We start from the raw sequence: 72,089 nt of genomic DNA on the forward strand, positions 1-72,089 counted from the left end.
TTTTTCAGACTGCTAAAGGACCTGAAATTAAACATTTTTGGTTTTTACAGCCTTGGGATTTGAACTACGGTGAGTTCGGTATCGGGAATTTGGTTCTGACGGAGGTAAAATCGACCTAATCTAATATAAAATGCTAAACAAAATAGAAAACAACCATGAAAAATTCTGATATTTAACTGAGTAACTCATGACACATACAGGGACAACTTTCGTGTTTATGACTTCGGCACTTGATCAACAGAAACAGAAATAAAAATATGACATTACTTGCCTAAATCGACAGAACAGACAAATGTGACAAAACAGAAGACTGACACGAAAAATCCGAAACCGATCTTAAAACTGTTCTAAAAATCATAAGCTTTCAGATGAGAACAGAGGACATCCCGAACATGACATTCATTTTTTACAGATTCGTATTTGGAGCAATACCCAAAGATAACCCATCTCCTTAAGTCAATCCAAGGTCTTAGAGGCTTAAATCAAGCTTTATCACGTATCCCGAACTCTCGGATTTTTGTCAGACATCAAAAAAATTTATAAAAATACGAGAAAATCATATTAAATACTAGACCTCATCTCGCGTTCAGGACATCTTTCAGATCGAAAATCGGACCTCACATGAGAGAGTTATCGATTTTACAAGTCGGAAATGAGTTTTTAAAACGCATCCTGGTTAACAAAACCCGACTTACCATTTTGAATGTTTACCACAGTAAACAAATTCAAATCCTTCCGAATTTTTGGCGGATTGCTAGGGACACCTAAGGGCACATTCCATGATTTTTTAGAATTTTTAATGAAAAATAAATGCATGAAATGACGTGTGGACTGACTGACAAAAATAGAGAATTACTGAAACTGAGCAGAATTGAAATAAATACCGAATTAAACCTAATTAACTTATAAAACATGCTAAATTAACGAAATAAAATACCAATTAAATTTAACTAAATGCATGAATGCTAGAAATCATCAAGGAAGCCTAATTATATTTTTTTGATATACATCATTTTATGAGAATAGCTCAATCCATCCCTCGGATGAGCTCTTTCTTCAAGCGACAACACCAAGCAAATCATGATATTATGAAATCAAGAGGAAAGGAGGTGTACCTTGCATTTTTATGCAGCTTTGAAACTCTCAAAATGGACGGCTACCAACGGCTCCTTTCGTCCTTCGATCCGGGCTTCAGGTGGTTCACGAAAATCGACCCACGTTTAGACCAAATTGGCCACGGCACGAGCAAGGTCGGTGCTTCCCTGCACCTTCTCCACTGAGCCCAAGGGGGGGGGCGTGAATTCAGAGGAATACACTTGAGTTCTGAAGGGGATCTAGGCTGAAGTTCAAAATCCAAGAATTGGAGTCCCCTAAGCTGGGCGTGAGTCCCTGTACTTGTAGCCTTCTTTTGAAAATTTTGAATTTCAAACAGGCTCAATTTGAGCCCTCCATGTGGCGCCATCTCAAGACATGCTATTTTGATTTTTTGAGAAAATAAAATGGGAATTTTGTGGGTGAGACACCTCAGCAGAGAAGTTTGAAAATTTTCAAAATGGTGGCTTGATTTTCTCTGCGGGAGGTTCCTAAATTGCGCCACCTCAGGGGGTGCGCTCTTGGAGTTTGAAATTCAAACTTCTATTTTTCTGAAGGTCCTCCTATGGCGCCACCTCAGGGGGCTACTTTTATAAAAGAAATAAAATTAAATACAAAAATGGAGCTAAGTGGGGTTCTGGAATGACGCCACCTCAAAAGAGATTTTGAGGTTTGATTCTAGAGGGAGTAGGAGCCTGCCATGTGGCGCCATTTTTTGAGGAGTTTAAATGTTCAAATTTATGCTTTTTCTGGAGAGAGCAGAGGCTGACATGTGGCGGTTCAGGATGAGTCTGCTTTTGACAAGTGTCAACTTACTGGGGAAGGTTCTTCAGATGGCGCCACCTCAGGGAAGAAATTTGAAATTCAAATGAGGTTTTGCTCTGGAAGAAGGGAGGGTGGCCATGTGGCGCCACCTCAGGGTGGCTCCTACAGTGCCATGTGGCAAGAGGGAGGAAAAGGAGGGAACGGGACACGTGGCGCCTTCATAGACCAGATGGAAAAGGCAGAATTCAGGATTTGCGCCACCTAGACCTTGTTTGAATTGTAGTTTTTTCTGAAGAAGGCCAAGAGTGACATGTGTCCTCTACTTTTTCTGAAGGAAGCTAGAAGTGACATATGTCACTTGCTTTTCTGAGAAAAGTAGGGAAAGACATGTGTCATTTTGCTTTTTCTGAAGAGAGCAGAAAATGACATGTGTCCTCTACTTTTTCTGAAGGAAGCTAGAAATGACATGTGTCACTTGCTTTTCTGAGAAAAGCAGAAGGTGACATGTGTCAGTCTGCTTTTCTTGAGGAAAGGAGAGAGTGACATGTATCACTTGCAGGAGACATAATTCAAATGGCACCACCTCAGAGGAGACAAGCTCTACTTTTTCTGAACAGGATAGCACATGACACATGGCATCTCAGGGTGGCATGGGAGTGACACATGGCACAGGGTGAAGATGATGGACATGTGGCACCATTTTAAAGAGGCCCCACACTGACACTTGGCAAAGAAATGGAAAGATAGAGAAAATGACATGTGGCACCACCTCTAGGTGAACCCCACGCTGACACATGGCAGGTAAATGGGAGGAGAGAGAAAAAGACAAGTGGCGCCAATCCAGGGACAAGGCTCCTATATTTTTGGGTTTTTCAAAGTTCAGATTTTTCAAAAGAAAAGCCTATGTGACACCACCTCAGTGTGGGTCCCACATTGCTTCTTTATTGAAATAAAGACAAGATAGAAAACCTCTTTTTGGAATTTTCATAAAAATTTGGACTAATTGGCAAAACAGAAATTTTGAAAAGAGTTGGCCCCTGTGGGGCAATTTTGTAAAAGGAAGATATTTGAAATTGTGTACAAAAGGGCAAAATCTGAGATAAGGCGGCTGAAATCCATATTAAAAACTATCCAGCTCATTTTTCTGAGAAAATATTTTGAAATTCAGAGTCCTGGGGGTAAAATGGGAAGAATTGATAATTTTGAAGACCCAGGGTTTTGGAATTGATTTTGAAAATAGTTGAAATTCGAATCTGGATTGAAAATTTTGAAATCAAGAGTTCTGGACCTCGAAATGACATGATGTGCAGTGCAGTGATATGAAATGCTCATGCAATGCTATGCAATAACATGTCTTATGAAATGTAATCTTGAATCAGGATTTGGAGATTCTCGTCTCCTATCAGGAATAAAATTTTGAACATATGAGCTAAAATAGAGAAATTTTGAGAGTTGCAGATAAAATTTGGACTTTTGCAAGTTCTGATATCAAAAAATAACCATTTTGCCCTCCGGCAATCTCAGGAACTGGATGATGATGCTTGGTGGAAATGTCGGGGAGGTGAGTGAAAATTTGGGGTGTTTACAGGAACGCACATGGGCATTGGCGATGGGCGGATGAGGCCCGTGGGGAAGGAGATTAATGATGATTTGAGTGAGAGAGAGAGAGAGAAAACGAGCGCTAGGCAACGGTGAGGCCAGATCTGCCGTTGTCAATTTTTAGACTTTTCAAAAACAAGGTTTAAAAAAAAAAATCTTAAAACAGGGTTTTAAACTTATCTTTTGTAATTTTCTTCATGTTTTGAATTTTTTTGTTGTTTTCTTTGGCATTTTCTGTATTTTTTTGTATTTTTGACGTAAAACTCTAAAATTTATGAGAAAACAAAGGATTTTTGTAAAATTTGAAAAATATTTATAAAAGAAGGGTTTTTCGAGAATTCAAGGCTATTCTCTGAAAAATTCTTCAGAAAATGGGTTTTTATCTGGGTTTTGAGAAAATATTCGAGTTTTTGACCTCGAATCGAGAAATATACGACAATAGATCCAAACAGATATCAGATGGATTAATCTGAGCCTGTCAAAATTTAGTTTTGATAGTTTTGTAAATTTGGCTCAAAATTAGATGACAAGGCTCGGATTTGGACTTTGATATTGGATCCGGATCCAAAATTGAGTCAGATATAGAAAATTGATTTGATTCCAATAAATTTGAGAAATCAACTTGAATTTTGAGCAAAAATGACTCAATTTACTCAGAAAATGGGGCCAAGGGCGAAAAAGGAATATTTATAAAATTTTAAAAATTTTGGGGTGTTTACAGGGGGGTGGAGCCCTCTGCCACCTGTTGTTCTACAGGAGGCTTCGTTCCTCCTGTCCCCTTTTGATTGCTGGCAGGGCAGGAAGCTCCCCTTGCCATTTGTTGTGTCGACGAGAGGCTTCGTTCCTCCTGTCTGGGTGGTTCGGTACCGTTGCAGGTGTTGCCAGACCCATTTTCTGACTTTGGCTTTAACGCTAACATTTTTACGCTTGCAGGTTACACAATGGAGTGCGCTTGTATCCCGTAGCCTGAGACCGTTCGCACTTACGCCCGCAGGCGTCCGAGAACTTGCAAACCCCCAAGGTAGGGGAAAGTTGCGTAAAAAGACTTTGAATAAACAAGACTAAAACTAAAGAAAAGATAATCGAACACGAGGATGATTATATACGTATACATATAAATTATATATGTACATTCTTTAACTCAAAGACGCAGTTTTGCGATTCTTGTCCTATTTACCTTTCAGCACTTTACTTTCTGTTGCTACTGCGCTTTATGTGCCTAGGCTTTACTTTTTGTCTTTAACTCAAGGGCGCAGTTTCGCGATCCTTGTCTTGTTTACTTTTCAGCACTTTACTTTATGTCGCCGTCGCGCTTTATGCGCCTTGGCTGTTTACTTTTTAGCACTTTACTTTATGTCGCCCTGTGCTTTATGCGCCTTGGTTGTTTACTTTTTAGCACTTTACTTTCTGTCGCCCCACGCTTTATGCGGCTTGGCTGTTTACTTTTCAGCACTTTACTTTATATCGCCCCGGGCTTTATGCGCCTTGGCCTTGTTATTGACCTGCTTGTTTGTGCTCTTACTGCTTTATTTCTTGCCTGCTCCATGTAAATTGCGATTATGCTATTGTTCCTATTTCTCAGGTTTCTTTCGAGAATGCTAACAGGTTTGAGCTTATTTTGGGTGCCTCCTTGTGGCCCTTGGCTATCAGCGTAGTCACATTCGTTGGTGATGATATGGGATGCTACGATGAGTAGCACGAGGTAGATCAACCTCATGGTATGCGATAAGGCATAATTGTAGACATTTCATTAAATGATAATCATGCGCCTTCAGAGGCAAGATGCTCGAGTGGGTCGAATAGACCAGGGCATATAGAACAAGGCGATGATGAAGAAAAACCCCTCATCGTACTTGTTGAGGATGGTTCATCAAGGGAGATGATAGATGGTACAAAAACTCCAATGGACAGGCCGTTAATGGCGATTATGGGCAAAGGTTTGGCTTCTTCAGTCATCGAAGGTAGGGGAAATGGAGGCAACCATAAGTATCCTAGGTGGTAGTCACCTGACACTTCTGCAGAAGTTGGATGCATCCTTGGGCCATGTTTGACTTTAGGGACTTACTCTCTTGGTCACTAGTTGTCCCCTTAGGAGCGAACTCAGTGAGTCATTCAGAGTATAATAAAATACATAGCATAATGGACCCCCGAATTGATCTCGATGGTTTCTACGTTTCATACATTGTGCGTACCCACAATGGTCAGATAAAAATTAGAACAAAACATGACATGCTCATAGTATTATTAGATTGGCACGTTGGTGATATCCCAACAGTTCTTTGCTCTTGAGCTTGATTGCATGTTCTACATTGCTACTGGTTTATAGTTCAAAAGTATGCATGATTAGCCTTCTTGCAACTGCTTATAGTTAGATTTGTATCACTGTACGATTAGCCTGGTTATGCTCATGATGATATTTATGTTAGCTTTGCTACAATCTCGGCTAGTCACTTGGTTTTTGCCTGTTCCACCAGTCCATCTGCTTAGATATGAGCATGCTTTAGATTAGTTGTTGTTCTTCTTATTCTTTTTGCGCACCTACCAGTCTTCACAGGACTGGCCCCATTTTTATGGGTATAGGTGACAGGCAAGCTCTTCTTACAAACGGCGATGCAATGCTACATGATCAAAGCCTCACCTTTCTTGTCGGCATTCTGGCTACTTCGCTTCGGGTTTTTGTACTTTGTTATTAGGGGCGGATGACCCCACTGTTCTGTACAGACTAATTAAACCTTTTTATGGATAAAATCTTTTCTATGTTTTTATTCACTGCTTGGCTTAGTTAGGATATGGGTTTCTGTTGGGCTTTTTTGCTAACGTGCTCAGAAGAATCGACTTGTGCTTTTATTAAAAACCTTTGGTATCACTAAAAATCCTTGCTGCAAACTCTGTCTTTCGAAGGGAATTTCATTCAAATTTTCTTGTTTCAAGTCAAACTTTTGAGGCGTTACAATTTTCGGTATCAGAGCCAGAACGAGAAAGGTTGAGCTTCGACCATCAAGCATTCCATCGCATTGTAAGTAGACCTTTGTTATTATTTAATTTTGGACTTGATAAATTAAAGTATTGTTTTTGCTTTGATCAGTACTTTTGTCTAATGGATCCGTCAGCTGGTCCTAGTGGCTGTCACGCTAGAGGTGCACGTAGAATGTTTGCTCGTTCGGTAAGAGGCATGGGCCTCTTTGTAGAAAGGAGAGGACGTAGGGTGTCCTAGGAGGATTACTGGGCTAGCCGCCCACCCCACCGACCTTTACGGACGAGATGGGTAGTCCGCTACTATTAGACTTTCAGATACCGTTGGCAGCAACTTGGTTTTCAGTTTATGCACGGATGGGTGGATATATACCTACGCAAGTTCAAGTGAATCGGCAGGCTACGCCAGAAGCATCAGAGAGCGATGAACCTCTCGACGTCCCAGTTGAGTGTGTCTTCTGTGGTGATTTGGGACACTCCCTAGACTCTTGTCTCCTTAAAGAGGAGCACGATAAGGCTTTTGCGGCCCAGGATTCTGCTGAAGCTGCCATCCTAGACCTGAATATGCTAGATCTACCCTTGGTAGTCCTTGAGTAGTCATTACCCGCAATGATCCCGGAGGGTCTTGCACCCCCAATATATGTTGATTCTCTAATCAATATTTCAGATTCGACTACGAGCGGCTCAGGCTCACTCCACTACATGCCTTCAACGCCGATGTATGAAGTAGAGATGCCCTGCGATGAGCCACTCCCTTTCACCCCTCGTCGTAGGTTTAGGCACACTGGTAATAAGAGAGAGTACCTTCGACAATTCGACCATCCCTAGAAGGAGGTAGTGCTTGCATAATTTTTTTTAATTTTTGTAAGGGAGTCTGCAAACTCCAATGCAGATGAGTTCTTCTCTTTTTGCCTTGTACACCAACATCGTTGGGATTTTGTATATGTAATGACTTAAGGATTTATAAATCACTCTGTTTTTCTTATCAAGTTTTTGGTGCATTCTGACTTGTACCTTATATTTACTGTTAAGAATGGTGCAACAGCCAAACGAGGATTTGACTGAAGATGGGCTCGAGTGCAAGGGATTTATTATGGATTCCCTCAATGCATTGGCAGAGGCAATCCGGAGTCAGGGTGCTACGCAATGGGATCGAGCTTCTTCCTCTGAGCAGAGGGTCACTTTTAAAAAATTTCGAAAGTTGGACCCTTCGATTTTCTCCAGTGGAGTGGACCCAGACGCAACAGAGTATTGGGTCAGCGAGAATGAAAGAGTCTTCGAGGTCCTCTCAATCCCTAACGAGAAGAAGACTTTGTTTGGATCTTTTCGACTGAAGGACGAGGCACGTGTCTGGTGGGATACCAATCGAAAGATGTGATTCCTAGGCATGGTCGTGGTGCCTTGGGAGACCTTCAAGAAGGCGTTCCTCGACAATTATTTTTCCCCTCATATGAGAGAGAAAAAGAAGATTGATTTCTTGAAATTGTGCCAAGGCCACCTATCATTGAGCGAGTACGTGGCAAAATTTCAGTAGTTGGAGCGTCACTGCCCCAACCTCTTTGAAGATGAACGTGAGCGGGCAAGGAAGTTTATTAGGGGCCTAAAAGAAGGGCTCAAACCTAAGGTCCTTACGAGTATGCCTGCAACTTTCTTTGCGGCTGTTGAAACAACCACCTTTCTCAATGAGGACTGGGAGTGTACGAAGATCATCCATGCCAGTAGGCCACCTGCGGCAGGTGGCGATCAGAAGAAGGTTCAGCCTCGCATTCAGGCTAAGCAATTGCTTTTGCCCGTCAAGATCGAGGAAGGAAAGCAACTAGTTCTGCTTGTCAAGATCAAGGGAGCGAAGTAGTCAGGTCCTCCAGCTAAGAGGCAGTGAAACCCAGATGTGTTCCCCCAGGAGTCACCACGACAGCCCCCCAAAGGCGCTTGCAGAGGGTGTGGAGGATCGCATGTTGGTCAGTCCTGTCCCCGCGAGACAGGTGGTTGCTTATATTATGTCAAGATGGGCCACTATATTCGAGATTGTCACAAGAAGGCGTCAGACAACTTTAGGCAAGCCAATGGTGCATCCCAGCCTCCCCAACTGTAGCAAGAGGCACCGCATTTGACGCAACCGGAACAACCGCAAACTAACAGTGTGAAGAAACCACCTGGGCAAGTCTATGCTGCCATAGTCGAGCAGCTGACAAAGGGGGATCTCGTGCAAGGTACGATCATAGTTGCGGATCGCGCAACTTTTGTTCTTTTTTATTATGGTGCTACTCATACATTTATTTCTATAAGTTTTGTTGCACAATTACAATTATCGGTATCTCGATTAGACTGTGCCTTAGACGTATACAACCTGATTGGGAAGAACACGGTTTGCACCACCTACTTGCCAGAGTTGGACGTAATCGTGGCAGAGTGACACTTACCTGCTTGTGCCATTCTACTCGAGATGTCTGAGTTTGACGTTGTCCTAGGCATGGATTGGTTGCACAAATACCATGCCAATGTCTTCTGCTACGATGACAGGATTGTTTTGTCTCCTCCAGGTTTTCCCAAGGTGGAATTTCAGATTTCGCGATCGATGTGTGAGACCAAGATGATTTCAGCATTAAAGGCACAAAGTTTCTTACATAAGGGATGTACTGCCTTTCTAGTAAGTGTTATTCAATCAGTTGCGGCTCTGACTCCCCTTGGCGAGTTGGACGTAGTGCACAATTACCCAGATGTTTTCCCCCAAGAGTTGCCAGGTCTTCCTCTGCCCCACCCCGAGAGGTGGAGTTTTGTATTGATTTGTTGCCCAGTACGGCGCCCATCTCGAAGACCCCATATTGTATGGCGCCCACAGAACTCGAGGAACTCAAGAAGCAACTCTAGGAGCTTATCGTTCAGGGGTTTATTCGCCCTAGTGTGTCACCTTGGGGAGCCCCTGTCTTATTTGTTAAGAAGAATGATGGGTCTTTGAGGTTGTGCGTCGATTATCGGATGCTCAACCAGGTTATGATCAAGAATAGATATTTGTTACCACGTATTGAGGACCTATTCAATCAACTGCAGAAATCCAAGGTCTTCTCAAAGACCGATCTTAGATCTGGATATCATCAACTCCGGATCAAGGAGGGTGACATTTCGAAAATGGCTTTTTGAACTCGTTACGGGCATTATGAGATCACTATTATGCCTTTTGGACTCACGAACGCCCCAACGGCTTTTATGGACCTTATGAATAGGGTGTTCAGGCCTTTCTTGGACACTTTTATGATCGTGTTTATTGACGACATCCTGGTATAGTTGAAGAGTTGGGAGCAGCATCAGAAACATTTGAGCATTGTCTTAGAGACCTTGCGAAGGGAGCGGTTGTTTGCCAAGTTTTCAAAGTGATAGTTTTGGCTCAAAGAGGTGATGTTTCTGAGACACGTCATTTCGAAGGAAGGAGTATCCGTAGATCCTGCAAATGTTGAGGCTGTGTTGAATTGGTAGCAACCGAGTAATGTTCGCGACATTCAAAGTTTTCTTGGATTAGTCGGGTACTACCGAAGGTTTATCCAAGACTTCTCCAAGATTGCTCAGCCAATGACCAAGTTGTTGAAGAAGGAAACCAAGTTCGTTTGGGACGATAGTTGTGAGGTAAGTTTTCGGTCTTTGAAGGAGCGACTTACTACTGCTTCTATCCTGGCCTTGCCTTCTGGCCAGGAAGGATTCGTGATTTACAATGATGCCTCAGGTACGGGCCTCAGTGGTGTCCTTATGCAAAATGGTAGAGTGATAGTGTATGCTTCTCGTCAGCTCAAGCCGCACGAAAGGAATTATCCGGCACACGATTTAGAGTTCGCCGCCAGTCTTCGCGTTGAAGATATGTCAACATTACTTGTACGAAGTGCAGTTCGAGGCCTTTACGAACCACCAGAGTCTCAAGTACCTTTTCTCACAGAAGGAACTAAATATGCATCAGCAACGATGGCTCGAGTTTCTTAAAGACTATGATTTCTCTCTCTCCTACCACCCGGAAAAGGTGAACATTGTGGCAGATGCCCTCAGCCGCAAATCTTCTGGGGCCTTGGTCAGAGCATTGGCTGCTGTATGGCAGATGATCAAGGTCTTTGTCTCATGGAAACATTTTGTTTCCTCAGCAAGCTCATTATGTTTTTCAAATCTCATGGTCCAACCGGTTTTGTCCACCAGAATTATTGACGGACAGAGGGATGATCGACTCTACAAAGGGTTGAAGGCAAAAGTGACACAGGATGATACTCCTTTCTGTCTCAGAGAGGATGGCAGTATATGATACAAAGATCGTCTTTGGGTCCTTGATGATCCTGTCCTGAAGAATGAAATCTTGACCGAAACACACGGGTCTAGGTATACCATACATCCTGGGGGTACAAAGATGTTTAAAGATCTGCAACAGAATTACTGGTGGAGCGGCATGAAGCGTGAGGTAGCGGGGTTCATTTCAAGATGTTTGACTTGCCAGCATGTCAAGATCGAGCACCAACGACCAGGTGGAGTCATGCAGCAGATGGAGATCCCACTATGGAAGTGGGAAGACATTACCATGGATTTCGTTGTCAGATTGCCTAGGACAAGGAGAAAGCACGACGTGATTTGGGTGATTGTCGATCGACTCACCAAATCGACACATTTTTTGCCTTTTCGTCTAGGTCAGTCGGTGGACAGCCTAGGAGATTTGTATATCCGCGAGATCGTGTGATTGCACGGTGTGCCGGCCACTATCATTTCCGATCGTGATCCGAGGTTTACCTCAAAATTTTGGGGCCAACTTCAGCTAGCGTTGGGCACCAAGCTAAAGTTTAGCACTGCCTTCCATCCTCAGACTGATGGACAGTCGGAGCTCACTATACAGACCCTAGAAGACATGCTGCGAGCTTGTATGATAGATTGGAAGAGGGAATGTGATTCCCACATCAGTTTAGCAAAATTTGCGTACAACAATAGCTATCATGCTAGTATCGGCATGGCTCTTTACGAAGCCTTGTATGAAAGGCCGTATCGAGTGCCAGTATCCTAGGATGAGGTGGGTGAGCAGAGGCTTGATTCACCCATCGTGCTTTAGCACTACACACAACAGGTACATCAGATTCGGGAACGACAACGTATGACGCAGAGTCGGCAGAAGAGTTATGCCGACCGTCGTCATCATAAACTTTCTTTTGCTGTTGGAGATATGGTGTTTGTTAAAGTATCTCCGACGAAGAGTGTTTTTCGATTCAGAAAGAAGGGAAAGTTAAGTCCCAGATATGTTGGGCCTTTTGAGATTTTGGGATGGGTAGGTGAGGCAGCCTATTGTGTGGCGTTACCTCCTCAATACACACAAATTTACAATGTCATTCATGTATCCATATTAAGGAAGTACGTCCATGATCCAACCCACATTATTTGTTTTGACGACGTTGATATTCGCAATGACTTAACATTCAAAGAAAAGCCGATAGAGATTGTTGATCATCATAACCAAGTGACGAGATAAACGACGACACCTTTTGTAAAGGTTCGATGGCAACACCATGACATTAACAAATGCACTTGGGAATCTGAGGCTAATATCAGGGAGAAATACCCTGAATTGTATTCCAAACTTCAATTTTAATAAAATTTTGCGGACGAAATTCTTTTAAGGAGAGAAGGATGTAAAGTCCACTTTAAAAAAAAAATTTAGTCTGACACGTGCTAGGCATGTGTCAGACACGTGCCTCGATCGGTCTGCAATGTCAGATCCGAGCCAGACTCGGATCCGAGCCCAGCCCAAACCCAGCTTCTTGATTATTCGAGAAGCCTGTGCTTTTAAAAAGGCACAGGCGCCTCGGGCGAGGGGCAAAATCCCTCATCTGTTCTCTCTCCTCTCTGCTTCTCCCATCTTCTCTTGTCGCCTCTCATCCCCCGTGACCACCGCTGTCAGCGACCGAAGCTACCGGCGACCGAAGCCGTCAGCCATCTCACCCTCTGAGAGAGCGCCAACAACCGATGCCACCGACCACCTTCTTCCTTTATTGTGTGAGCGCCAGTGACCCACCGCCTCTGCCTTCCGTTTCGACGACCTCGACCGACGTCTCCGATGCCACCCCCTTTGGTTCCTTTGCGTCTACTGGTGACACCGGAGTCGTCGCCAGTAGCCTCCAGATAAACCTCCCCCATCCTTTCTCGTTTCGTCGTGTTGGCAGGGGGCTCCGCTCACCCTACCACTCGCAGTGTCAACAGAGGAACTTCGCTCCCTGTGTTTCCTCTTCCCTGGCTAGAAGAGGGGCGAAGCCCCCTGTCGATTCCCTTTGTCGACAGGGGGATTCCGCTCCCTTTGTTCACTTTTTTCTTGTCGGTAGGGGGGGGGGGGGCTGCCTATTCACCGTGTTGACACGGGGGCTACGTTTCCCTTGTCCCTTTTTGGGTTGCTGATAGGGGGGCGATGCCCCTGCCATCTGTTGTTCGATAGGGGCTCTGTTTTCCCTGTCTGTTCTTTGTTTGTCGGCAGGGGGGCGGAGCCCCCTACCATCTGTGGTGTTCGATAGGGGGCTTTGTTTCTCTGTCCCTTTTTGTTTGCCGGTAGGGGGGCGGAGTCCCCTGCCACCTGTTGTTCGACTGGGGATTCCAATCCCCCTGTTCGTTCCTTGTTTGTCGGCAGGGGCCATTGCCATCTACCATGTTGACAAAGGGACTCCGTTCCCCTTATCCCTTTTTGGTTGCCGGCAGGGGGGCGGAGCCCCTTGCCACTTGTTGTTCGATAGGGGGCTCTGTTCCCCCTGTTCATTCTTCGTTTGCCGACAGAGGGGGGGAGCCCCCTGCTGTTCGACAGGAGGCTCCGTTCCTCCTGCCCCCTTTTGATTGCTGGCAGGGCAAAGAACTCCCCTTGCCATCTGTTGTGTCAATTGGGGGCTTCATTCCTCCTGTCTGTGTGGTCTGGTACCGTTGCAAGTGCTGCCAGACATGTTTTTCGACTTTGGCTTTAACGCTAAACTTTTTACGCTTGCAGGTTGCACGATGGAGCGTGCTTGTGTCTCTTGGCTCAATACCGTTCGCACTTACGCCCGCAGGCGTCCGAGAACTTGCAAACCCCCAAGGTAGGGGAAAGTTAAGTAAAAAGACTTTGAATGAACAAGACTAAAACTAAAGAAAAGATAATCGAACACCAGGATGATTATATACGTATACATATAAATTATATATGTACATTCTTTAACTCAAAGACGCAGTTTTGCGATCCTTGTCCCGTTTACCTTTCAGCACTTTACTTTTTGTTGCTACTGCGCTTTATGTGCCTAGGCTTTACTTTTTGTCTTTAACTCAAGGGCGCGGTTTCGCGATCCTTGTCTTGTTTACTTTTTAGCACTTTACTTTCTGTCGTCGTCGCGCTTTATGCGCCTTGGCTGTTTACTTTTTAGCACTTTACTTTATGTCGCCCCGCACTTTATGCGCCTTGGTTGTTTACTTTTCAACACTTTACTTTATGTCGCCCCATACTTTATGCGCCTTGGTTGTTTACTTTTCAGCACTTTACTTTTTGTGGCCCCGCGCTTTATGCGCCTTGGCCTTGTTCTTGACCTGCTTGTTTGTGCTCTTACTGCTTTATTTCTTGCCTGCTCCATGTAAATTGCGATTATGCTATTGTTTCAATTTCTCAGGTTTCTTTCGAGAATGCTGACAGGTTTGAGCTTATTTTGGGTGCCTCCTTGTGGCCTTTGGCTATCAGCGTAGTCACATCCCTTGGTGATGATATGGGATGCTACGATGAGTAGCACAAGGTAGATCAACCTCATGGTATGCGATAAGGCATAATTGTAGACATTTCATTAAATGATAATCATGCACCTTCATAGGCAAGATGCTCGAGTGGGTCGAATAGACCAGGGCATATAGAACAAGGCGATGATGAAGAAAAACCTCTCATCGTACTTGTTGAGGATGGTTCATCAAGGGAGAGGATAGATGGTACAAAAACTCCAATGAACAGGTCGTTAATGGCTATTACGGGCAAAGGTCTGGCTTCTCTAGTCATCGGAGGTAGGGGAAATGGAGGCTACCATAAGTATCCTAGGTGGTAGTCATCCGACACTTCTGCAGAAGTTGGATGCATCCTTGGGTCCTGTTTGCCTTTAGGGACTTACTCTCTTGGTCACTAGTTGTCCCCTTAGGAGCGAACTCAATCAGTCATTCGGGGTATAATAAAATACATAGCATAATGGACCCCCGAATCGATCTTGATTGTTTCTACGTTTCATACATTGTGCGTACCCACAATGGTCAAATAAAAATTAGAACAAAACATGACATGCTCACAGTATTATTAGATTGGCACGTTGGTGATGTCCCAACAGTTATTTGCTCTTGAGCTTGATTGCATGTTCTACATTGCTACTGGTTTGTATTTGAGATAGTTCAAAAAGTATGCATGATTAGCCTTGTTGAAACTGCTTACAAGTAGATTTGTATCATTGTATGATTAGCCTGGTTATGCTCATGATGATATTTATGTTAACTTTGCTACAATCTTGGCTAGTCACTTGCTTTTTGCCTGTTGTCTATCCGCTTAGATATGAGCATGCTTTAGATTAGTTGTTGTTGTTCTTGTTCTTTTTGCGTACCTATCAGTTTTCACTAGACTAACCCCATTTTTATAGGTGTAGGTGACAGGTAGGCTCTCCTTACAGGCGGTGGTGCAATGGTACATGATCAAAGCCTTACCTTTCTTGTCGGCGTTCTAGCTACTTCGCTTCAGGTTTTTATACTTTTGTTGTTAGGGGCGGATGACCCCACTGTTCTGTACAGACTAAACCTTTTTATGGGTAAAATATTTTCTATCTTTTTATTCACTGCTTGGCTTAGTTAGGATATGGGTTTGTGTTGGGTCTTTTTGCTAACGTGCTCAGAAGAATCAACTTGTGCTTTTATTAAAAACCTTTGGTATCACTAAAAATCTTTGCTGCAAACTCTCACTTTCGAAGGGAATTTCATTCAAATTTTCTTGTTTCAAGTCAAACTTTTGGGGCGTTACATCACATGTCCCAAAAAACATGACTTGCTCTACCCAGAATTTGCACTTTGATAACATCAGATACAACTCATGTTGTCTAATTGTCTCGAGGATGATCTTCAAGTGTTCTATGTGATCTTTATCGCTCTCTAAATAGATCAATATGTCATCGATGAACACTATTATGAATAAATCCAGATATGGCTAAAATACCTGATTCATCATGTCCATAAATGATGCTAGAGCATTGGTTAGCTCAAAGGTCATCACCAAAAACTCATAATGCCCATACTGCATCCTAAAAGTTGTCTTCTGCATGTCTGAGTCCTTGATCCTCAATTGGTGATAACCTGATTGAAGATCTATCTTAGAGAAAACCTTTGCATCCCGAAGTTGATCGAATAAGTCATCGATCCATGGAAGCAAGTACTTGTTCTTGATCGTCACCTGGTTCAACATGCGATAGTCAATGTACAAGAGTATTGACCCATCCTTCTTCTTGACGAACAATACTGGAGCACCTTACTATGAAACACTCGGCCGAATAAATCCTTTGTCCATCAGTTCTTGCAACTACTTCTTCAGTTTCTCTAATTCTGTAGGGGCCTTGTGATAAGGTGCTCTAGATATTGAGGTCATTCCAGGCACCAACTCTATAACAAAATTAACCTCTCTTATAAGCGGTATGCTTGGCAAGTCATTTGGGAAGACATCTGTAAACTCATGAACCACATCCAAGTCCTTCATCAGTGTCATGCTGATCTGATATGATTTGAGAACTGAAAGGTCAAGATATTAATTTGAGTCATATCGATTTGATCGGTAAGGGTTTATGGGAGCTCTTATCGGGAAAGTCGAGTTTATGACTTCGATTATGTTTTGATATTTTCGTTAAATTTTTTGTAAATTCAGATTTTGAATCATATTTGATCTTAGATCAATATTTGTGATCAAGATAATAATAAGATTGATTGTATAAACATGTGTTGCAAGTGAGATTTATGGAATTGTTCAATTAAGGCAGTTTGATTATGTGATTTTTATGATAAATTGATTATGAGCATAACTGTAAATGCAAAGCATGTGAAAAATGAATATTAGCATGTTAATGTTGTTTCATATTAGCCATATATTTTTAGAATTCATGTTATGCTTTGATATGCGGTATTTGTAAATACATGCAAGAATTGTGAAATCCCAAAGGGTTTAATGGACACTTGGTGTGCTTGATGAAATTAAGATTTTAATGGTTTCATAAGAGAAAACAATGAGATGGAAGTGTATTAGCCTCAATGGTAGTTGGATGTGTTACCTATGGCCTAATTTAAAGATACCCTATGATTAGCCTTTTCGGGTATGCCTTATTTTGTCAAGGTATGCTTAACCGGTTACTTGGCAATGATCTACCTCAGAGAGGGTAGAAGGTATGAAACTCCCTGGATATGTTAGTTTGTTGCTTGCGGAGAGAATTACTTCACTGATTCTCCGACCAAGGAGGTTAGGAGGACCAAGATTGTCACTTTATCCTAGGTGGGCAGTTCTCAGGTACTTCTACAGAAGTGAGTAATCATGATCATCATTATGGTGCAAACGTCACTCCCTCGTGTAGAATTCTCTCAGAGCAACCATTTTCTCTCGTGGTGCATGAGCTCCATCCTTGAGAGTTACAACTCAGGAGGCTTCTCAGGCATAATAAAATACATAGCATAATAAACACCCGAGTTGTCAGTCTATTTCGGGTTGGTCTATGTCATACCCAAGTAGATCAGGTAATGAAGACGAAACATAAAATACTTGCTCACATTACTTTACTGCACTTTGCTTTACTTTACTTTATGTTACTGCAAATTATTCTCGTTTCCTGAAATATGATAAATTCATACTCATTGATATATATCTTGTTCTCATCTAGAGTTGATGTTAGCATGCTTAAGATTGTCATTTCATATTTGCTTATGAATTTTGAATTCATGAATAGCTTGTAGAAAATTTATATCTCCCTTGTTGATAGTTGATGCAAATTTTAAGATATTTATATCATGCAAGCTTTAGGTATTGTATTTTACATTAGCTGTACGAATTTTACTGAGACTTTTCAAAGTCTCATTCTTTCAAAATAACATGATTTTCAGGAGATATGTGATGCTAGAGCGAGTGTAGGAGGCTGGAGGGGGTTGTGCACATTGATATTTTTGATGATCCTAAGGGCTTCTTGTTTCATTTAAATTTTCAATATTTTCTAAGGTGCTAAAGGACTATTTAATTGGACATTCGATTATTAGTTTAATTCTGAATTTTAATTACTTTATGCGTAGTCAATTTCTATTCAGGTATGTGAGGGTAGTAGTTCTCATAATGTAATGTGTCCATAGATTTAACCAAGAAACCAGTTTATGAAATTGATTTTAAAAATCAATACTTTTTCATTGTGTTTACTCACCTAATAATAACATAAGAATTTTGTCATTTGGATGCCTTACTTTGAACCTTGTTCTATGGAGCTATTAAATGCCAGTGCATGCTCTGGCTGACTCCCTAGAGCTTGATTCGATTAAGGCGATACCAATGATGAAAAACTTGGTTATTAATTTCTGTTATGTAATGGTTCAATCAGATTCTTTAATGGGTGATTTTGTACTAGATCTGGTGCTAGGAGGCTAAGACACTCTCGCACTTGTGCTCAAACGGGCCATCTAGTACTTGGTATTGTTGGAACAAGTTCGTTGATGAGACCGTTGCATTATTACATTTTATATAAAAAAATTCTAGTATTTTTGGTTTGAAATCGTTCGGGCCATTACAAAGAGAGACATCACAGAATATGTTTCGAGATGCTTAGTTTGTCAACAGGTCAAGATAAAACATCATAGACCTGATAGAATACTATAGATGATCGAGATACCTCAATGAAAGTGGAAAGACATTACCATGGACTTTGTGGTAGGTTTGCCTAGGACACAACACCAGTATGACACCATATGGGTCATAGTGGATCACCTTACGAAGTCGGCATATTTCTTACTGACCAGGGCAAATCAGACATAGGAGAATCTAGCGGACTTATATATAGATGGGATCGTCAGGTTACATGAAGTACCTATCTCGATTATTTTTTATAGAGATCCGAGATTTACATCCAAGTTTTGGGGATAGCTTCAGAAAGCTTTGCGAACAAAGCTTAAGTTTAACATGACTTTTCACCCGCAGATGGACGGACATACTTTAGAGGACATTCCAGATGCTAGAGGACATGTTGTGTGCTTGTGCATTGGAATAGAAAGGCGACTGAAGTAAACCCTTAAAGCTATCCAAGTTCACCTACAACAACAGTTACCACTCAAGTATCGGTATGGCTCCATATGAGGCTTCATACAGGTGACCCTGTAGGTCTTCGGTTTGTTGGAGTGAGGTTGGTAATCGAGCGATCGAGTCACCAATAGTCCTGCAGCACTACACCAATCATGTATAGTTGATATGGAAGAGACTTCTCACCTCTCAGAACCATCAGAAAAGTTATGTAGATCCAAAGCATTGTGAAGTCACATTTAAAGTTAGGGATTATATATTCGTCAAAGTATTGTCAACCAAGAGCGTGTTTCAGTTTGGCAAGAAGGGTAAGCTAAGTCCAAGGTATGTAAAACTTTTCCTCATACTCAAGAAGATTGAAGGAACAACTTATAGATTAGCACTCTCGCTACAGTTTTTGAACATCCATGATGTTTTTCGCGTATCAATGTTGAGAAAATATGTGTCAGACCTGACACATATTATTCAGTATGATGAGGTAGAAGTGCAGAAGGTTCTCATGATCAAGGAGCACTCGATAGAGATTTTGGACCGACGAGAGCAAGTATTGTGAAATAAGATGATTCCTTTGGTGAAGGTATGATGGCAACACCATGGACTTGAAGAATGTACATGAGAGCCAAAAGTGGAGATGAAAGCCAAATATCCAAGCCTATTCGGTACGTATCCTTCACCAAATTTTGAGGACAAATAGTTTTTAGGGCGCTTGGATGTAATGCCTGTGATTTTTTTAGGAATTTTCATAACTTTTTACAAATACCTTATGTGTAATAAATTGATAATGATAATATGTATTAAATAATATACAATAGATTACGTCTTGGAATAGGACTTAGAAAAAAAACTATATAGAATATATCCAAAATGCCAATGGGTCCTGTCGACCCTAGTGGAGATTATTTTCGAAATACATTTTTAGAAAAAGCTATAACTAAGCTAGACGAATTTTGGTTTAGAGAAATTCACATACATTTGAAAATAATTTGACTTGCATTTAAAGACATTCCATTTAAAACTTAAATTATAGTTTTGAAAGAATTGAATCCAAAATACTAAATTAAATTGAATAAGATGGTAGGAGTCCATAGGGGGGTTGTCCCATCCTATGTGGCAACTCTTTGTTAACTTAAAAAAAATGTGAAGTTAAAACTTTAAATTCAAAGTTTTAAAAGTTACCAAAAATTAAAACACTAAACAAAAAGTCAAAACTTGCCTATTTACTTCGGTAAGCCTCCCAAGAGGGGGGCGTCCCATCCTAAACCTTTCTAGGATGGGAAAGCTAGAAAAGATGAAGAAAAAAGAAAGATGGAATTGTGAAAAGGAAATAAAGAAGATATATATATATATATATATATATATATATATATATATATAACAAAAAAAAACAAATTTAAAGCTTGACAAGGTCAAACTTGCTTGCCAAGCAAGCAAGCTTGACCCTATGCATTTGGGAAAGTTTGAAAACCCCCATGAGGGTGTCAACTATCCTAGGAAAAATATATATCATAATACATATACTACATAGAATACATAATATAGTACTAACCTAAGTCATTTGATAGAAAAATCATAATAAATACAAGGTAAATAAAAACAAAAAAAAGAGAAAAGGAAACTTAGGAAGTTAGAAGAAAGGAAGGTTAGGAGGGGTTAGATCAAGGACTGAGATTAGCCCCAACCTTTATCTAGTCCCTATAACCGATAAAAAGAGAAGGGAGGTTCACTATTCCCCTTCTTCCTTCTTCTTTCTTCATCTTCCTCTTCCATTTTCCTTGTGATTTCCCTCCTTGCACAACCAAGGAGTTAACTTACATACGTGAAGGAGAGGGTTGAGTATCTAGCCACAGTCATCACACAAAGAGAATGGGCTAATTCATTTGGAGAGATCCATTTTTTTGTTCGAATGAATGTTTTCACGAAAAAGGTAGGAGGTTCTATTCTCTACACGTAAATCGAAACTCGTAGGTATGAGTTTATTCCAATTTCAAAGAAAACAAATTCTGTACCAAATCCCCCATGCGTGAGATTGGTGTTGGGTTTGTCAAAAATTGAACCAAGAGGGTTTTTGAAAGAAAACCCCTCTCAAAAATTGTTTTTTTCAAAATTGTTTTCTTGAGTTCGAGTTATCATTTTGTTAAAAAAAAACTTTCAAAAAATCTAATTTAGATTAATGAAGAGGGGTTGATTTTGATTCTCTCAAGAAGGAATCGGTTCCACCCCTAAAGTGAATGAATTACTTGAAGCAAAAATGAATAAAGTGATGTAATACATGTTATGGCCATTTTAAAAATAAAAATCATATTTGCTTAAAAATAGGGTAAAGTTTATTGATTTCTTGTGAAACTTTTAGTTAGAAATTGTAGTTTAATGTTCATGTACATGTGGTATGATGCCTATCATATTTTGTTATTTTGTATATGTGGCAATGAAATGAATACTTGTTTTTCAATCGCCGTTCCCTGACAACGATGATAAAAATTTGGAGTACACTTAAACAATGTGTTTTTAAAATGATATTTTTATGAAAAGTACTTATGAAAGTTGGGGACCAAATAATAAAAATCCAACTCTCACAAGTAGTGAGAACCAGGTCAAACTCGAGGAACGGGTTTGATAAACTATGTATTCCACTCAATTTGAATTATTTATTGCCTTAAAAAGAAAAATTAAAACAAATTACAATATTCAACAATGAAATATTAAAGTGCTTATTACACTCCAATGACTAAAAATGAAATTAATTATAAATCTTTAATGTGGCCAAAAAGGCCCTAATTAAATAGAAAAAGAAAATGCTAAAATATAATAATAGAGTTTTTTTGTCTTTTGCCTCTTCACTATAGATTCAAATTCAATTCACTTCAACACTATTGAATCAGGAAATGGCACCCCCTGCAGAAACACTAAACAAAAATACAAAAATATAAAATTCTACACTAATTTGAATTAACATGCAAAATTATAATTTTGCCATTGACTATTATATAATTCCCTATCAGGACAGGTTTCTGTAATTTGACAAAATCAGATATCAATTTAATTCATATCCTTTTCAAAAAATTTAGATATGTTCTCAACATGCAAAAGAAGAGAATTCAATTTACAAAATTATAAAATTCATTGAAAAACTCAAATTATTAACAAATAAACAACAACTTCAAAACTCTGGAAATTGCTCTCAAATTTTCTAACAACTTTCGGTATTTAATAGATTCAGAATAGTAAAATAGATTAGAAATGAACAAAAAATTCACAGTAGAAATTAGATTTGTTCAAAAATCCAATCCATTTTATAGATTTAGATTTGAAGTCTAGAATCTCCAGATATATCAAAAACAAAAAGCAGAAAAAATACAGGAAATAAAAATTATAGAAAACAGAGTTGCCAAAATATATTGTCGAAAAAACTCAGAACGCACCATGAAATAGAATCTGATTCTGCTGAATTTTTGCACAGAGTAAGTAGATTTAAACACGAATCAGATCCAATTTACGAATCATGATTTGGATTCCAAAAAGTCCATTTATACTAAAAACAAAAAGCTACAGAAAATCAACAAAAACAAATTTCTAGAATTCTGATTTTCACACTTTAATCTATTGGATTAGAGCAAAGGATGAAAAAATTGAGATTTATGGACTAAGATCTAATTCCTAAATGATCTAATTTCAGAGTTAAAAAAAATTACAAAAATTAAAATGCAATTGAAAATAAACAACTACTCTAATGAACAATAGCTAATCGATCCATCAAATTGCACAAGAAGCAATTCCATTGATTGATCTATATCTTTTGAAATGAAAATGGATTCAAAAGCAATGCTACAAAACTAATTAAACTATTAACATGCTTAGAATTACAGAATGATTAAATTAAACTAAAAACAAAAACAAATAAAAAAGAAAACACGCATTTACCATGCGTGAATTGAAGAGAGGGAAAAGGAAAACTCACCAAATCGCTAGATCCAATGAGTTCAATGACTTGGTTGAGAGAAGAATGATCTTCATCTAGTTATAGATGTCCAGCCCTCCTTCGATTGGGCTTCCATGCATACCTTCATTGTTTGATGAAAATAAATGAAGAAGAAGAAGGAGAAGGAAGAAAGAAAAGAGGGAAAAAGAAGCAAAAGGAGAGAGCATGAAATTTCAAAGAAGAGGTGAAGAAGTCAAAAGGGGGTTAACGTGAAATGGGCTGAAGACCATTTTCATGCCCCACAATAGCTGCTATTTAAAGCAAAAACTAGGTTAAAAAATACTAAAACTAACTCCCTAAATTTTCTTTATTTCCAATTTACAACCTATCTAAAAAGTTCTAAAATAGGGTGGTGCCTATTCAAAAAGGGGGTTTTCTAAAATGTTTGAATTGAATTTGGTTTTAATGTGTTTGTTGAACACATTAACAATGTATCCAAGATCTAATTAATGTGTTTTGGAATGGATCATTGTCCGAATTGCCTTGGGATTCACTCCAAAACCGTAAAATGGCCGTAACTTCCTCATTTAAGCTCTGAATCACACGAAATTCGAACCATGGCTTCTTTAACTTTGATCTAATCATAAAATATGAATCAATAAAAGATGCTTTAATGCATAATTTTATGTATCAAGAATGAATGCATTATCAAATTCCCCTATGCTTATTGTTTGCTAGTCCTCGAGCAAATGCTACTCCAGACTACAAAGAAAATGAAAGCTCCATTCTAAAAATTGTAAAAACTAAAGCAAAATGCCTAACTCACTTTCGTAGGAATCACTGTTGCATTTAGCATATGCAACATGCCCTTTAAACCCTTGGGTTACCCTAGTGGACGAGTAAGGTATCGTGAGGGTTTCCAGTGATGATACCCACAAACATCTTTGTCATGCATATTTTCATAATTCCCTCAAATATCAGGCAAATAAAAAGTTCTTTTTAACAAATATGTTTCAAGTATTCATATTCTTTTTCATTTATTGAATCATCCATGCCTCCACAATAAAAAATTTCCTTTTTCTCTTTAGATTTCTTGATTAACTATGTTTTATTTTTAGAAACATTTGTTTACTCATGCCATCCTCTATTTATCTTTACACAAATGAATTTGCACTGTTTTGTAGAAATTTTCAAGCAATGTTTTTCTTTTTTTTAAAGCTCTTTTCTTTTTCTTTTTCTTTTTCTTTCATTGAGCATTATATCAATTTTCAGATTTCATGACCCATGTAATGAGCTTTAGGCCAGTGACTCCCAGGTCAGACAACCTTAGGGCACTAGATATAGAGTGTCTCTCAGACTTAGTCACTCGAGTAACTACATCTTGAATTTTTATAGTTACACATAGTTTTTCTCTTTGCTTTAGCAATGTCTCTACTAATCGGGCTTTCTAATGGATCCTTGTAGCAAGCTTTGGGTCAATGGCTCTCAAACCAGATGACTTTAGGGCACTAGGTGTAGAACACTACTCGGGCTTAATTACTCAAATCCAAAAGACCTCATGTAATAATTGCATAGGGAGTTTTGATATTCTAGCTATCCTATTCACTTGAGTACAAATACTTCAACTCATGTCTGGGCTCAATGATTAGAAATTCAATCATATTAGTGCAAACACTTTAACTTGTGCCTGAACCTTGCTTTTAAATACACTACAACTAGAAGTGTCAAAATACTATTTGTATGCCCTTTTTCTTTGCTTTCTTTGCTAACATGTGCTTGTTTTTGAAAAATTCAATACATTCGTATTAAAGTAGATCATAATAGATTTTCACAGTTATAAATAAATATTTTCTTCAAATGCCACATAAGTAACCTTTTTATCTAAATTGATTTTGGAAAAAATTTCACATGGGGCTTAAAATTCGTCTCAAAATATCAAAGATATGCAAAAACCATCATATATTGATAAACTTTTGCTTTAAAAATGCCCAATTTCATGACTTTTTCAAAAAATTTATTCATGAAGATAAATTTTAAGGTATATCATATCTTTCCTCATGCTTAAATGTCACTATCCTCAGTGACACTCTCCCATGCTTGAATGAAACTATGTGAATGCATGAATGCACAAAAAGAGCATAGGGCAGAGAGAGAAGGAAAAGGTATGACCAGATATAACTATTGGAGCTCCTTTAATAGGATGCCTCGTGTTGTGAAGCTCCAGACTGTCCTATATCTGTAACGCATCATGGTGTGTATGCATGATCTATTATTAATGCTAATGATACAAAAGCCAAATAAATAAAGCAAGAAAACAGTAAAACTACTAATTTACAATACTAGTATGGGTTGCCTCCCACCAAGCGCTAACTTTTACGTCTTCAGCTAGACATCAAATAGTACTTAGTCCTTACAGTCTATGAGGTCGATGGATTCCATGTCATATCCCTCACCAAGATCCAAAATGTAGGGCTTCAGCCTATGCCCATTAACTTTAAAATGCCCTCCCATTTTGGGGTCCACTAACATGACTGCTCCATGGGGAAAAACTTCGTGAACCACAAATGGGCCATTCCATCTAGACCTAAGTTTTTCTGGAAAGAGATTCAATCTAACATTAAATAGCCAAACTTTTTGTCGAGGCACAAATTGCTTCCTACTGATGTGCTTGTCATGGAAAGCTTTGGTTCGTGCTTTATAGATTTTGGCACTATCATATGCCTCATTACGCAGCTCTTCCAGTTCACTCAACTGTGGTCTGCATTCCTTACCATCTTGAGACAATTTAAAATTGAACGCTTTGATGGCCCATTAGGCCCTATATTCCAGCTAAACGGGAAGTTGACATGCTTTCCCAAAAACCAATCGATATGATGACATGCCAATGGGGCTCTTTAAAGTGATCATATATGTGTTACGACAATGAAGCCATACATGATACTTCAAGTACAAGGTTTTGATGATGAGCAAGTAGAATCAACTGCATTTCAGCTAAGGCTATGAAGAAATTGAAGAATTCAGTGAAGAATCCTTGAAGACTAGTGTGCAAATGTTTAATTCATTAAAAGTCTTAGATTCTTGTAAGAGCCTTACTTAGAGTGCATATTTAGGTTGCATTTCACCTTAAAAGTCTTTAGAAAAACTTTTCTAAAAGAAACTCTTTTGAAAATCTTTTTAGAAAACTCTTTTCTTAAATTTTCATGTTTATTAGTCGACCAATAGACTTATCAGTCGACTAATTCTTTCGCGCCATATTTTCTAAAAAGTCATTCTTGTCAAATTAGTCGACCGAAGGTTTTATCAGTCGACTGGACAGAATGTTTGTTTTCTGGAAAATTAGCAGCAGTCGACTAATGGTTTTATCAGTCGACTGAACAGAACATGTGTTTTCTGAAAATTTAGCAGCAGTCGACTAATGCTTTTTATCAGTCGACCGAACAGAATGTTTGTTTTTCAGAAGTTTTTAGCAGCAGTCGACTAAAAGGTTTTTCAGTCTACTGATGATATTATCAGTCGACTAACTTTTCTCAAGTCGACTAAGTTTCAAAAGTTCAGATTTTCAAACGGCTCGATTAACAGATCAGTCGACCGACGATAACTGTCAGTCTACTAATAACTAACTATTAGTCGACTAACTGATGTTTCAGTCGACTAATTTTGCCGTTTTCCTGAAACTTCAAAAAGGCGTGTCTTTTCATTTTTCAAACGTTTTGATCGTTCGAAATGGACCGTTTTGACACCCTTTCATACTCTCAACGTATGGAATCTTTTAACTATAAATATGAGTGCATTTTACACTCAAAAACAACAATTCAATCGATTTGAATCTTGCTTTTCACTCTTATTCAGTCAAGTATTGATTTTCTCACTCACGTGATATTTTCACCTCAGTTTTTCACTCAAATCACTTTGAGAGATAGTGAATTCGTGAGTAGAGTGTTTCAACAACCTCAAAAGCCAATTGCATTTCATTTGCATTCAAAAGGAAGGCTCATAGGTTGTATTGTAAGTTGTTATTTCTTTTGTGTAAAAAGAAGGACTCCTTGGTGTAAAGGAGTTGTTTGCTTTCAGTGGGATTGTTACTGAAAGTGGGACCGGTTATGGTCTGTGTGATCTTGTAGTTTACAAGGTTGATAGTGGAAAATCTCAAGCGGGTTTTGCTTGGGGACTGGATGTAGGTCGGGTTTGACCGAACCAGGATAAAATCTTGTGTTCTTTGTGTGTTTGCTTTGAGATTTGCAAAATCCTTCAATATTCCGCAGAAAGTTTTAAAAGCACTATTCACCCCCCCTCTAGTGCTCGTTGCCTCGATCCTAGTGCACTTTTATTTGGTATCAGAGCACAGGTTTGCTATTACTTTGATTTGACCATCATCTAGCATGGCAACTACAACATCTCAGCACAAAGAAGGAAGCTCCTCCGTTTGTCCTCCTCTCTTCGACGGAACAAACTATGGATACTGGAAAGTAAGAATGACAATATTCCTGCAATCCATGGATCTCGATATCTGGAGAGTTGTTTCAGAAAAGTACCAAACTCCATCAACTGATTTCAGCCGATGGACCGATGATGAAAAGAAGACTTCTTCACTTAATGCCAAGGCAATGAATGCCTTATATTGTGGCGTTGACAAGGTAGAGTTCAATCGCATCTCTCAATGCTCTACAGCTAATGAAATCTGGCATACTCTTCTCGTAACACACGAAGGTACGTCAAAGGTAAAGGAATCTAAAATTGCTTCTTTAGTTTATAAATTTGAATTGTTCAAAATGAAGCAAAATGAATCTATATCGGACATGGTAACTAGAATGACCGATATAACTAACACTTTGAAATCCCTTGGAAAAGAATATTCACAAGTGGATTTAGTCAGAAAGATTCTAAGGTGTTTAACTCCTGAATGGGAGAGAAAAAACACTGCTATTGAAGAAGCAAATGATCTCAATACTCTCACTCTTGAAGACTTAGTTGGTAACCTAATGGCATATGAGGTCCAACTTCAAGACAGACAAGAAGAAGAGCCTAAAAAGAAATCTCTTGCTTTTAAGGCTACTTCTGACTCAGAAAATTTTGAAGAAGATGAAGATGAAGATATTGCCCTCATCACAAGGCAATTCAGAAGATTCATCAAAAAGGGAAGATTTCAAAGAAAGGCAAAGAAAGCAGATTCTTCCATTCCCAATGAAGTAAAGTGCTTTAACTGCAAAAATGCAGGACATATCAAGAAAGATTGTCCTCTTCTCAAATTCAAGCCCAAGGACCAATTCAAGAAGAAAAAGGCATTTCAAGCATGTTGGGATGATAGTGACTCCTCTTCCGATGAAGAATCAAATGAAGAAGTCGCCAACATGTGTTTTGTAGCACAAGAAGATTCGGTAAGTCAATTTGACTATGATGAGTTATTTGAAGCATTTAATGATTTATATGCTAAATTTAAGAGTCTTAGTTCTAAAAATAAAGAGTTAAAAACTGAAAATTTAACTCTTGACTCTCAAAATAAAGTGTTACTTCAAGAAATAGAAGATCTCAAGAAGGAAAATTCTTGCCAAGCACTTGAGATAAAAGAAATTGGAGTTAGAGCCAATCTCTTACAAAAGGAAATATCTAGTCTTAAAGAAAAGTCAAATGATCTTCTTTCTATAGCGACCAAATTTACAAATGGTCAAGAGAATCTAGAAAAACTTCTTGGTTCTCAAAGATGCTCGGTTAATAAAACCGGATTGGGATATAGCTTCTTTGATACTCAAAATAGACCAAACTATGTGGTGAAAAATCAAAGACATTATTCTCAACCTTTTGTTCATAAAACTAAACTTTCTAGTTCTAATAGAAATACATCTAGAAATGATTATTCTAGAAATGTTTATTCTAAATCCTTTTATAGAAAGAATACTTATTATCAGAGGAAACCAAAATCCAAATGGATATGGGTTCCTAAGACTAACTCTCATGGACCCGAAAATAGAAAGGGGTCAAATGCTCTGTTGTCTGATTTTGTTGTAGGTACACAACATAAGGAGCAAATGGATATTGGACAGCGGCTGTTCCAAACATATGACTGGAAGGCCGGAGTTATTTTCCACCCTCCAAAATAAGGATGGAGGAACCGTCACCTTTGGTGACAATAACAAGGGAAAAGTGATAGGTATTGGTAATATTGGTAATCCAAAATTTCCCTTGATAGAAAATGTTCTTTTAGTAGATGGTTTAATGCATAATTTAATATATATTAGTCAATTATGTGATAAAGGTTTTCATGTTTCTTTTGAAAATGATTTATGCTTAATTTCTGATTTTCAATCTAAAAAGATCATTTTTAAAGGTAAAAGAAGAAACAATGTTTATGAACTATATCTAGATGAATTACTCTCTTTTAATGAAAAATGTCTTATTGTTTCAAATGAAATCCAATGGTTATGGCACAAGAGACTTGGACATGTTAATTTTAAAATTATTTCAAAATTATCCAAGAATGATCTTGTAAGAGGCCTACCTAGAATACCATATAAAAAGGATCACTTATGTGATGCTTGTCAAAGGGGTAAACAAATCAAGAGTTCTTTTAAAGCTAAAGATATAGTTTCAACAAAACGTCCTCTTGAACTTTTACATTTAGATCTATTTGGACCATCTAGAATTCAAAGTTTGAATGGTAGCAAGTATGCTTTTGTTATAGTAGATGATTATTCTCGGTTTACATGGGTGATTTTTCTAAAAAGCAAAAATGATGCTTTTTCAGAATTTTCTAAACTTTGTAGAAGAATTACAAATGAAAAATCTACATCTATTATTAAAATTCGTAGTGATCATGGTGGTGAATTTGAAAATGAATCTTTTCTAAAGTTTTGTGATTTACATGGTATATCTCACAACTTTGCTTTTCCTAGAGCGGCTCCACAAAATGGAGTTGTTGAAAGAAAGAATAGAACTTTGCAAGAATGTGCTAGAACCATGCTTCAAGATAAAAATTTACCAAAATATTTTTGGGCTGAAGCAATTAATACAACATGTTATGTCTTAAATCGTGTTCTTATTTGACCAATTTTACATAAAACATGTTTTGAATTGTATTATGATCGTATACCAAAGATCTCATATTTCAAAATTTTTGGTAGTAAATGTTTCTTGTTAAATACCAAAGATAATCTTGATAAGTTTGATTCAAAATCAGATGAATCAATATTTCTTGGATATTCTTCTAGAAGTAAAGCATATCGTATTTTCAATAAAAGAACATCTTGTATTGAAGAATCTTTACATGTTGCATTTGATGAGAATTGTGAGCAGGTTATTCCTCTAAGTGAAGAAGAAGAAGCAATACTTCAAGAAGAACCCTTGATAGAGAGTACTTCTCAAGAAAATATTTCTCTTCAACCGGTTTGGAAAGAAGTTCCTAATCATCCACATGAACAAGTTATTGGTGAAATAAAGAGTGGTGTCCAAACTAGAAGGCAGTTAGAAAAATATATTGCAAATGTTGCTTTCATATCTAAATTAGAACCAAAGAATATCAATGAGGCATGTGATGATGAATTTTGGCTTTTGGCCATGTCTGAAGAACTTAACCAATTTACTAGGAATGATGTTTGGGATCTAGTTGATAGACCAAAGGATCATCCAGTAATTGGAACAAGATGGGTCTTCCGAAATAAGCTGGATGAAAATGGTGAAGTCATTCGTAACAAAGCAAGGCTAGTGGCACAAGGCTATAATCAAGAAGAAGGCATAGATTTTGATGAAACCTATGCACCAGTGGCTCGATTAGAGTCAATTCGTATGATGCTTGCTTTTGCTAGTTACATGAACTTCAAGTTATATCAAATTGATGTTAAGAGTGCATTCTTAAATGGACACATCAATGAAGAAGTTTATGTAGAGCAACCTCCAGGCTTTGAAAATGAGAAATATCCAGAAAAGGTCTACAAATTGAAAAGAGCTTTGTATGGACTCAAACAAGCACCAAAAGCGTGGTATGAAAGACTACGAAATTTTCTAGAACAATCTGGTTTTTCCATTGGTCGGGTAGACTCAACTTTATTTATTAAACATTTTAATTCAGATATTCTTATTGTGCAAATTTATGTTGATGACATAATATTTGGTTCTACTAATGATTCTCTTTGTAAAGAATTTGCTAAGGCTATGCAGGAAGAGTTTGAAATGAGCTTGATGGGCGAATTAAACTACTTCCTTGGACTTCAAATAAAGCAAACTGAAGAAAGAATCTTCATCAATCAGGCTAAGTATACAAAAGAACTTCTCAAGAGATTTGGGATGGACTCATCGAAATCAAGAAGGAATCCTATGAGTACAACTACTTCTCTTGATAAAGATGAAAATGGTAAAAGTGTAGATACTAAGCTCTACAGAGGTATGATCGGATCTCTATTATACTTAACTGCTAGTCGACCTGATATTATGTTTAGTGTTTGTATGTGTGCAAGATTTCAAGCTAATCCAAAGGAATCTCATTTAACTGCAGTAAAATAAATTCTTCGTTATTTGAAAGATACTTCAGATTTCGGTTTGTTTTACCCAAAATCATCTTCCTTTGATTTAGTATCATATAGTGATGCAGATTTTGCAGGAAGTAAATCTGATCGCAAGAGTACTAGTGGAACTTGTCATTTCTTGGGAAATTCCTTAGTCTCTTGGTTTAGTAAAAAGCAAAATTCAGTATCACTCTCAACAACTGAAGCTGAGTATATAGCGGCTAGTTTAGCATGTTCACAAGTACTTTGGATGAAACAGACATTAAAAGATTTTGGTTTAAACTACTCCACAACAACTATTTATTGTGATAACACTAGTGCTATAAATCTTTCGAAAAATCCTATTCAGCACTCAAGAACTAAGCATATTGAAGTTAGACATCATTTTTTAAGAGATCATGTGTTAAAAGGAGATATTTCGTTAAATTTTATTTCCACTAAAGAACAACATGCCGATATCTTCACTAAACCTCTTAAAAATGAAGATTTTATGAGAATTAGGAGAGAACTAGGTATTTGCTCATTTTTGGATTTATAAAAATGCTGATTTTTGAACAAAATCTCAAAATCGCACTATATTAGTCGACCGATAAAATTCTAGTCGACTGATGTTTTATATTTTGGAATATATCGCACCATATTAGTCGACCGATATATTTCTAGTCGACTGTTGATATTTTTAGAATAAGTCACACTTTTTAGTCGACCGATAAAGTTTTAGTCTACTAAATTTTTTTTTAAAAAAAATTTAAGTGAAGGGACCCAACACCCTTTGGATTTGTTTTAAAACCCGTTTTTTTTTTAAAAACAAAAGAGGCATCGTTTCACTTCGTACCTTTTCATTTTTCTTAAAAACGAAACCCTTAAACCCCTCTTTCTCTCTTGCCTCTCTCTCTTCCGAAAAACCCTCGGAGTGCCGTTCGACTCCATCATCGCCGGGATTTTCTTACTGTAACAAGGAGACGCCGGAATCTTCTGGCCGTGATCTTGAAACGTCGAAACTCTCTTGCCGTGACAGTGCACTGCCGGAATCCCCTTTTGGCCGATTTCTCCTCACTGTCAGCCACCGCATCGTCCTTTGTTTTTTATCGCCAGAAAGCTTTTTCCCTTTGTCGGACGTCATTTGGAAGCCGACATTTTGGTAACCATGCCTCGTACGAAGTCTGCATCTGCAAAAGGTTTAGGTTCTCCTCCTCCTACACCTACTTCAAGACATGGTTTTTCACTAAGATTACTTCGCAATCCTCTTCTCTATGACACTTTTGGATCAATTTCTGCACTACCTATTTTACCAGGCCGAAATGTTCTATTTCACTTGTTTTCTCGTTACAAAATAAGAGAATTATTTTCTGGTATTTCACATCTTTTTGATGCTTGTGCAGACACCCTTCACTATCCTTTTCTTATTCACTTGTTTTACACAAATTTACAAATGAATCATGAAACTGGAGTTTTGTCTTCTCTTGTTCGTGATGTTGAAATCGAGTTTGATTCGAAATTGCTTGGAGAAATTCTTGAAATTCCACCTTCAGACACTCTTTTCAACACTATTGAATTGAATGATGAAAGAGTTTTTGAACAAATTCTTCTTCCAGAAGCTCCTCACTGCCCTCCTTTCAAAAATACTAATCTTCAAACTCATGCACGCATTGCTGGACGAATCCTTGCCCACAATGTTCTACCCAAAACTGATTCTTTTGATTATTATTCCACAGATCTATCTACGACTCTTTATGTTTTATTTGGAAATATTTCTGTCAACTGGGCCAATGTGTATTTTACAAACTTGTGGAAACAAAAACCATTTCTTCCTTATGGTTGTCTTTTAACCCGTATTTTTAGACATTTTAAAGTTCCTTTAACAACTGAAAAGTACATTGAGCAAAAAGAGTTCTTTGATCAAACAATTTTTAAAAGAATAAAAATTAAATATCTGCCTCTCTTAAATGTTGATCAAACTGAACCATCTGATCCTAATGAACCATCTATTTCTGAACCTTCACCTTCTGCGACACCTTCATCTCATGCAAAAAAAAAGAAATTTTCGACAAATCAAGACCATGATGAAGTTATGCAGAGACTGGAAGCGTTGGAGCTGCATCAACACACCTTTCGTGAAGATGTGACTCAACAACTTGCTTCAATTCAGAAGGATGTAATTGCCATTAAGGATTTGCTAAACTCTCTTTTCTGATCTTTGATCTTTGAAAAACATACTTTATGGGTTGTAATATTTTAAACTTATCTCTATTTCTGCTTATGCTATTTTTGCCCTTACTCTTTTTGGGAGAAAAAGATAAAGATAGCATTACTTTGAAATTGCAGGGAGATCTTGAGAAAAAGATGATAGCAATTACATTACAGGAGATCTTGCATGAGAAATGCAAAATTAAGAGAAAAAGAAAGCTTTGAATGAATACATGAATACATGATGAATGGAAATGCAAACCAATCAATATGTGATATATGTGCTTTAAATGTGCTAACTTTTAATGTTTTGCAGCATATTGATAGGGGGAGTAAAATCTTCATCTATGCATTTAAATGCTTCATCTTTGATTAAGTTTGTCATCATAAAAAAGGGGGAGATTGTTACGATAATGAAGCCATACATGATACTTCAAGTACAAGGTTTTGATGATGAGCAAGTAGAATCAACTGCATTTCAGCTAAGGCTATGAAAAAATTGAAGAATTCAGTGAAGAATCCTTGAAAACTAGTGTGCAAATGTTTAATTCATTAAAAGTCTTAGATTCTTGTAAGAGCCTTAGAGTGCATATTTAGGTTGCATTTCACCTTAAAAGTCTTTATAAAAACTTTTCTAAAAGAAACTCTTTTGAAAATCTTTTTAGAAAACTCTTTTCTTAAATTTTCATGTTTATTAGTCGACCAATAGACTTATCAGTCGACTAATCCTTTCGCGTCATATTTTCTAAAAAGTCATTCTTGTCAAATTAGTCGACCGAAGGTTTTATCAGTCGACTGGACAGAATGTTTGTTTTCTGAAAAATTAGCAGCAGTCGACTAATGGTTTTATCAGTCGACTGAACAGAACATGTGTTTTCTGAAAATTTAGCAGCAGTCGACTAATGCTTTTTATCAGTCGACCGAACAGAATGTTTGTTTTTCAGAAGTTTTTAGCAGCAGTCGACTAAAAGGTTTTTCAGTCTACTGATGATATTATCAGTCGACTAACTTTTCTCAAGTCGACTAAGTTTCAAAAGTTCAGATTTTCAAACGGCTTGATTAACAGATCAGTCGACCGACGATAACTGTCAGTCTACTAATAACTAACTATTAGTCGACTAACTGATGTTTCAGTCGACTAATTTTGCCGTTTTCCTGAAACTTCAAAAAGGCGTGTCTTTTCATTTTTCAAATGTTTTGATCGTTCGAAATGGACCGTTTTGACACCCTTTCATACTCTCAACGTATGGAATCTTTTAACTATAAATATGAGTGCATTTTACACTCAAAAACAACAATTCAATCGATTTGAATCTTGCTTTTCACTCTTATTCAGTCAAGTATTGATTTTCTCACTCACGTGATATTTTCACCTCAGTTTTTCACTCAAATCACTTTGAGAGATAGTGAATTCGTGAGTAGAGTGTTTCAACAACCTCAAAAGCCAATTGCATTTCATTTGCATTCAAAAGGAAGGCTCATAGGTTGTATTGTAAGTTGTTATTTCTTTTGTGTAAAAAGAAGGACTCCTTGGTGTAAAGGAGTTGTTTGCTTTCAGTGGGATTGTTACTGAAAGTGAGACCGGTTATGGTCTGTGTGATCTTGTAGTTTATAAGGTTGATAGTGGAAAATCTCAAGCGGGTTTTGCTTGGGGACTGGATGTAGGTCGGGTTTGACCGAACCAGGATAAAATCTTGTGTTCTTTGTGTGTTTGCTTTGAGATTTGCAAAATCCTTCAATATTCCGCAGAAAGTTTTAAAAGCACTATTCACCCCCCCCTCTAGTGCTCGTTGCCTCGATCCTAGTGCACTTTCAATATGCCCATAGAGCATCATATAAACACTGAGACCAGTCCTTGCGTTCTAGTATGACCGACTTTTCTAAGATCCTCTTGATCTCTCTATTGGAGACCTCAACTTGCCCGCTGGTTTGTGGGTGATATGGGGTGGCTATCTTGCGATGCACACAATACTTCTTTAGCAAAGAAGCAACCTGCACATTTTTGAAATGCTTGCCTCCATCACTAATGATGGCACATGGCATACCGAACTGGCTAAAGATGTTATGCATAATGAACTTAAGCACTACCTTGTAATCGTTGGTTCTAGTTGCCACTGCCTCTACCCACTTGGATACATAATCCACACCAACAAGAATGCAAACAAAACCAAATAAGGGTGGAAAGGGACCCATAAAATCTTTCTCCCACACATCGAAGATCTCAAATATCAAAATGGGGACCAAGGGCATCATGTCCCTCTTGGATATGTTTCCCATTTGTTAGCACCACGGACATTTTTGATAAAACTCATAAGCATCCTTATGCAATATGGGCCACCAAAATCCAGACTGCAAAACCTTTGTTGTAATCTTTCTACTAGAAAAATGTCCTCCACATGCTAAGGAATGACAGAAGTTCAAGATGAAATTCACTTCCTCCTCGGGCACACACCTCCTAATGACTTGGTCTGCTCCTAATCGAAAAAGTTCTAGATCCTCCCAGAAGTAATGCTTTACCTGTCCCATAAAACGATCCTTTTTCATTTTACTTCAATCTATAGGTAATTCTCCTATCACCAGACAATTGACTATGTTGGCAAACCAAGGGAAACACCTAACACTAAAAAGCTGCTCATCTGAGAAGGAGTCATTAATTGGCCCCAACTGAGGGGATGACTCAATTGTCAATCTCGACAGATGATCTGCTACTATATTCTGACTTTCACTCTTATCTTGAATTTTGAGATCAAATTCTTGTAGTAACAAGATCCACCGGATGAGTCACGGTTTGGTGTCCCTCTTACTCATCAAATACCACAAAGCGGCATGGTCTGAGTAGACGACCATCTTAGAGCCTAAAAGATATGATTGAAACTTCTCTAATGTGAAAACTACATCTTTTTTTGTGGTAGTATAATTCAGTTGAGCATCAGATAGAGTTCTACTAGCGTAATAAATCACATATGGATTTTAATCAATTCTTTGACCGAGAATAGCTCCAACTTTAAAATCAGAAGTGTCACACATAATCTCAAAAGGGAATGCTCAATCTGGAGATATCAGAATAAGAGCAGAAATCAAGGCTTCCTTAAGCTTAAGGAAAGCGTGCATGCAATCAGGATTGAAGTCAAAAGGCGTCTCCTTAGAGAGTAATGCACATAAAGGATGGGAGATCTTGATGAAATCTTTGATGAATCTTCTATAAAATTTAGCATGCCTTCAAAATGAATGGATCTGGCAAACTCAAGTAGGTGGAGTAAGTTTTGCAATGGTGTCCACCTTCGCCCTATCTACCTCAATACCTCTTTGGAACACAATATGACCCAACACTATGCCTTGTTTCACCATGAAATAGCTCTTTTCCCAACTCAATACCAGGTTTGTCTCCATACATCTTTTCAGTACTCTTGTCAATTTTGGAGATAATCTTCAAAAAAAGAGTCATAAATAGAGAAATCGTCTATAAAATTTTTTAAGACATCATCAACCATATCTAAGAAGATGGCCATCATACACCTTTGAAAAGTCGTTGGGGCACTATATATGGTTATATCTTGAATATCCATCCAGGAAGCAAAAATAACTCTGGCGTGCGAGTCTTCTAAAATCTGATCAATAAATGGAAACAAAAAATGATATTTTCTCGTTACATTGTTCAATCTCCTATTGTCAATGCAGACTCGCCACCCCATAGTGGTTCACATAGGGATGCTCTCTCCCTCTTTATTCATGATCACTGTGAGTCTTGAATTTTTGGGAACAACTTGGGTAGGACTCACCCATTAGCTATCAAAAATGGGATATATGATCCCAGCATCCAACCATTTAACCACTTCCTTTTTCATCACCTCCCTCTTATTTGGATTTAACCTCCTCTCACTATAAGAAATCTGTGGATTAGCGACGGGCGTAATCCATAGCTAATCTGTTGCTAAAAAGTTTTGCGACGGATTAGCGATGGATAACTTTTATCGTAATTTTTTAGTCGCTAATTAGCGACAGAATATATTTGTTGCTACTTTCGTCGCTATTTTATGATGGATTAGTGAATGTCATGATCTATCACGAGGCCATCGCTAATCTACAGAGATTTGGTTCTGCGACAGATACACATCTATCGCTAATTTTGTCGCTATTGTAGTGACGAATTTGCGACAAATTACAATCCATCGCAAAACATCGACCGATTCAGTTTTGCTTCAGATAAATATTCGTCCCTAATCCATCACTAAATTGGAGACCAATACTAATTAGCGAGGGATATTATCCATCGCTAATCCATCGCAAAAAAAAAAAAATTGTTTGAAATATATATATCAAGAAAAATTTTCTCGTTATACAATTTATATATCTTGTATATAAAAAATAAAGTACACATAAAAAATACATATATAAAGCAGCTGAAATAATTTATCGATCCACTATAATCCTCGCCAAGTTCTAATTATTTACAAGTAAACATTTACAAAGAGTTTCTTTTGAAACAACAAGAAGGTATAACAAATTCAACACATGAATCTAATCATCATCAAGATTTTGTGCATCATCGTCTTCATTGTCTCAATCTGCCCCTTCATCCATGCCTCCATCAGCTCCTCTACGTTGATTATCTCCAGCATCCTACAAGAGAAAATAAATGTTAATATTGATAAACAAAATATAATGAAATAATTTATATGCAATGCACCTAATCTAAGGCAATCAAAGTAACATGAATGAATTACACATAGACTAGCTAGCAATAAAGTGAAGGACATTAACATAATTCAGATATGTGTTCTAAGGCTGAGAGAAAAAAGTTCATAGTGATTCAATCATGAAAATATGTGTTCTAAGGTTGTCAAAAAAATATCATAGTGATTCAAGCATGCATATATGTATTATAAGGCTATCAAATAAATATCTTTTGTATCACAATCATGCTTATATGTGTTTTAATGTTGTCAAAAAACTCTCATAGTAATTCAATTATACATATATGTGTTCTAAGGTTGTCAAAAAACTTTCATAGTGATTCAAGCATGCATATATGTGTTCTAAGGCAGTCAAACAATTTTATAGTGATGAAATCATGCTTATATATGTGTTATAAGGCAGTCAAAAAACTTTCATAGTGATGGAATCATGCTTACATGTGTTCTAATGTTGTCAAAAAACTTTTATAGTGATTCAATCATGCATATATATGTTATAAGGCAGTCAAAAACTTTCATAGTAATGAAATCATGCTTATATGTGTTCTAATATTGTCAAAAAACTATCAAGCATGCATATTTGTGTTTTAAGGTTGTCAAAAACTTTCATAGTGATGAAATCATGCTTATATGTGTTCTAATGTTGTCAAAAAACTCTCATAGTGCTTCAAACATGCATATATGTGTTCAAAGATTGTCAAAAACCTTCATAGTGATAAAATCATGCATATGTGTATTATAAGGCAGTCAAAAAACTTTTATAGTGATGAAATCATGCTTATATGTGTTCTAATATTATGAAAAAACTTTCATAGTGATTCAATCGTGCATATATGTGTTATAAGGTAGTCAAAAACTTTCATAGTGATGAAATCATGCTTATATGTGTTCTAATGTTGTCAAAAAACTCTCATAGTGCTTCAAGCATGCATGTATGTGTTCAAAGGTTGTCAAAAAACTTTTATAGTGATTCAATCATGCATATATATGTTCTAATGTTGTAAAAAAACTTTCATAGTGATTCCATCATGCATATATGTGTTATAAGGTAGTCAAAAACTTTCATAATGATGAAATCATGCTCATATGTAATGAAATCATGCATATACTAGCTTGAAATCTAATGACATGAAACTTTCATGCCTGTCAGGCAGTTGCAGACGAAGTTTTCCTGTCCCAAAAAAAGCTGCACAACTCATTACGGTCAACGTTGGAAATTGTTTTATATAAATAGTCACGCATTGTGTCCTTAACAAGCTGGCGGACACCATCCCAAGAATTAGCCGGGTCAATCGGACGCTTGGAGTTGATGCTGGCGGAAGAACTCTGAGAGCTTTGACTGGAAGAGGCAATGACTGGTGTGGTGTTCATATTACTCCCAAATCCAAACACACGACCCTTTTTGGGTTCATCGATTGCAGTCACCCATGCTGCAGGATCAAAAGACGGATGTTAAGAGGAGTCATCGCCATATCGCTCTACCATCTGCTTCTCGTATGACTCTTATAAAGTAATGATTACAGTATGGATTAATAATTAAGAATTACAATGTTCATGGTAACCTGTATATTACAATATTTATTAATACAATAAATACATACCATTGTCATTATCGCCTTCTTTGATACGAACTCTCTCATGCTCTTACGTTTATGTGTTTCAACAAACACATCCTTGTAAGGCATAATGTCTCTTTTTCTGCTTTCTGCGAGGTTAAATGATAAAAAAAATCATTTAAAAAGTATGCAACAATACTTATAAATTTGACAATATATATATTGATGAGTTACCATTTTCTTCAGGTGGCTCCCAAAAGTCCTAGACTCACCTGTGTAAAGATGGGCACCAAGCATCTTCGCTCGGTTTTGTGCAGCCTTTGCTGAGCGGTTTCAAAATTTATGTCATGGTCACTTGTCTCATATTGCATCTCAAAAATTTGACTTGATAACAGGATGATCATGGCCCTTCCACTGCAGTGGAACATCTATCCCATCAGATGCTTTTATTGCTGCAGTCTTCATATTGTACAACATGTCTGCAAATCGACTGGCAGCCACCTTCTGCCACACCCGCCTCGCATCCTGCTCCTTCATCGCAGTCATAAAGTGATTCAAAACCTACAAATAATTTCAGACAGTAGACATGACTATAATAAAAAATTAAATATAAAACACATTAGCTATGATAAATGATTGTATACCATGAATGAGGACCGCAATCTGTCCAACACCTCCCTTGGGTACTCTTTCTATTGAGCGATTGGTCCTGGTAGATGTTGAACTAGTGATTGCCTAATCTCTCGTATTACTTCTTGTGGCTCGAACCTCGCACTGCACATGAATTGGTATACATTAACTATCAATATACATTATTTATAAGATAAGTATTGGATAAGCAAAAATAAAATACTTACGGTCGATTATCGATATATACTATTTGAATAAGTCATCGTGTATCAGGCTGAGAAGACCCTACATCCAGCGTTGTCTCGTGATGTGTATGAATAGCTGGTGTAGGTGGGTCATGTGTAGGCGAAACATCATCTATAGAAAAATAATTTAAAAATTCACACAATGCGCATTTAAACTAATCAAGTATATAATTGGTTAAATGATATACCTATCGAAGCAGTCCATGAAGATGAAAGTTGAGACTGACTACCACTGGGTGCTCGACCACTGTGACCTCTACGAACCATATTCTAACAAATAAAAATTTTATTTGGATCAGTTACACAACTCTATATCTCTATGGATACATAATCAAATTGAATTAGCATGGTCTCCAAACTACAAAAATAAGATCACTTCTATTCTCATACATTCAAATCATGCTCAGCATGATCTCCAAACTTCAGCAAAATAGTCTTAGATATCCACAATTAAGTGAGTGTCTGAGCAGAAAAGTATTGCATCCAATAAAGTAAATAACATGTGATGTGTTTGCATCACTTACTCACCACGGGTATTTACCCGATTTGCATGCTTTTGCATTTGCATTTTTTTTGTTTCTTTTTGCATGGCATTTTAAGCCGCATGCGATGCTTAGCATTAAGCATCGCGCATTTTGCTCTGCTACGTGCTTGCAATGCATATTTATATAGGCAATACAATGCAATTTCTAACATTTACATTCCTATCATACAACATGAATAACACTGCCCGCTTCTAATTTTTTCGAGGCCCGAGCGAGGGTAGTCATCACCCGCTTTTTTTTTTTTTTGCTAGGGTGGTTAGCCAAAGGCCCCCCAAGGAGGGCTGGCCCCAAACAAGAAACTACCACCACAAACCAGTTCAGTGCTCTGGATGACCCGCAGTTGGATGGAATCCTGAAGCTATGGGGATCAACCTGACTTCATAGTTGGAGACAACATATGCAGGGGGCAAACTTGAGGGCATCAGACCAATTTTTAGAGGCCCAAGTTTTGGTAGCAAACTTAGAGGGCTCCTGCCTAACAAGCTCGATGCAGGAAGAAGGCAACCCTCGCAGGACGAGAAAAACAGTAGGGGTCAGCCCCGACCAAGCCTACAAGGCGATGCAGAAGGCAACCCTGTCGTCTGCCAGAAAGAGAAAGGAAAAACAAAGAAAGAAGAGAAAAGGGGGTTTTACTTGAGAACCGCTAGCTTCGGGGTTTCGTCGAGGGTTGTTTCGACAAAAGTGATAAGAATGGCTTTGGTTGGCTGGAGGATACAAGAAAGAAGGAACTGAAGGTCGACGACTGCTTTCGTCGGTCGCGCTAGTTGCTGGTGGTAGCAGAGAAGAAAGGAGGGAAGAAGGTCGGCGGTGAGGGACTACCGACGATGGTCGGAGGTCGTCGGCGGCTACGACATGGCAAAAGGGGAAACAAGGGGGTGACGATGACAGAGAGACCGATTTGGGGGTGGCCTCTGGTGAGGCAAGGATCGGGGCTCAAGGAAGGGAGCAACGACGGTGTGGCTTCAGCATGGGTTGCCGGAGGCAGGGAGGGTCGCCTGATGCTGGGAGGGTCACTGGAGGCTGGGAGGGTCACCGAAGGCAAAGGGGCGAGTGACAAAGGGTTAGGGTTCTCTGACTGAGAACCTGATTTGGGGGTAATCAGAGGGAGAGAGAGAGAGATAGAGAGAGAATTTTGAGTCTTAGACGGGCTTATATCGAAAATTAGCGACGAAAAAATTTTATCGCAAATTCTGTCGCAAATTAGTGATGGAGTAGCGACGAAAAAATTTTGTCGCTCATCCGTCACTAAGTTGCGACACAGTTTGTGTAATGCCTCGGATTTCCAAAACAAAGCTAAGTTAAAATTTTCATGAATTTCTTTTTTTTTCTTTGTAGTGGAACTTAGAAAAGCTTTTAGCAGCAAAATCAGATGATAATGAGTCATCAGTTTTAGAAAACTCCAGACACATTACAGGTATGTGACCAAGCAACTTATTGACCACCAAAGTGTTCCATTTAATCGAAAACTACATGTTTATTACAAATCACTGCTTGAAAAAGCAGAATAGGTTCAATAAAAGGAAGCAATACAACTTTGTCTAGGGAAACCCTGGAACTCGATGCCGCCTTGCTCTGCATATCACAACGCAGGTCCAACACCTGAAATCCCCATAAAACGGGGTTAAAACCACTGATGGTCAGGTAAGCAAGCAATCAGACATTCATTCAACTCAAGTAAAAGTGTTGACCACTCAGGGTCGCAGTTCGCAATAACTACGCTCAAGTCTCCATGGCTTGGCGTATATCGCAAGAGCTTGCTCAGGGCTATAAGTTGAACATCCGCTCAAGTCTTCATGACTTAGCGCAAGCCTCTTTCGGTCTGTGATTTGAATCTCATACTCAAGTCTTAGCGACTTAGTGTATGCCTCTTCCGGGCTAAATGTCGTGCTCAAGTCTTTATATTTGGCACATCTGTATCCCACACATCTAAGGACAACTCCTCGAGCTTCTCTTAGTCATGCAGATACAACATGGGTCCTTGCCCAGTCGATCCAGTCGTATATCGATCATGACACCTTCACAAAGGTTATGCAGGACTAACTCAACAACGTTCATCCACTCATACATTCAAGCATCGCTGAACCTAGAGCTAATGCATTGTTTCGATATTTAACCTCTTCCACTCTTGGTACGCGGGCGAAGCATTGTCCGAGCATCAACTCAACGTTCTGAGGGTTGATTATTCCATGTATTTTAGATACCCCAGAGGCCTGTTGACTCTATCCATAGTAGGGTGGTATTCTCGTACCGGGAGAACCCTATTAGGCTCATATTCGGATGCATCATTTACTTGCAGTAGTTGGGTTCAATCCTTAGATCTTAAGGATAACCATGACCTCAAAACCCACGAGTGACTAAGGTCATCGTGGACTCTATTAGGTCCAAAGTCAATACGTGTCACTCAAGGCTGTACTATCACTGTCATTCCATAGTGAGCATAATTCCTAAAGGAGTCCGACGGTCTTACCGTTACTTATCGGATATGCGCATGTCACTCGGGCAGCCAGTGCCTCCCGCACTGAGGACATATGTACTCGACCCCATTCAGTAATCCCCCCTAACATGACTCTTTGACCACGGGGTTCATTCAGACCTTTAAGCCTTATTCATATGCATGCTTAACTCCGCTCTCGACACTGCGGCCATCACGAGTATCTCACCTCTTTCCGGTGGAAACAACACACTCTGGCTCTGCGGCCTTTACGAGTCTGGTTGCATAACAGTTCTCAATGAGCATGCATATGACTCGATTTCAATGGATCGGTTGCTCGACGTATTTTTATGCAAGGAGCTCATAACCTAGTTAAGGCACAACGACCCTTACGAGTAAGGTGCCCTTACAGGTATCAAGGAAACGAGCCATTCTGGCATCGTTCCAACAACGGGCATCATTGTGTCGTTTAACCGGTTCCGGCATCTCTTCTGCTAACCATTTCGCCAGCACCTCCTCTGCTCCAACGGCAGGAGTGTGATGATCCTTTCTACGTTGTAAAAAGTGTTCAACGAACTGGGTAGCAACTCCTCTGTATGACGGAGTAACCTGCTACGTTCTTTCTGAGCTATTTCTAGCTTCTTCAAAAATTCTAGCAACACTTCCTCTCTTTGATGAAAAAAGTGTGTGTTTCTTTTAACCATTTCAGCGGCATCTCCCTTCTTTGGCGGGAAAATCGCTACGCTTAACTCAGGGATGGATGCACACCATCGTGATTGCCTCGCATTCATCAAGGTTGATTGAAACCTTATGCCATAGTCAGGCCATACGCAATTGACTTTGTTTTTATGAAAAAACAGTTTTACGTAAAAGTGAAGCCTTTCCAATAGGGGCTTCATTCGTCAAGCAGAATCTTGAACGAGGAGCGGTAAGAGAATCACATCGGCGATTTGGAGTTGATCTCCATTTGAATGTTCTTTTACACACCATATATGTAATATAAGCAGAAGTTTGTACTTTATATGGCGGTGGCGTAAAGGAATGCATATACTTATTGTTCAGGGTGTGTAACTGAACGAAATATTCTACATATATATTTACAGAAAGTAGGAGCCTTGGCATCATTCAACGTGACAACGTAAGTTAAATGCATAATTTAAAGGCATAATCGGAAATTGCAGAAAACAGGGAGCCTTGACATCATACGATGCGACGATAAAGGTAAATTACACGTGCCTTGGTGATATAAGACATGATGGTTATTTTCAAACGATATACACCAACATCTGTATCTAATGATAGTTATGAGGCGAGTGAGTAAACATCAAAGTGTCTTAAAGAGCTCAACCAGAAACTAGGGCGAGATACCATTTTTAAGAACGCATATACTGTGCATTCGAACATATATATCTAACGATAGTTACGAGGCGAGTGCGTGAACACGGAAGTGTCCTAGAGGGCCCAACTAAGAACTAGAATCAGATAATACTTCAGAAAGTATATGCTATATACAAACAAGCAAATACTTGAGAGAGATGGATCAACGAAGCGAACTTACTTCAAATAGCGGAAGAAACGACTCTAAAATGCTCCAACTGCTTCAAACGGGGTTCGAGCCTTCTTTCGAGAGGTCAGACTAGGTCAGATAAGGTCGACCTAGTTGAAAATGAGGAAGAGCAGGTCAAGTTGCTAAGCCTAAGTAGTTTGAACCAAACTGGGTTCGGTCCAAGTCAACTGGGTTTAGCAGGTTTGGACTTAGCCCAAAGTAGGTTGGGTCTGGTTTAGAAAATCAAACCAGAATCTAAGAGCAAAAAGGACTTTGACTTTAACTTCAAACCCAACTAAGTTCAAGTCAAGTCAATTGGGTTTGGACCAGGTCAGGTGAGCTAGGACCAGGTCAAGCAGGCTAGGACCAGATCAGGCAGGTTTAGACCAAGTGGGCTAGGTATGAGAGGTTTAGGAGAGAGAGGAGAGAGAGAGAAGGCTAGAAAAGGGGGGGACGATTTTTTCTAAAGAGGGGCTCCTCTATTTATAGAAAATATTACTTGGCCCCTAAGTAATCCTATTTACCTTAATGCCCTTAGCTTTTCAGAAATTCCAAGAGGTTCCTTTCCAAGTGGGGCCCACATGGGATATTTTTATGGGATGTTTTGTGGGTCCCACCAGATATTTTTTGAGGAACATTTTTGTGGCTCCCACCAACATTTTCGTGGGTCCCGCAAAAATTTCAGGTTTTCAGCGATTTTTTTTTTTTTTGAAAAATTCTAAGTACGCCATTCTCTTTGTATTGACGTAACTAAGAAAGTTGGCTCATGAAAATCTCTTGATTTCGTTCAGGTAGGAAGTTATGACTTCCAGAGTGTTTGAGTATATATTCGTGAAGATACGAATATCCTAAGTATATCTGGCTCGCAGGAATCAGTTTGATTCACATTTTGAGTATAAATGTTATTTTTACCTGGAAATGCCTCGTGAATTTCTTCAAAAAGATACTGAAAAATTATGGGTCTTACAGTTTGTGACAAAATGTAATCCGTCGCTAATTTGCAACAAAATTTTTTTGTCATTAATCCCACGTTTAATTTCAATTTTAGCGATGGTTTGTTTTCTATAGCTAATCCATCGCTAATTTGCGACATAAAAAATTTATCGCAAATTTCCATCGCTAATTAACATTTTTCTTATAGTGTTTGCAGCTCTTTGGAGGGTTTAGCACCCTCATCCATGATAATTCTATGCATGCAGAAAGAAGGATCAATCATTTTCAAATCCGCAACTAACCACCCTATTGCCATCTTATGCTCTTGTAGGACCTGAATCAATTGATTCTCCTAATCGCTTGTTAGGTCCAAAGCAATAATGACGAGAAGTGTTTGCCAATCACCTAGAAAGACATACTTAAGAGTAGCCAGTAAAGGCTTCAACTCAAGCATTGATGGACACTCAATAAAAGGTTTGGCAGGTAACTCTGCCAACTCAGGGAGGGGCTCAAAGGTTCATGCTGCTCTCCTCTCGTCTGGTGAGACCACCATCATATCATTATCATTTAATTCATCTTCTGAACATGAAACATCATCCTTCTCTTGAGGATGGTCTACTGACATCCATAAAGATTCAGCTTCGACTAGGTCTTTAACAACATCAACCTGGAAACAAGTGTCACTGCCTGCAGGTCCCATAGCAGCATTAAAAATGTTTAATCACATGTTCTTGTTGCCAAAAGATATATACATGGCTCCAGTGCGATAGTTAATGCAAGCATTAGCTGTAGCCAAGAAGAGTAGACCCAAAATGATGGGTGTTTTTCGGATGTTATCTATGTCTTCCATATCCAAAATTATGAAGTCAATGGAAAAAAAAAGTCCTCTACCTTGACCAATACATCTTCAAGAATTCTTCACGGGACCTTAAAAAATCTATCTGCGAATTACAGTGTCAGATGTAGGCTTGATATCCTTAAGCCCAAATGTAAACTCGACAAGATATTAACACTTGCCCCAAGATCGAGCAATGCACGCTCAATAGTAATGTTTCCTATGACACATGAAATGATGGGTGCCCTTGGGTCCTTGAGTTTAGGCGGTGTCTTCTGCAAAAGCACTGAACTCACCTGCTCTGTCAAATATACTCACTTGAGAGTATTGGACATTGATTTTCTCTTTTGGGTGCAAAGTTCTTTGAGAAACTTTGCATAGGTTGAAACTTGTTGAATCACATCAAGCAATGAAAGGTTTATGTTGACTTGATTGAATAATTCAAGCATCTCATTCATTTTCACTCCCTGCTTGGCAAAAGATTTCAACTTCTATAAGGCCTGTGGAAAATGGGCTCTAGGGATGTAAGAAGGTGATGGCTCAGGCTGTGTGCCTTGGCCACTTTTCTTGGGCCTGGTAGAAGGACTCGATTGCTCTATAGGTGGGGCAATGGTTTCTTCGGTCACCATCCTAGGTGGGTGAAACTCCTTCCCACTTCGAAGGGTCATCACAACCTTGGCTTGCTCTTGATGATCCGTTGTCAAATGCAAACCATGGTGCTTGGGTTGCTTACCCTTCGAGTTGATGATGTGTTGACTAGGTAAATTTTCCTCATTGCGTCTGCTTAACGCCTCGGCCAACTATCCCATTTGAGTCTCTAGCTTAGCTATTGACTACGTATGGGAACTGAGGTTAGCCTTTATATCTGAAAAGGCTTCTAAAAGCTTTTCCTGAAATGATTGGCTAGAAGTGAATTCTTGGGGAGAAGATTGGTTATATTGAGATGGAGCTTGGGAAAAAATTGGGACATGGGTAACTTAACTGGAAGTTACTCTGTCTACCCTGGGTCTGTGAAGGAAAGGTGGGTGGGCCTTGTGGATTCTTCCACGAAAAGTTTGGATGGTTTCGCCATCCTGGGTTATAGGTCTACGCAAAAAGGTTATTCCTAGGTCTAGCAAAACCTTGCACCAATTGGACTTGTTCCTAAACAAATTAAGGATACTCTGGCACGACTGGACAATCCATGACATGGTATGCAACGCTAGCACACAAAGCACACACCTGTTGTGCTGGGGTAGAGCATGAAAGTAACTGATTCGATTTTTGGGTCAGTGTATCAACTTTCTAGTGCATCTCTAGGGAGGTCCCTACCTTATATATCCCCCCTTTCTTGGGTCCCTACCTTAAATTGTAGAAATCTCAGCAACAAAATATTGTTTTTAAGTTTGGGTTTAATGGGTCTAAAAGGTCCAAACGTGGTTCAGAGCTAAGGTTTGGAGTGAAAATTCTTACCAATTATTTATAAGGTTGGGGAAGGTTCTTCTAAAGTTTGATGGCAGGGAGGTTGGTGCAAGGAGGCTGGCTTTGTTGGAGAGAGACGATTCCACCAAGTACTTGATGCAATGATGTTGTAGGATCCAACCTTAGTTCACACTAAGTCCAGTAAGGAGCAACCTACAAGAGGTCAAGACTCAAAGAAAGGAGCCTTTGGACGAGGGCCTAGAATCTAGGGGGTAGTTGTGAGTGAAATAAGGAGAGAGATGTCATAAAGAGAAGAGCATAGAAGGACGTCCTTAAAGGGGCATACAAGTTTGGAGAGAGAGAGAATGTGAGACGATTTTTTAGAGAGAGAGACTTCCAATTTTTTTTATTCATCATCTTTACAAATTGAGTCGCTTTTATAGGCCAAGGGAAACTCTCTCTTAATTGCAGAATTCAAAGCAAATAAAAAAATAAACCCACTAAGATAAACACTACTCAAATCACTAATGAAGCCCACTAACACATGAGTCTCTTGGGCTCCAAGGCCATAAAGGAGGGAATCCCAAGGGTTTACACGATTTTGGAGAGCCTTGAAGGTCTCTTGGGTGGTGCCAACCAGGTGAGGCTCACTTGTCATAAGAGGCTTCTAGAGGGGATGCCCCATGTGGGTCCCACTTGGATGAGGTGGCTGCTAATGCAATCCAAGTTCAGGGTGAGCTTGATCCAACGTCAGAGGCCCGAATAAAGCAAACAAATCCCAACCACATTACCTGAGCTCCAATATATGCAAGCCACATGGGAGTACTATCACATTAGCCATGTGGGACCCCATGGGCGCCCCCTCATTGATGACAAGTGGAACCCACTTGGGGCATCCCCTCTAGAAGCCTCCATAAAGGGTGTGTGGGCTCCACCTTTTGGTACCACTGAAGGGCATTCAAGCCCCCTCCAAGGATGTCGTGTAGAACTTTGGGGTCCCTCCTTAATGAACCATGGTAAGCCTAAGTGATCCTTTTGAGTTGGGCCCTCTTTAAGGACTTTGAGGAGGCTTTTACTTAGGATTATTGTTTTTAATTTTGCTTTGTTAGTAGAGAAGTTGCTTGGAATTTTGTAAATGCTTTTATTAGAGTTTTATTGGCCTATAAAAGTGACTCAGTTCTGTATTTTGAGGACATGAAATAAAGAATTGAAGTAGACTCCCTCTCTCCAAAACTGTCTCCCCTTGTGTAGACCTCTCTCTCTCTCCCTTGGCCCCTAGGCCCTCACTTTCTTTTTTCCTTACCTCTGCGAGTCTCTAGCCCCTTGACGCATTCACCCTTTCTATAAGGGTTTATCTCCTACTAAGGTAAGGTAGTACTAGCCCTTTAAGGACTAAAATTGCATAAGTATTATGTAGAACCAATTCTACGGAGTGATCTTGTGGACTACATAAACTCCTTGACGGACTCAGACCAACACTGCACCAAATGTCGTTTCTAAGTCATCCCCAGACAAACCAGACCCTCTCTCATCCATAGGATATCTTCCCTAAACCATATAACTCCCTAAAACCAAATTTCTATGCCCCTCTCACACTTAAACCTCTCCTAAACCCCAACCTCAAAACAACATTATGTTATGATTTGCTAAAAATTAATCAGACATAAAGATAATGTTTTTCCCAAACCCTACTTAGTTCAGACATACAAAATTAACCCCAGTTACCGCTACTTGTCCTTAACCTACCCATTAAAAACTGGTTCCTAATTTTTCTCCGTTTAAGAGAATTAATTCAGACACCAAAACTTGTTTTGCCTAGATCTCAGTTCAAAAATAGACCTGACCCAAACCCATGTCTTGACTTTGTTTATTTTTAAATCCCAAACCAGACCCCAAAATTTTAACCAGACCTTTTCTAACCTATTCTCAGAAACTGAATAAAATACAGTCTCTGGACAAACCCAGAATTTTCGAGAATTTTATCTTTGAAATACCAAATTTCATGAACCTTAAAATTCAACTCAAGCGTTCCTCCTATTTTTTCAACATTTATTGTGTTGTATTTTTGGAGAAACTGAATTTTCTTTGAACTTTGTCAAACCCATATCCGGACCTGTTACCCAAACTTGATCATTAAGTTAATCCAAACCTAACCCAACCCACCTAAAGCTTAAATCTTGAACCTAGGCCCACTGAAATGCATCTGATGCAGCTGCATGGCATAGCTGAGGTGGCATCTTCTTTGCTATTGTCCCATGTGGCTAAGGTGGTTTGGATCAATCAGAGTTTCATAATTCAGACCTTTGAAGTTGGATCGAGCTCACTCGAGACTCGGTCCACATCAGAAAATTCAAAGATTTGCTTATGCAAATTTCATGAGGTACAAAAAAAATGACTTTTTTTAGTAAGAGTTTGCAATACCCAAAGAGCTTACGAACTTCATAAGGTTGTGTGAAAGATAAAATAGTCCTAAAGAAGTCCGACATTTGTGAATTTAGACATGGGGGCAGATTTTAAAAATTCTAAAGCATTTTGAAAAAACATGGCATTTTATGTCATTTTTCAAAAATTAAAACCATTCTCTCGTTAAATTTAAATTTTCTGTGTTGAGCTTCTGGACCTTGGCGACTTTCAAGGGCTAATAAGAGTTGGTCTCCACTAAATCCACCCTCAGGATGCAAGCAGCTAATCAAGATTATCAGCAACCATTTGCATCATTTGAAAAGGCCTATAACCAATCCATACCCATTTGAAACAAGTCGGCCGGTGGCAGAATCCAAAAAAAGTGCGATTTCTAGTCCTTAGGCCTTCCAGTCCACTCCTTGACGATAAGAGCAAAAGCCAAAATTGCCGTTCCCAATAAAAGTAGGGAATACCTACACTTCGTTCCTGTACACTGGCATGAATAGAAACAAACAATAGGTCTTTTTTTCTTTCTCCTCATGACTAAAATTTCTCGACTATACTTATCTCATGGTAGCATAACAATTATAAATGAATTGAAGAAGGTAGCCGCCCTGCCCCTGCGTCATGCATATGTCGATGAACGAGAAGATTGGCGCATGGTATGGGAAACCTGATGAAATAATCAATTGGTGATCAGAACGACTGCATAAAGGATGCAACCAAGGCCAAAACTCAAAAGTGACCTAAACGAGGCCTAGTTATCTATGTTGGTTTAGGGCGCTATAGAGGGCATGCCAAACTGGCTGTTTGTCATATGCCTGTGATTCAATCCACAGCCACAAATATTGATCACCTTTACCCAAGACCTTTTAATTTGATACTTTCAGCAAAGTCCAACTTCAGTTTGTAGACTTGAGACGTCTTTCAATACTCGACAAATTATTGGAGCACCTCAAGCTGGTAGACTAGGTCAGGAGAGGATCTTATTAAGCCCATATGGCAAACTCAAAATTGGATGGCTGAAGAAGGTGCGGCCACCGGGGAAATCCAAAGTTGCTGATCGGTTCAACCTCCATGTCTTGGAGCTTATAACAAGATATATCTGAGTGATGCCAACTCCACCCACCACCTGGATCAAATTGCCCAACTTATTCACCGCTCAGAAACAAAGGAGAACGCCATGGCTACTGCCTGAACAAAAGAGGCGAATGAAATGTTCAAAATGTCGGAAAAAGGCGAATTCATTATTCTAAGAACCCTATAATTAAGCCCCGAAGAAAAGCACCAACAGCCTATCATGGGCATTTACGTGGCCATCAAACTGAGAATGAACTTTTTTTTTTTATATTTACACGAGAAACCACCCACAAGATTAGAGACCTAGACTCACTGGCTTTGCCTGCCTGCCTTACAATCACTGTCTTTGCAGAGTAAAACTGGGTGGGCTTACCCCTTGCCCCTAGTCCCCAGTGAATCGAGGGTGCGCCCATGGGAGTTGAACATAGAGGGATTAGCGGCCTAAGCCTCATCCCACTACGCCAACAGAGAATGGAATTTCTGCATAAGAGATTGCAAGCTAAAATAGACGGATTGCCAGATAGATCACACACTTGGCTTTTTTTCTTCTTCCCCCACACCCGATCTACACCAACAAGTCCATGATGCTCACAGGCACAGCCTATCTGTCAAATCACTGCGAAAATTGCATGATTAAGATTTAAGATAGCTGACCGGAAGGGTTCATGCACGAACCTAATCCAAAAATAAAGAAAATCATAAAGAGGATAGCGATGAGCTATGTGGTCCTAAAGAGGCAATAGGCATCAATGGCCGGCATCTTTCCATGATAATAATTCAATCAAATCTCGGTGGACCACGACAAAGCACTTATCAAGTGGATCAGTGGAAGCAACAAAGATCAAAGAAACTCTTGCATCCTAGGACTCCCATGACACAAATGGCCCGAAAAGATGAAAAATTCAATGCACTCAACATCTAAAACCATCAAATTTCTTTCACAAGAGTAACGAGTGAAACGAAAGAAGAAGAAGAAGAAAGGCAGCACCATTACAGGGACTAAAATATAGAGTTACTAAAGCACAACAAAAAATCATATTCCCCTTTTCACTATCATATATAGATATATAGAGAGAGGGTCAAGGTTAGCTCATTCATAAGAGATTGATCAAACTACACAAAGCCTGCATTCCAATTTTTACAATTTCTCAGGGATCACAGGACAAGCAAGAAAAAAGCCTAGCTTTCTTTTGTCTTGGGAGGGGGGGTGGGGTTCGATATTCTTCAGAGCATAGGCGTACCTTGTTTACAAAGCAGCTTCTCCGAGCACCGCTAGAAGGAATTCATTTCCAAACAATAGGTCCTGCGCTTCGCCAGAGATGCGGCTACCGTCCTAAATGGCTCCTCGAATGCCATGGATATCCACCCGTCGCCCTCCTTCCCGACCTGATCGCTCGGCCGGATCGCCATCAAGGTCGCCCCTTTCAACACCATCCCGCCCGCCAATTCCATCTGGGGAGCGTACCACAGCTTCATGTTCAACGCGGGGACCTGCGTCCGGTTCGAGGACGCAGAGACGTTCAGCGGCTTCACCCTCAATTCCTGCAGCTGCTCCTTGTTCATGCACAACACCCCCTGCCCGTCTGAATCCGTCAGCACAAGCCTCTCCAGAGTCGGGTGCTGGAGAATGATCTTATGGAGGAGGAAATGCCTGGCGGAGGCAGCGATGAGGGCGCTGATCGTCCACACAACCCTCAGTTTAAGGCCGCCATTGGTGAAGAAGCTCTCCGGGATGCTGCCCCCGTCATCGTCCGCCGCTGCGGGCGGCCCAGCATCACTGGAATCGTCCTGCTGGGGGACGACCCTGATGGTGGTGGGTCTCTTGGAGGAGAAGGAGGAGGCGCCGAGGATGACGCATCTGTCGAGGGTGGAGCCGAAATCGGCCTTCCACTTGAGGAGGACGCCGTCCTCGATTCCCAATTCACCGCCGGGGAGGATGATGCTGAGGGATTGGATCTCGTTGAAGTTCTTGAGGACCTCGATGGGGGAGTGGTGGGAGATCTCGGAGAGGCTGCTGGCGGGCCTCTTGGGGGAGGCGAGAATCTGGGTGAAGGTCTGGAAGGGCTTGATGAGGGGCACGAGGAGGAAGCGCATCAGGTTAGAGAGGACGCCCTTTCCCTCGGAGGAGATGCAAGAGGCATCGTCGTCGGAGATGACGCAGTCGACCTTGATGAGGACGTTGTCGACCTGGCAGGCGAGGAGGTGGAATCGCTTCGAGACGACGCAGCAGCGGCCGAGGACCTTGACGTCGCCGATCTTGTTGAAGATGAGGAGGAGGAGGGAGTCGGGGAGCAGGTCGAAGTGGTCGGTGGTGTCGCCGGAGGCCCTCTCCCTCTCCGATGGGGGTTTCCCGACCGACAGGCCCAGATCTGATTGGGATGACATCTTGGGGGAAGATGGGTGTGCTTCTTGCTCCCTCTCCTCTTGGTCTCCTCTAGTCTCTAGGATGATGAAGATGACGACGACGGTGGTGGGGAACCAGAGGATTTATTAGACGATTATCTGTGTGAGAGAGATATGCTATCTAGGGTTTGGAGAGATGTGGGGGAACAAAATAGACGGGATTTCTCTTTTTCTCCTCTCAGTTTGTTATGCAAATTGAGAGTTCTATTTAGGGCTGTCACCCTATCGGACCAAACCTATCGGGTTCAAGTACGGTGACAAATAAGAAGACTCGATTAAGGCTCATGTCTAGAACCGAAGATCCGATTAATACATAGACTCGGGTATAGTTTGTGAAATTTTAGATTCAATCCGAGTTTTTGATTAAGATCAGTAATTTTTTAATATAATTTTTTATTTTATTTTATGAGGTATGATCCGGGTCCGAGTAAGATTTTTCTTATAGTAGACCCGATTAAATTTGGGTCTAAACTCAATATCATACTCGAAAATCTGATCCAAATCTGATTTCACCTAAATCCTAAACCAGGACACGTTGACACCCCTGATACTATCCACTATCTAGGGTATTCGTATATGTGTAGGGATGGAAATAGAAAAGGGATTGTAAAAAGGTGAAAAAGCTAAAAAAAGTCTTTTTTCTTTCAGTTTTATCTTTCAGTTTTATCTTTCACTTTTTTTCTTTTTCTTTGTTTTTTTTTATTGAGAAAGGAATTTCTGTCTCTTTTCAAAGTAAGAGAGAGAGAGAGAGAGCGCGTGTATGGGCGCGCGCGTACGTGCTTTATTCCTGTTCTGTCAACGGGGGTTCACTTTGTATCAGAAATTCGACCCTATTTATGTTTTCGGGTATGAGCAAGGAAAGTACCGATTCTAAATTATAATTCGAGTCAACTTGAACGGGATTCGAGAAATATGTGACATGAGTTTAGGTTGTAATTTTTGTTGGGTACTTGACCCAACTCGATTTTTTTGCCTAGTATCCGGCTCAATCCAAGCATTCCATATGGTTTTTTTTAATTAAAATTTAAAATAAGTGTCCAGGTATGAAATTTTATTTTTGTGATTTGATAGAACCCGAACCTAAATATCAGGTTGATACTTATACGGGTGGGTCCGGATTAACCCTGACCCGACCCCTCCCAGCAATGAAGAAGGTCAAGATGGGATTTGCATATTGGGATACGTGGTGGGGGGAGAGATTGGTCACGAGAGACGTGTTGGTGGCTGTGTACCTGCATCTATTTTGACCTTGTTTTTTAGTTTTATCAAATGACGCGTAGATGCTGCTTATTTAGAAATGAAAGATGTCTATCTTTTTTTTCATTCACCGGGGGCTCCACTTGTCTGGTAGGAGCAGCTTGTGCACGTCACTGCAAGTTTGAATCCCAATTGTATCGTTGTATAACTGGTAGGGGTCTGCCTAACCCAGCTTCCCTATAAAAAAAAAGATGTCTCCTTTTAGGGATTAAGAGTCATTAAATATTGGGTGGCTTCTTATCTTGGTTTTTAAATTGTGGCTGATGAGAGGGTTAGCTTCCGTTGTTGGATAAATCAACTTTGTAAAAAAAACAGGTGCATTATAAAAAAAGGAAATTTGGAAAAATTAGGTGGAGATAGAAAAAGTGCCACTTAAAATATTGCAAACGCATGCAGATAACTATGAGATGGTCGCTCATTGACATGAATGTATCACTATAAAAAATTGAGAAAACGAGCTATGCACTAACTGCTGATGAGAATGGCGATTGTGTGCCTTAAATTAAGGCCAATATTAGTATCTTATAATAATCATAATAACATTATTAATGATATAAGAGCAGTAGGGATGTTCATGACAAAAATTCTTGTCTTTATAACATTTTACAAATTGACATGAAACTTTAAAAGATATTTTAACTAATTTTGAACGACTCTTTGGTAGGAACAGTTTGTGCAAGTCACCATGTGATGGGGACATTGCAAGTTCTAACCCCACTGGTATCTGTGGTTGAATAACTGTCTGATTGTATAGGTATCAGTAGGGCTTGTCTAGTCGAGAGAATGGGTGCTTTAATCCCCCCAGTTTTATCACAAAAAAAAATACTGTGCCTTTTGGTATTTTGAGAAAGCAGCTCCCTCTTAGATTCTCTCGTATATCAACAACTCACCTCTTTTTTTTTTATTAACTAAAAGTTATCCTAGGACTCTTTCTAATAGTATGATCGCATGTTTTAAACATGAACACCGGAATTACAAGGGACAAGATGATCCGTTGGCATAGTATTTTCCACTATATCTTTTGTTTAAGTTCAAAATGTATAAAAGGTTATTTGTTAATTTAGCAAAGAAATATGTGTTACTATATTCCTGATTTTAGTTCATTTAATTTCAAATCTTAAATAAATTTGAAGTTCGATTCTCTTTACCAATTCATTGTTTTACTCGAGCCCAGCCACAAGGACGTGCAATGTTCCAGTGCCTTTAATCCACAATGATTTTACTATGTGCTGCTGAAAGCAACTGATGCAAATTGAATCCTTGAATCACAAAAAAACTCTATGTTATGCTACTCTTATGCATGAGAATTGCATAAAATTCAAGAAAATAACAAGTTTAATCATCCAACTCCGCTAATCCCTGTTATATAACAAGTATTTAAAGAAAAATAAAACCATAATTCTATTTTTAATTCTTCGATAGATCCATTATCCGAATACAAAGATCTAAAAACTCTAAAATCTAAAATAAATCCTTATGGACCTCGGGTCTTTTACTATGCTCATGCATCATTATCCCCAGGTTGGAGAAGACTTGCCCTCAAGACTAGATCCTACTTGCATTTTTTTTATTTCCTTTCACTTTGTGGGTCAAGGATCTACTATAATACTTGCAAAATTTTCTTAATTATTAAATAAATAAAAATGAATTTTATATCTCAATTATGGGTTAAAATTCAATTTGAATTTTTATTTTAATTATGTGAATTGCATTCAAAATTTAATTTTAAGCTAGAGTAGATTTCATTTGAGATTTGGAGTAAATTTTATTTGAGATTTAATTCCAAATTGAGTTTTAAATTAATTTGAATTGCATGTGAATTTGAACTTGTATTAAATTGAATTTGGATTTTATTAAACATGAATTTGAATTTTGAGTTCAATTGAATTTGGATTTAATTAAATGAGAATATGAATTTGAAACTTAATTGAATTTGAATTTAGATATGGAATTTAATTGGATTTGGGTTTGGATTGGATATGGATTTAAATAAAATAAAATTTGATCTAATTTAGATTTGGATTCAATTATGATTTTTAAATTAAAAATTAATTAGAATTACAATTAAGAATTTAATTTAAATTAAGTATACAATTTAGGAAGTTAATCCAAGAGGGTAGGACACCCCCTCATGTGGGCCAATCCTACTTGCCAAAGATTTTCTGCTTGCCTAACCCCTAACTACTTAGAAATCTTTATTAAACTAAAGTCAAATTTGCCTAATTACTTTCCTAATTCAAAAACATGTTAGTAGGCTAAGATATTTCGAGGTTTCCTATTAGACTAAGAATTTCATTTAGCTTAGGATTTTTGTGCATTACATGCATATAGTAATTCAGAAAGAGGGTTGGGAGGCTTTCCTATAGATTGAAAATCCTATATAGTGTAACGCCTCAAATTTTTAACCCCAAAAAAAAATATGAGGATGTTTTTTTTTAACTCAGCAAAAACAATTATTTGCTTTTGGTTAAAATCTCAAGCGGGTTATAGATAAGTCAACACAACAAAGGATCTGGATCCAATTTTGCTATTAGACTTGGGTCCAGTTCCAACTTAGGGATTCAATATCCATTTTTGGAAAAACAAAATCATGCATTTAAACAATTTAAATAGGAAACATAAGCAATTTAATTACAAGTCCTTAAACAATAAAGGTTCCCAAAAATTATTATCCCAAGAACCCAGAGTTTAAGATTATCAATGGTGATGGCATTAGTCGCATCATTCTATTATCGCCCAACTTTCTACTCATTACCTGAAAATTATAAAATAGGGGTCGGACTTATCAAGTTTGAGTAAGCAACACACTAAACATGCATGCATATACAAAAACTAAGCAATATGTTATCAAACACTATTTAAAACATACATAACCAATAACCTCATGCAAATTTACCATAAAACAACAAATATCATGAGCATGCACCTGAATTGTTAGGCCAAATTTTCACATAAGTTTTCAAACATAAATGTGATCAAGTTTAAGACTTTTGTTTATCTTTCTTAAGAATCTTGCAGGTACACACATGTTAAGTTATCGAAATAGAGAGACTACCCGGGTGTTTATTATGCTATGTGTTTTAATTCTCTGAGTATCTAACTGAATCAACTTCATTGAGACAGTCTGTGACTGAGAGAGTAACCCTCCAGTGGCGGCAATATTTGGATGCACCATAACACTTCTGTAGAAGACATGGACCTACCACTTATGGCTCATTAGTAGTCTAGCCCTTGACTTCGAGGACTGGGGATCAATTGATACGCCATTGCTCTCAAGTAATATAAGACAATCCAAGAGAGTTTTGTACCACTTACCTTCTCTAAAGTAGACAAAGTCTGAATGGGTTATTGAGTTATCTTTAATAAAATAAGGTTTCATACATTTTCATAGTAAGTGCCCGCATAGCACTGCAAGGCACAAAAGCTCAAATACCGCTTTAGTGTCACTTTTATGAAATAGAATTTGAAAGATATTTTTTTGATAAAAATATTTTATGCAAGCCAGATACCAAAGAATAAAAACTGACTCACACTAGGGTGAGATCTAGGTCAAACTCAGGGAACAAAGTGAAAATACTTTGTATTTCACACAAACACACCTTTATTGCCTTTAATAAAAATAAAAGTTAAGTAAAAATCTAACACATAAGTGTGTATCAACCTATTACAATGTTGCGAGCATAAAGTAAATTAAATACAATCCTAAATGTGGCATAAGTCCTTAATTAACTAAAAATTAAAAATAAAAAAATAAAAAATGGAGAAGCCGCCTCTACTTGAGCATGGGAATCCAAATCCTTGCCGACTTCACTTGTTTGTCCAATTAAGCATTGGGCAACCTATCCATGGCAATCATCTACGAAAAGCAAACACAAGACATGAAAACACAAAACACACTAGCACGGCTAGGTTAGTTCACAAAATCATAGAAATAAAAAAATAAATAAAATGAGAAAGCTATAATCTCTAAACACAAATCTCAAAGGAAGCACTGGGATCTGGTCTGGTACAGAGTGTCCTCTATACCAAGACATGACATGATATATGGGATTTGCAACAGGAAATCAAACGGAATACGATTCTCAAAATTTGTCCTACGCGATTTCGCAATTCCATGTCAAGACAGGTTTCTGAAAATCGACAAAACAGACTAGTAAATCTAGTCGGTTCCTGCTGAAAATTTGTACGAATGTTCCTGAAAATTTATGAAATTAGAAAATTTCTTGCAAAACTTCTGAAATAAACAAAAGAATAGAAAAAAAAATAGACATGACAGAAAAACGTGTATTCTGGACAGCTTCGCGTATTCTGCTGTGACAGTCCGTCAGTCAAGATCAGAACTGGACAAAAATTTTCAGGATGAAAATAGACTCATCCAGTAATCTGACTCACTTTATGGATTTGAATTTGAAATCCGAAAGCTCCAGATATACAAAAAATAAAAACAATAAAATAACAGGGAAAAAAAACTGAGAATGAACTACACAAAAATCTATATTACAATTATATTTTTTGCTAAATCAGAAAATTAATTTGAATTAATAAAATAAACAAAACATTAAACTAACTAATTTAGATCCTAAATGAATAAACCAAATAACACAGAAAATTAAAACATTAAATTGAAACTAAAATAGAAAACACACACTAAAAAAATGATGATCTAAAGATCAATCTAGGCTCGGGTTGGACGATGGTCAATCCGAGCCATGGGCCTGAGATTTTATTTTATGTTTTTGATAAAACAACTAAGTAATAACACAGATCTACAACACTGACTTAAACTTATTCACTCAAACAAAAATTAATTAAATCTATGAAATAACTATGAAAGAAAACACAACCTAACGAAAATGAGAAAGAATTTAAGATCGAGCGGCAGTTTGGGATTGAATAAAGATCAATCTAAACCAACATCTGATCTAATATTATTTTTTTTCAATCTGAAAAACAAATGAATCTAAGAATATTGCAAATCAAATAAATGCAACAATTAGATTTGCACTATGAATAAAAAATAACAAAACAAAAAATAAAATCACTATTCTACTTAGTCGACATTTTGGATTGAACAATGGTCAATCCAAACCATCGACTCTTATTAAAAATTTTTTGCAATAAAAATAAATGAATTGCAGAAAAAGCACTTGCAAAATGCAACCAGAATAACCAATGTACTCTAATCTAATTGAATACACAAAAATGACTCATGATAATTAAAATGATGCTAAAAAAATTTATTCTACAATCGAAAGAGAAGAGATGAAAGAACTATTGAACCGTGGATTTGAAGTTCTCGATGGACTGGGGTGAGGAGAGAGAAGTCTTCACCTCGTTCTATGTACAACAGCACCTCCGGCCTGGATCCCACATAGATCCTGCGGGAGAGAAGAAAAAGAAAAAGAAAGGAGGAAGAAGAAGAGGAAAGAAAAAAAATGGAAAAAAGAAGAAGAGAGGAGAATGGCTTGGAGAAGAGAGAGAGAGGAAAGAGGGTTGCTTGAATTGAAGGTTTCAAGACCCCTTTCACGCAGTCCTTACTTGGATTTTTATAATAGTAAATTAGGTTTTACCAAAAATTATGAAGTTAGTCCGAAACAAAAAAATTATTTCAAAATATTACTTAAACTATATTCTAATTTATAGAAAGAGGTTGGCGCCAACTAAGAGGGGGGGGGATATTTTTCATTTGGATATGGATTTAACACATGATAATCACGTTTGGAATGGGTCCATGATCCATTTGACATGATTTAGACTGGATCAGATATTGATTCACCTCGAAGTTTGCTCCAAAATCATAAAACAACCATAACTTTGTCGTTTTATCTCAAAATTGCACAAAATTCGAGTCATAGTTGTGTGATACCTGAAACAATATAAACATGGGCTTTAACACAATAAAAGGCACATAAATGCATGCATTTTATGATAATCATGAATGCATTATGAAATTTTCCCATGCTTATAGTTTCCTAGTCCTCGGGCAAACACTACTCCTAAACTAAAAGAAAATAAAACTATATTCTAAACAAAAATCACAATGCAAAATTAATATACAATGTCTAACTCAGTTTCGTAGGAATCACAATTGCATTTAGCATATGCAATAAGCCCTTTAAACCCCTGGGTTACCCCAGTGGATGAGTAAGGTCTCGTGAGAGTTTCTAGTGATGATACCCACAAACATCTCTGTCATGCATAATTTTATAATTTTTAAAAAATATTAGGCAATTAAAAGCTACTTTCAATAAATCTATTTCAGGTACTCACATTCTTTTTCATTCATCAAATCATGCATGCCTCCATAGTAGAGAAAATTTCTCTTTATCTCTTCAAAATTCAAGATTATATATGTTTTATTTTTAGAAAAACTTGCCTACTCATGCTATCATCTACTATCCTTACACGAATGGTTTTGCACAGTTTTGCAAAAATTTACAAAGCAATGTTTATCTTTTCTTTAAGCTCTTTTATTCTATTTTTATTCCCTTTTTCTTTCATTGATCACTATGCTAATTTTTGGATTTCATGACCCATGTAACAAGCTTTAGGTCAGTGACTCCCAAGCCAGATGACCTTAGGGCAATAGACATATAGTGTCCCTTAGACTTAATCACTTGTGTCACTACATCCTAGATTTTCATAGTTACTTGTAGTTTTTTTTCCTATCATTTATAATATTTTCACTAACCGAGCTTTCTAATGGATCTTTGTAGTGAGTTTTAGGACGATGACTCCCAAACTAGATGACTTTAGGGCACCAGGTGTAGAACACCTCTCAAGCTTAATTGATCGAATCCAAAAGGCCTCATATGTTAATTGTACAGAGAGTTTTGATATTCCTAGCTTCCCTATTCGCGTGAGCACATACACTTCAACTTGTGTCTGGACCCAGCGACCAAAGATTATATTCACATGAGTGCAGGCACTTCAACTTATGCTTGAACCCTACTTTTAAATGCTCTACAGCTAGAAATATCAAAATACTACTTGTATGCTCTTTCTTTTCTTTCTTTGCTAACATTGCTCATTTTTGAAAAATTTCAGTGCATTTGCATTTGTGTAAATCAAAGTAGAATCTAACAATTATAAACAAGTATTTTCTTCAAAAACCACATAAGTAACTTTTTCATCTAAATCAATTTTGGAAAAATTTCTATATGGGGCTTAGAATTCATCTTAAAATGTCAAAGATATGCAAAAACTTTCATATATTGTTAAAAATTTGCTTCAAAACGCCTAATTTTTATGAGTTTAACAAAAATTTCGATACATGGACATACATTTTCTAGGTATATCATACCTCCTCCCATGTTTGAATGTCATTGTTCTCAGTGGCACTCCCCCATGCATAAATGAAACTACATGAATGCATGAGTGCACACAAAGAATATAGGAAAGTGAAAGAATGAGAGATATGACCTGATATTTCTTCTGGAGCCCCCTTGAAAAAAAATGCCTTGTTGAGAAGCTCTATATTGCCTATCACTTGTAACTCATCATTACATGTATGCATGGTCTATCGTTTATGCTCAACAAAGACTACTAAAATTACAATACTACTAAAATTACAATACTAGTAATCATGTGTATATTTTGCATCTTATTCATATATTTTTATGCATGATCCATTGAAAAATTGTATTAAAAACTCTTTTTTATCAATGTTTTTGAGAATCTGCTTTGAAATTGAAAATAAAGAAGAAATAGCATATTTCAAGCTCTTTTCTGCGTTTTCAGTGTTAGTTTAGTTTATAAATTTTAAATTATTAATCTAATTAGTTTAGAAGTGTTTAACTAGTATTTCACTTTATTTAGGAGTGTCTTTTTATGAAACACATTTTTAGAGGAATGTAGTTTTTAGAATTTTTAAAACTTAGTTGGACTTTCTAGAAATTTTAGTTTTAACCTAGAATTGCATTATAAAAAGTATTTTTTCAGCCATAGGGGAGCATCTCCCTCTTGAAAAAAAAAATGTGCCTATGCCTTCCTCCCTCTCTTCTCTTCCGCCTTCTCGTTCCCAATCAATTCTCCCTATTCTCTTTTTTTTTCTCTCCCGTTCTTGTCTTGCTTCTAATCTCTTATGGCACTGGTTCTTCTTATCCCCATTGTCGGAGGCACGTGCAAAATGGAGAGATACTACTTCTTCTTCTTCTCAACCCCTTCATCGGAGATGAATCGTGAGGTTTACCTTTTCTCTCTCTTCTTTTTACATTCATGTGCATAGATTTGATTTTTTTGTTCATTAAGTGCATACATCATAATATTTTCTTTTTATTTCATCGCATACATCATATTGTCATTTATGTGTTCACGTAGCATATAAAATAGGTTGTTTCTTCATATTCATCTGGCACATATTGCATATAGGATGGTTTGATTCTGAATTTCTCAGTTTTGTTATTTTGTTTTCTTTTAGATTAGGCGTAAGTAGCATACATTAGCATTAGTTTTTCGATTTTTTGGTTTAATATAATATTCAGTTTGATCTTGTTTTAGTTTTTTTTAGAATATGCAGACAGTGATTTAGTCTCTTGGCCACTGAGGTGTTTGGTGTGATTCGGTATTCAAAAATTAGAAAACTTGTGTGTGCTGCGGGATTTGTAGCCCACACAAGTCTCCCTAATTGTAAATCAGACCCATGGTAACCCGACTCCAGCTCAGTGGAGTTTTTGCTTCACATCAGTCGTGTCAGGCATTAGTTCATTTCAGATTATAACGTGATCTACAAACTCTGTTTTGCAAATCACGTATATGTAAATTTTTTTTGTTACCAAGTTGATGCAGATTGTGCCGATTAGCTGAACACAAGAACGACAGATCTGGGCTTGCACATATAAAATTTCTTTAGACACCAGCATAACTAGTGCTGGTCAACCCCAGATTCACATGTTTTTGTTAAGTGGCAGCATTCAATGATATTGTTAATCTGCGGTTAGGAAAGTCGAGTTAGCATATTGGGGTCAATTTATTTGAGGAAAAACTGCTAGATTATTTTGGCAACTTGATCTTTCTTGTCTTAAAGATTTTTAATTTGTTTGAGGTAGTTTAACAATTTCTTTTAGCTGCATTATGTTAGTCATTTAATAGTTAATTCTAGATTCACATTTTATTATAGTAAAAGTGGTTTAGTTAAGTTAAATTCATGTTTGTCTTGTTTAGAAGTAGTAGTTCCTCCTTGCTTTTAATTTAATAGTTAGGTTCACATGTTCTTGTTTAAGTAGTTTATTGGTTAAAACTTAATTGATTGAATAATTAGTTAGGTTTAGTTGTATTTTATGTTTAAATTAGCTAGTTTGGAAGTCACATTTTTCTTAAACTAGAATTATTAATTAGTTTAGTTTATTTTATGCATTAGTGATATCTATGGTTTTTGTAGTTTTTAATTAGCTAGTTGAGTAGTTTGAGTGTTTCGAATTTAGTTACTTATTCATAGATGCTATTAATCTAGTTAGTTTGTTAATTAGTTTCATAATTTGTTAGTAGTTTGTTACATTAGTTAGTTTCTTTATTATTATTCAGTTAGTTAGTTAGCCATTTTGTCTTTTAGTGAATTAGTTTGTTACATGTTAGTTAGTGTGTTATAGGTTAGTTAGATTCTTATTTTGTGATTTTTTATCAAACTAATATTGATTTTTTGTCTAGTTTTTATTTGTTTCATTTTTGTTTTGCGTTTGTGTTTTGCAGGGAATTGGTTATACGTGCGGTGAGCCCTCGAAGACCCCTCTGAGGTCCCTTTGAGCCCTCAAAAGATCCTTTTTAGCCCCTCAGAGGGCCTCTTAATATAGCCCTTATCACGTGAGGGAAGAGTATATGAGCCTACACGTAATACCCATGATTTTTATCGAATAAATAAGCTTAAATTATTATTTTTAATTTTGATTCCAATTGGATCTGGGATGCATCGTATTGTGAATCCTTGCATCGAAGATGTATGGTTCAAGCTATATTTGGGTGGATCCATAGTAATTTTGGATCCAAAGTTTCACCTCATGGTATTAAAGAGAAAATATTTGGATCCTGGATCCATATTGGCGTATATGAGCCCAAGGATATAATGGATCGAGGATCCATACCACATCAAAACCCATTAGGGGTATTTTAAAGCTTGTAATAATTCAAATCCTCAGATGGATCCAAATTACACAATTGTGTGGTCCCATTGAAGATTTGGGTCGCAGGTCACGAGTGTGGCCAAACCAAAATTGTACCCAATTGGGAGTGTTAAATATAAATATATATATATAATAATAATAAAATAAATGATAATAATAAAAATATAATAATAATATATATACATCTGGATCTGCGGTTGGACCCGTATGGGCCCAAATGTAGAAGGTTCGTGGGTCACGAACCTGATCGAACCGATCCCGCACCCCACTGGTGTGTTAAGTAAAGAAAAAAAAAACACATTTGGACATGGGTCGGATCTGACCCGGATTCGTCAACCTGTTAGGGTTAAAACTCGCAGAGCTGAGTGTTTCTTTTAAAACCCTCTCCCCCCTGCGCTGCTCTCCCTCTTCCTCCTTCTACTGAAAAGGGAAACCCCTTTGGGGTTTCCTGATCTGCGCCCTCTCGCACCCTTAAAATCATGCAAGGGTGAGGGGAGGCCCTCACCCCTGCGCTCCTCCTCTCTCGCCTCTGCCCTCTCTGCGTGCGACTGAGCCGACGCCGCATCTCCTCTCTCTCTCTCTCTCTCTACGTGTGACGTCGGTCAACAACAACGCCACCTCCCTCTCATCCCGCTCGCCGTCGGTGACCTCCCAGGTATGCCCTTCTGTTGCTTTTCTTTTTCTTTTCTCCTTTTCATCTTTCTCCCTCACTCTCTCGTTCTTCCTCCCTCTCGTTCCCTTCCGTGTTGGTGAGCAAGTCGTTCAGCAACACCCAGAATCACAACATTAAGTCCGAAAATCATTGATTAAGGTAGGGTTTATTGTGATTTTCGGGTGTATATGTTTCAACTATGTGAAATAGGGCAGCATAACCCATGTCATGGGGGTTAAATCATGCGAAAGTGGAATCCCATATCCGTGAAAGTGATTAAACTCGATTAATGGGTTTCTCATGCACTGGGTTTAAGAAATCCCATCTTGAACTTTTTGTTCACTATGTTTAAGTAAATAGGGCTACTTATGCCTTCGTTGTATTCCATGCACAAGGTGTTAATTTTGGAGTTTTGGGTAATACCAATACCCCAGCTAAGCCCTTGCTCAGATCAATGTCGGTGTGTATTACAATATATAGGTTGTTTGCTAAGCGTGTTTCCACGTGGGACTTTATATGAGAACTCTCTGGCCTGCGTAAGTGTAAAGTTTTGTAGTTTAGCATAATGGATTCTTTTGTTATTATATATCTTTTATTGAGTTAAATTTGTGTGAGCATATCTGCTTGTTTTAGAATCATGTTAACCGGAATCGTGATGGTATTTGATGAACTGCAAATTTATGGTTTAGAGTCAAATCCATAGACTAGTCTGCATAAATGGAATTGACATGCTTGTTTTGAATTTCTTTATGAAACATTTTTGTTAGTGCGATAAAGACAGATTGGTGGTACATGTCTAGATCTAGAACATAGCCCATCAATTATACATTGTCAAGTTATAATCTGGCTGAATGCATTAATCCTTGGACACAATCCTGAGTTGTGTCGTATAATCACTTTTGATATGCCTAGATAAGCTGGTGTATATCAATATAAATATACTTGAGACTTGTTTTGGCATTAGGCATACATGTTAAAATCTAGGGTGCTGCAGTATAGTTATTAGCAGAAGTGAATATAGATTAAGCTTAATTACAAACTGATAATTTTTGTGTTAAAAACATTGAATGTATTCAATAATTGTTGAGTATTGTGATCATTGTAAAATTTTTCCTCTTGGGTTCCTCTTTTTCTTCTCTTTCCCTTCCTAACCTCTATTCCCTTTTTAAAGGGGAATAAAAAATAGAAAAGAAGAGAGAAAAGAAAAGAAAGAAGAGAGAGAAAAACTCTTTTGCAAAGGTCTCACTTGACCTTAATTTTGAAAATGTTTTGAAATTACTCGCCTCCGTTTTTGAAATATTTGCGAGAAAAATGGAGAGACAAGATTCGTTCGTCGATACGAGGTTTGACCTTTCCTTGCGCCTTTACCAAAGGTAATCGAACCAAGGATCGAACTTGTGCCTTTTTCTTTGCCTAAATATTGTCTAAGAATTTATTTAAGTCTAAAATGCACAAAGAATCATGCTTGTGCGAATGCAAAGATGTATGCTCTTTTGAGAAAATAATTTAAAAATTTTGGGATTTTCTAAGTGATTCTGAAATAAACTTGATAATGTAATGAAGAAATGATTTCTGAAAGTTGAAGATTGACTTGGAAAAGTTAGATTTTGAATCTAACTTAGGACTTGAAATAGACCTGGAAGATTTGAAATCCTAAGTCTTGGAATAATCAAAGATTTGGAAATAGCTCTTAGATTTGAGAAAAGGGAGAATTTAGAACTGAGGTAGAATTTGAAGTAAGAATGAGATTTCAAAATTTAAGATGAACTTTGATTTTGAGTTTGAATCTAGATTTCAAAATTGAGATGGAATTTTGAAATGGAATTGAACTCTGGATTCGAAAATCAATGTGAGATTTGTAAATGGAATTGAATTTGGAATTGGAAATCAAATTGGGAAATGGGATTGGATTTGAAAATCTGAATCCAAGATGGAATCATATTTGAAATTTGGAATCCTAGATGGAATTGAATTTTGAAATCTGAAATATGAAATCCTAGATAGAATTGGATTTTAAAGTCTGGAATCCTAGATGGAATTGGATTTGAAGTCTGGAATCCAAGATGAAATTGAATCTGAAATCTGGAATCCTAAATGGAATTGGATTTGAAATCTGAATCCAAGGTGGAATGAGATTTGAAATCTGGGATCCGATATGGAATTAGAAGATGGATCTGGATTCTGGGAACCTAGATAAAACGTAAAGATGGATTTGGATTTGAGAAATCTTGATTAAATTTGAAAGTGGACTTGAATTTAAGGAAAAACCAAATTTTGAGATTCAGAATCAATCTCAAAACCTTGATTTTGGATAAATGAATTGAATTGAGAATCAAGACTCAATCTTTAGATAGAACTTTGGAGATTTTGAATAAAACTTGATTTTAAACTTGAATTTTGAAATCAGGAGATAAATTTGGAAATTTCAAAGTTTAGCTTGAACTTTGAAATACGATCTGGGATATTGAATTAAATTTAAAATCGAATCCTGAAAATGGAAATGAATTTGAATTTTTCAAAGTTGAATTGAACTTTGAAATTGGATTTGGGTTGGAAATTGAACTTTTAAATCTAGAAATGAATTTGAAATTTCAAAGTTGAATTGGACTTTGAAATTGAAGTTTGAAATAAGATAAAATTGAGGATAAAAGATGAATTTGAAATAAGAATTGAAGTTTGATAAAGAAGATATTTGAAGAATTATCTCAAACTCACTTAGGTTCTGAAGAAAATTTGAAATAATATGATGTAATCTCATCCTAAATGATGAATGAATTAAAGAATTTTGAAAATTTGGATATTGAAAAACATATTTCATTCTTTCAGTGAATTGAAATAAGATTGAAAATATAATACATCTCTGACTATGGTCATAAAATGTATTATAAGATAATCTATATTTAAATTCAAATGAAGAATAAAACACATTTTGGTGTCTTTATAGAGTTTGAAATGAAATTAACTCTCAATATATCCTGACTATGACCATTGATATATATTTTGAGTTAATTTCAAATTAAACTCTGATAAAGGAAGAAAATATTTAGAAAAATATGATGATTTTTGAAAGAGATCCAGTGTGGATCCAATGTTATTCCATAAAAGATAAGAATCCTAAGCATTGTCCACATTTTGACTATGGCCATCAATGTGGGTCATTTGCTTAGGATCAGTTACTTCTTATTAGAATGGTGCACGTGCCATTCGTGTTTCGATTCATGAAATTTTGAAATAAAAATGATATGAAACAAGCATTTCTAGAAAATATACATGCTCATGCATTCTAATCTAATGCAAGAAATGTAAAATTTTCACTAATATCTAATTATCACAAAATTGAAATTACAAAAGTCCCTGATTTAGGGAGGAAACATAGCATTTTTCACGTATCTTCTGCAAAACAAAGTTAGTATAGAGCAAAGTGCAAAAGAAAATACATGAGAAAATGAAGGATGCTGTATCAAAATCCAATATACACATGAAAAGGTATGTATCCAAACTCATATGGGAATGCATATATGTATGTTAGAGGAAATTCTTCATATTGCTCCAAATGATTATTTAATCATAGCCTTACCCAAACTTGGATTTCTCAAAAACACGCTAGTTTCCTATTGAACTTAGTCCTTTTCAATTCAATTAACCAAGTTTTCTCTGCGTCCCATGTTTTCAATATTAACTTCCAAACCAGAAGCCCTTCCTCAAAACATGTGCCAATATCAGCCAATTAATCATATTTACATCATGAAACTAACAAATGATTTTAATGCATCTTTAATGTTAATGTAAAGACAGAACTTCAGTAGAGAGGGAAGTATTTTGCAAATGAGATAGCAAAAGGAAGCATGGGATGCACAGATATGCAATTCCCAATCAGCTACAGCTAACAAACATGACAAAGTGTAAATGCTATAGAGATGGTGTGGGTATTGTGCAAAGGTGATGTATGATTTAGATAGTTTGCCATTTCAATTGCACAAATATAGAGAGGCCATGAGCTGCTGTGTTGATATATAGTGTGAAGATTTTTCTGAATGCTAAGGGGAAAAAACACAGGTGCATAGTGCAGGGTTATAAGGAATGAGAGTGCGAGTGGTGAAAACAGTGAGGAGAAGAAGTAGATGTGACTGCATATGCTGCAGTTGGTGAATGCGCAAGGGATGCTAGAAGTAGGCTGGGCTATAGGTGATGGCAATGTGATGCTATGCTAAACCAGCATGCAGTAGGTAAAGTGGGAGTGGCTGGTATTTTATGACAGGGGATGGTTGGTAGATGTAGAGTATAGTTGCAGAGAAGGATGAAACCAAGTGGATGATGCTATGTAATGTTAAAAAAGGGAATGAAAGGGGAGTGTGATGAAAGTGCTGATGCTATACTGTTGTGCAGCAGGTGCGACAACAAGTGATAAATGAAAGATTATGAGAGGTGCATAGGTGCAGCTGCGGGTGGAAATGAGCATGGATGGAGGTAAATATAAAATGTTGTTATATGCAAGTGGATATTGGAAATGGTAGAGTATACAGGGTGTGAGGGGAAAGCAGTAAGATACTGTTGTGTAGCTAGTGAGAGTATAAAATGGAGATGAGGGTGCTAAGATGGCTGAACAGTGGGTGCACAGGAACAAGAGGTGTTGAAGAATTGTGAAAGTGCTGGTGGCAGTGAAGACATACCTAACAAGCTATATTGAGAAGTAAAGCTGCAGGTTTGATCAAAGAATAGATTTTCATTAACTAAAAAATTTTTTTTGCTGGAACTCGAACAGGATTAGGCTAAGCTCTATTTTTCTGCAGAGCAATTGATCAACCTTCAGAGATTACCATAGAACAAAATCGGGTATCTAAAATGGTCGAAATAAAAGAACCATACTAATATTTCCAAATGCATTAAATGTTATCAGTATATGAAGAAGAAAAAAAAATTAATGTATGCAAAGGGATTGACATTCAATATTTATCAACTGTGAAATATAATGGATGTAACAAGGGAATACAGGTAAGTGATTAACTGTGAAAGGCTGACGATTGGGAGTCCTGTGATAGAATATCTAAGGAGAGGCCACATAAGAAACCAAAAATCGGACCAGACTTGGATTACATTCAACAAGATCTAGCAATTCCACCAGCATTCTAACATAAAAAAATGATCTGACAACATGTTTACTTACTTCAACCAGCTTTCTCAAAAATACAGAGAACAGTGTAGCAGGTGTATATGTGTTGTACAAGTGCCATAGACATTAATGAAAGTGTAAGTGGGAAAGTGCAATGAGGTGGTAGGTGTGGCAGGAGATGTGAATGCACAGATGACAGGGGCAGGGAATGCAAATGTAGCATTGTTGGGTGTCATATCAATGAATTGGGTAGACAATAAGTAAGCAAATGCCTCAGATGAACAATACATAAACTAGGCAAATATCAGGTGATTGAAATAACAAATGGATTAAAGCCAACAATAAATGACTCAAGTAAACAAAAAATGACTTAAATGAACAACATATTGAAAACAGTAAATGGATGAAGCAAATATCGGACCATTGAAGTAACAACTGGATTAAGTAAATAGCGAACACCAACCTAAAACAACAGACAAGTTAAGCAGATAGTCGATGGATTAAATGGACAACCTAAAGCAACAAATAGGTTAACAGTGCAACATTCTAGTAGCTATGATTTCAATCAGGAATAAGGCACGGAGAACCATAATAAAATGCCAAGGCTAAATTGATAAGCAATTGTCACTGCTTAACTATACACGACCATAATCTTAATCTGTTATATGCACTTGTTGAGATATAAGGTGATGTTGTGCTAAAGTGTACGTGGAGCAATGAGTGACAATCAACACTGATGCTAAAAAAAAAGGTGTATGCTATGAAGGGAATCGAAACAGAGAAGAAGAAAAAGAAGAAAAAAAATGGAATGCAGTAGCATCAAAATCATAGAAACTAACAAAATATTATATTATTTGAAGTTGAAATCAAACATAAATGAAGCCTCGATGAAATCATATTGATCGGCAGTTGCCAAAATCAAAACACTGATGGAATTGGTGAGACTTACAGA

At 37.9% G+C, this 72,089-nt stretch overlaps 2 protein-coding genes across 4 annotated transcripts; one reads left to right on the top strand and one right to left on the bottom strand.

The window, feature by feature from the left end:
- The first annotated feature begins 8,315 nt into the window (after positions 1 to 8,315).
- Positions 8,316 to 10,705, top strand: LOC149822196 (uncharacterized). Its single transcript, XM_089980228.1, has 4 exons — positions 8,316 to 8,495; positions 9,901 to 10,047; positions 10,114 to 10,335; positions 10,433 to 10,705. The coding sequence occupies exons 1-4, from the start codon at positions 8,316 to 8,318 to the stop codon at positions 10,703 to 10,705; spliced, it is 822 nt and encodes a 273-aa protein (XP_089836354.1).
- A 39,179-nt stretch (positions 10,706 to 49,884) lies between these two features.
- On the bottom strand, positions 49,885 to 54,285 carry LOC149822197 (F-box family protein). 3 transcript variants are annotated; one of them, XR_016425859.1, is made up of 3 exons: positions 52,842 to 54,285; positions 51,377 to 51,714; positions 50,707 to 51,193 (listed from the first exon to the last, which is right to left on the bottom strand). XR_016425859.1 is itself a non-coding variant. In XM_089980481.1 (2 exons), exon 1 carries the CDS (start codon positions 53,983 to 53,985, stop codon positions 52,873 to 52,875), a length of 1,113 nt encoding a protein of 370 aa, XP_089836607.1. In that variant the 5' UTR covers positions 53,986 to 54,285; the 3' UTR covers positions 49,885 to 51,193; positions 52,842 to 52,872. The 3 variants fall into 3 exon arrangements, 2 of the variants coding, with proteins under 2 accessions (XP_089836607.1, XP_089836608.1); XM_089980481.1 differs by lacking the exon at positions 51,377 to 51,714 and having other exon boundaries at positions 49,885 to 51,193; XM_089980482.1 differs by lacking the exon at positions 50,707 to 51,193 and having other exon boundaries at positions 51,202 to 51,652.
- Between the last annotated feature and the right edge of the window lie 17,804 nt (positions 54,286 to 72,089).

Source organism: Nuphar pumila, chromosome 11 (assembly GCF_984573655.1).
Source record: "Nuphar pumila chromosome 11, dmNupPumi1.hap1.1, whole genome shotgun sequence".
Classification (NCBI taxonomy): domain Eukaryota; kingdom Viridiplantae; phylum Streptophyta; class Magnoliopsida; order Nymphaeales; family Nymphaeaceae; genus Nuphar; species Nuphar pumila.

Coding starts and splice junctions, on each gene's coding strand:
- LOC149822197 (XM_089980481.1), bottom strand. CDS start 53,985: ATGTCATCCCAATCAGATCTGGGCCTGTCGGTCGGGAAACCCCCATCG.
- LOC149822196 (XM_089980228.1), top strand. CDS start 8,316: ATGTGTTCCCCCAGGAGTCACCACGACAGCCCCCCAAAGGCGCTTGCA. Junction 10,048..10,113: donor TTTGGGACGATAGTTGTGAG/GTAAGTTTTCGG, acceptor CCTTCTGGCCAG/GAAGGATTCGTGATTTACAA. Junction 10,336..10,432: donor ACGAACCACCAGAGTCTCAA/GTACCTTTTCTC, acceptor CACCCGGAAAAG/GTGAACATTGTGGCAGATGC.